Below are 64,830 nucleotides of genomic sequence, written 5' to 3' on the forward strand. Positions count from 1 at the left end.
TCTCCCGTCGTTGAGCCCCCGCTTGCGGCCGCGGTCACCCCATCCACGGCTGCGCTCCGTCCGTGCCCCGCACACCCTGGCCTCCTCCCCGCATGGCCCGACGATGCTCGCCGCCGCCCGCGACTGCGCCCGCTTCCACCAGCAGCCACTCCGTGCTCGCGCGCGACGCCGCTGGGCGCTGGAGCTCGTCCCACGCGCGTGCTCCACCGCGCTGCCCGCCTAGCCTCGCCGCGCCGCTGCTTTGGCCACGGCCACAGCCGCCGTGCGCCCAATCGGGCCACGCCCGTAACCGCCACCCTGCACCCGCTTTGGCCCAGTGCCAATGACACATGGGGCCCAGCCCCTGGAACGTTTAATAAAAAAGAATTTTAAAAATAAATAAATAAATAAGTAAATAAAAATGTTAACTAATTAAGTAATCAATTAACTAAATTAATTAATCTTGTTTAACTAAACTAAAAACATTAGTTACCTAATTAACTAATTAAACTGATTAATAGGTTAATTAGATTATTGTACCTATGATATGCGGGACCCACACGTCAGCGACCCAGTCAACACCTCTGTTGACTGCTGACGTCGTGCTGATGTCATGATGACGTCAGCATGCACTATTCTGCATAATGTTGATTTAAAATAATTAAGTAAATTCTAAAAATGATTAAATCTTTTAAAATTAATATAAGATAAACCGTAGCTCGGATGGAAAAACTTTGTACATGAAAGTTGCTCAGAACGACGAGGCGAATCCGATTACACAGCTCGTTCGTCCGCCACACACCCCTAGCATATTGAACACGCAACTTTCCCCCTCCGTTTCATCTGTCCGAAAACGCGAGACACTGGGGATACTTTCCCGGATGTTTCCCCCCTTCGCCGGTATCACCTATCCCCGCGTTAGATTACCCCTGGCACCGCGTATTGCCTTGTTATATTTTGTGTGATGCTTTGTTTGCTCCGTATTTACTGTTTCTTCCCCCTCTTCTTCTCCGGTAGACCCTGAGACCGACGCCGCTGCTACCCAGTACGACTACGGTGTTGACGACCCGGCCTACTTGCCAGAACAACTAGGCAAGCCCCCCCTTGATCACCAGATATCGCCTATTCTTCTCTCTACTACTTGCATTAGATTAGTGTAGCATGTTACTGCTATCGGTTAATCCTATTCTGCTGCATAGCATGTCATTGTTGCTACAGTTGTTACCCTTACCTGCAATCCTAAATGCTTAGTATAGGATGCTAGTGTTCCATCAGTGGCCCTACACTCTTGTCCGTCTGCCATGCTATACTACTGGGCCGTGATCACTCGGGAGGTGATCACGGGCATATGCTATATACTTTATACTATTACATTACTTATGATACTGTTCGAAGATGGGGGCTGAAGGGGCAGGTGGCTCCATCCCGGTAGAGGTGGGCCTGGGTTCCCGACGGCCCCCGACTGTTACTTTGAGGCGGAGCGACAGGGCAGGTTGAGACCACCTAGGAGAGAGGTGGGCCTGGCCCTGGTCGGCGTCCGCGGTTACTTCAAAATAACACCTTAACGAGTTCTTGGTATTTGATCTGAGTCTGGCCATTTGGTCTATACGCACTAACCAACTACGCGGGAACAGTTATGGGCACTCGACGTCGTGGTATCAGCCGAAGCCTTCGTGATGTCAGCGACTGAGCGGCGCGCGCCGGATTGGACTTGAACGCCTGCTAGGTTAGGTCTGCTTCCGGCCGCCCACGCAACATGCAGGTGTGCAATGGGCGATGGGCCCAGACCCCTGCGCCATAGGATTTAGACCGGGGTGCTGACCTCTCTATTGTGCCTAGGTGGGGCTGCGACGTGTTGATCTTCCGAGGCCGGGCACAACCCAGGAAAGTGTGCCCGGCCGAATGGGATCGAGCGTGTTGGGTTATGTGGTGCACCCCTGAAGGGAAGTTTATCTATTCGAATAGCCGTGTCCCTCGGTAAAAGGACGACCCGGAGTTGTACCTTGACCTTATGACAACTAGAACCGGATACTTAATAAAACACACCCTTCCAAGTGCCAGATATAACCCGGTGATTGCTCTCTAACAGGGTGACAAGGAGGGGATCGCCGGGTAGGATTATGCTATGCGATGCTACTTGGTGAACTTACCATCTACTCTCTTCTACATGCTGCAAGATGGAGGTGGCCAGAAGTGTAGTCTTCGACAGGATTAGCTATCCCCCTCTTATTCTGGCATTCTGCAGTTCAGTCCACCGATATGGCCCTTTACACATATACCCATGCATATGTAGTGTAGCTCCTTGCTTGCGAGTACTTTGGATGAGTACTCACGGTTGCTTCTCTCCCTCTTTTCCCCCTTTCCATTCTACCTGGTTGTTGCAACCAGATGCTGGAGCCCAGGAGCCAGACGGTACCATCGACGACGACTCCTACTACACCGGAGGTGCCTACTACTATGTGGAGGCCGCTGACGACGACCAGGAGTAGTTTACGAGGATCCCAGGCAAGAGGCCTGCGCCTCTTTCGATCTGTATCCAGTTTGTGCTAGCCTTCTTAAGGCAAACTTGTTTAACGTATGTCTGTACTCAGATATTGTTGCTTCCGCTGACTCATCTATGATCGAGCAATTGTATTCGAGCCCTCGAGGCCCCTGGCTTGTATTATGATGCTTGTATGACTTATTTATGTTTTTAGAGTTGTGTTGTGATATCTTCCCGTGAGTCCCTAATCTTGATCGTACACGTTTGCGTGCATGTTTAGTGTACGATTGAATCGGGGGCGTCACAAGTTGGTATCAGAGCCGACTGCCTGTAGGAATCCCCCTTCCACACTCCTTGGCCGAAGTCGAGTCTAGACATTGCAAAACTTTTACTAACATTGCTGTGTGGCTTACGGGCCCATGTCGCCATTGGGTGGTATTAGGATCTTTTACTCCTCGATCTATACTCTGGGACTCTGATCTCTCTTCTATTCGGGTTAAATGATTTTGCTAACTCTAACTCTAGGTTCTCGTAATTACTTCTTTCCGGAGAGCCCCTCACTCTAGATGATTGCCGGCTACACTAGAAGATTCTGAAGTTACCCTCCCATGTTTCCTCGATACTTTGTGCCATCGCTTTTGCAATTCCATTCCATCGATAAACCCCAATGGATAACCAAGTACACTTGCCATTCTTAGAATCATTCCCCATTGATCTTGTTATTATAAGATAACCCGAAATTCTCTCTAATGTTCTGAGAATACTTGGTGCCTACTGCCTTGTTGTTCTTTGCCACATGAATACCCCTACGGATAATTTCTCGCACTTACCGAGTATCTACTCATCCCTAGTTGATTCATGTATGTCACCAATCTTCGAAATACCATTCGAACTTCCAAAAATCCTCAGTAGCCTATTGCTCTTGAAATTCTTGTTTGCTTACATTATGGTTAATCCCATAAGTCTAGTAATCTTATTAGCATCCTTTGTCACTATCATCTTGAGTCCGTCGATTCAATATGCTGCGGATGCTTGCAATCCTCAGGATTTATCCTTTCGGCTCAGACATCGTTTTAAACATGAGCTGGTTCTCGACCAATCGGATTGCCATCGATTGTACCCCTAAGTCTACGCAACTTATCCACCCCTAATCAGAGCGTTTGCTTCTGATCCCTTGATCGGAAATCATAATTCTTTTGCATTTGAGCTTTGAATTAGTTAGTTGTTTCTATAGTCTGATATCCTTGCATTGTTTTTTTCTCTGGTTGAGTACCGATGTTTACATCAGATCCCTTGAGGACCATCAGATCCTTTGGTGGATTATTATCCGACTGTTCTTGCATATTCTCATAACATGGAGTTCCTTCCCTTATACATAATGCTATTGGTAAATCCTATTCTTTGATTTTGTCCAACCATGCTCTACTTCCGAGCTGGTAATATTTATTATTGAAGCTTGTGGCATATGTTCCTAAGATGCCCCGATGTGTTGAACCAATGCCTTCACTATTCTGTGTGAACCCGAAAGATTTCACGGGTCATACTTATCTGGTATTGCACCAGGTAAAACTTTCAACAACTAATGTCATTTTCAAAAAAAAGAGGTGAATGGAAGGTTATACATTGAAGAAGTGGGAGTCGACCTTGAACTTTGTGTTCATGCCCATGGACACGATGTAGATCTTGTCATGGAAGCTTCTCGTAACAATAATTATCCCCTTGATATAATTTCATCTTATATCTGGGATTTGGTCTTTTGCAATCGTGGTTTTCGACCATAGTGTTCTTCTTTGATCCCATTTCTCGGACAAGTTTAAGCACTTGTCTTCTACAAAGCAATACCCTATTCCAACCTCTACTTTGATCTGTCGTCGAGTATTGCCCCCTGGTATCTCGAGATTATCATGGAACTGCATAACTTCTTATGATTTCTTCATCAAGTACTACATTCTCACTAATTCCAATTTTTCACGGGCTCTGAGTTATTAAACTCCCAAAGACACTGATAACTGAACCGAGTCCGCACTACGGTTCAACAACTTTTAGTAATCTTCTTTACCTACGAGTTTGTACTCGATCACATCATTCCTAGCCTGTTCGGCTACATCATTACCGTGATAATTTTAATTGTGCTACTTGGTCCTTCTTCCCGGAGCACAAATTTTGACGGTGAGCTAATCTTACGTCAATCTCCCTTGTCATATCTTTTCTCCTTGAATAGCTAACTTGATTTCGAGTTTGTGTCGTACCAATGGTTCCAGTAACCTTTTGCTTCACCATTCCCTTGGTGTGATGTCGTCGCCGATCGATTACATCTTCTTGAAACCTCTAGATAAATGTGTCGTGATCATCGTCAACATTTTAACTTCTTCTGAGATGTACCTTGAGTTCCTTGCTATCCAGCATTTGTTCTTCTTTACCTTGGAGTATTACCATCTTTTATGTCAAGAATGTCGTGAGAATTTCACCACCTCTTAAGAATTCTTGATATAGGTGATCCTTCTTGCCACATCCGTTCATTCCTTGGTCCCCGTGTTGTTTCTAACCTAACCGAAAATTGAACTATGCTGTGCGACTTCAAAACTTCTAGCAACCCTATTGCTTTGAAGTTAATGGTTGATATTTCATTCTTAGACCATTGGTTATCGAATCACCATTCTAACATTGATCATGCTACCTAAGCCCATATTTTGTGTGCACCTTTCAACCAATGTTTAATTGCGTATGTTTTCCTCGAGCATACCTCATTATACCATTTGATCTGACAAATATTATCTCCTTGTTCACATAATTGTGGAAATCCATCTTGTTGGAATTCCCGATAAATTGTCACTGAGTCCATCATCCACATCCTCGTCTTCTCCTTGGTCTCTTAATTCGGAACTTTCTTCCATAGTTCATTTCCCGAGAATCTTGCAATACCATCTCATCAAATTAAGTTGCGCCTTTTTCTTCTCAGGCATCCTAAGTCTGAGGTATCCTGACGCCAATCGAATCTGAACCTCGGTCAGATATGATGGTTGGAACACATTTCCAGGAGTTATAACATCTTTACGTGACCGGGTAAGGTGATGTCATGCCTAGCACACCTGGCCGGAGCACCTAGTGTTATAGTTTCCTTTTTAACAAGGTTAACCATTCTTCCATGAGGAAATTGTAAGACTTATTCTATAAGTTGTTCCTGATGGATCCTTTGTGTATCCAAGGTCTGACCTTTGCTTGAAGACCCTGTCAATGCTATCTCGAAGCATGTCTGTGGTACTCCGATCTTCAATAAGAACATTTGAAGCAATGCTATCTTTTCTAGGCGAGTAGACGCGGCGGCGAGCAGTCGCATAGGAGACGCTCCCCAAAAACTTTTTTGGCAAATTTCTCTCAGACTCCCTGTCTAGTATTCAGCAGCTAGATGACCCTTAAGCGTGTGACCCTATAGGTTCGGTGAAGCATAGACATGACCGGAACACTTTCCGATCAATGATCAACATCGGAGCCGTGGACACCCATATTGACCCCTATACCCACACGAATGAATATTCAAGTGAACCTCCAGTTGCCGTGTGCTATTCCGGTTGCTTCGCGATATGTTACAAAGACCCGAGGTAAGATTTACTTGCATCCCCGTGGATCAACAACTTGTCCACTATGCTAGTTACCTCGTTACTGGTTTTGTTCTCTTTTCTCGTTTCCGTGTTCCGGCATCTCTGTGATCAAATCACACTGTGTCTGGCCAGACGATGATGGATACCGTAACACCGAGAGGGCCCGAGAATATCTCTCCCTAGTCGGAGGAGCAAATCCCAATCTTGAGCTATCAAGTTACTTGACATACTTTTCCATGAACCCGTAAGCCGCCGTAATAGCCACCCATTTACGGATGACGTTTAACAAACCCCAAAGTTCATGAAGCAAGCATGAAGAAACTCGATACTCTCATGGTCTAAGGAATCATGCAAACGTTAACCATCTCTGTGTTATGTACCATTAACTTGTGACGAATGAATCTCATAGCATAACAATAATCCGGGTCGATTCAACACAAATGTTCTCTTAACATTGTGCCCTCAAAGTTGCTGGCATAGACATGCCCATGATCAGGAAAACAGAACCATCATGCAACACTTGAGCTAGTCTTAGAGGCCAGACTAGGAATACTTCTTACCGTTTATTATTCCACACGTGCATATGAGTCTTCCTCCGAGCATCGTGGATATTGCAGACTCGAGAATCATTGCAGTTATAGCATGGAACATAAACATAATTGTGAACTCGGAGATTAATAATATCATTTATTATTGCCTCTAGGGCATATCTCCTACAGACTCCCACTTGCACTAGAGTCAATAATCTAGTTAATGCTAATGCACTTTACACCTATGGCATACTGGTGTAAAAAATGCTTCGCATGTGGTATAGCCTGATGTCCATCGGATCTGATAACTTCAGCTCCGTGTGTATCTCTGCATATCCTCGCATTTTCACGCTTTGACAAAATTCATATTTTGTGTGGACTTGGCTTTGTATATATGTGAATCATTGGTCGAAACCTGATTCCGCAGACTGAGTTATGGAGCAACTATCTGCAATAGTGTCCCATTGACCAAAGCCTTCTTGGAACCATACTAAGTTCATGAATGAACTATATGATTCAACATCTTTGTCTTTGTTGCTTCTAAAGCGGCAACATACTTCGCCTCTGTTATAGAATTCGCCACAGTAACTTGTTTGGAACAATTTCCAACTAACTGCACCACCATATTGTGTGTTACACAAAAACCTCAATTTAACTCGAAAATCGCATGGAGAAATGATGAAGATGTATTGATGTAACCTTTTACAACGAACTCTTCATGATCTCCACTTGCGAGAAAACATGTCATCAGTGCTACTTTAGTACTCAATGATCCTTTTTCACTTTTGTCCCATGATCAGTACTTTTGATCACTTTGGTATCTATACTCGCAACAACTTGGGAGTATTGGACATATCTGGTTGTTTTACATACCATGGAATACATGATTAATCCAAACACATGAGTGTGTGGAATCTCCATCATGTATTTTGCTCATCAGTGTTTTGGGACACTGATTCTTGCAAAAACTCTTTCCATGTGACTTCGGCAAGAATCACTCCTTGTCGTTCTTAGTGCTAAACAGTTTAGCATCTTGTCAGTATGTATTTTTGCTCAGCCCTATTAGGTAAATCTATCTACATAGATCATTATGCCTAATATCAAGGCTATTTAGCCCAAGAGCTTCATCGGAAAACTATTTTCAAATGAAGTCCTAATTCGTGTCAAGAAATTTATTTCCAATTAACAATGTGTCAAGCACACAAGGTTTTCAGAAATATTATTATGCTCCCACTTACTTTCTTGAATCCACAAGCATCTTTGTTATCCATTGATGAAGTAAAACCCCTTTGACCATTCATCAAAACCGAAGATTCCAACTCCATTTTGCTCTCTTCTGTCCATTGCTGGAACTCTGAAGTTTGCATACTTACTAGCATCCTCTGGACCGACAAAATACTTTGGATTGTATCTCATACAAGTCCTAGGTTGTATTTCCATTTCATGGAAATTCTTTTGTCATCCATGTTTCATATCTCACGTTTTGAAATAAACCGACTTTAAGCATTGCTATGGTGAGACAATCTCATTGTAGTCAACTCCTTGAACTTGTTATTGCAACAAGTCGAGCTTAATGGATAAAACATTTTATCCATATCAGTTTATAGTCCCATTACAATCCGTTAGACTCCAAGTCTTTCGGAGGGTTTATCAAGATTTAAATCTTGAATCATTTATGGAAACTATCTCGGATTATATTGGCATTTAGCCAATTCCGGAGTCAGGGCCCATCAACGCTTCCTTGTGTATCATAGGTATACTGTTGTCTAACAACAATATCTCGTTTGCACACCTGAGAGGTTTGCACGAGCTTTGCCTATGTTGTTCAGCTGCAAGTTCGACCGAAGTCCATACATCTAATGTAGAGGCTTCCGTATCAGTCGCAGTAGGAAACTCTGGAATCACTTCCAAGGTTCCTTTTCTTTGACCTAATGACGAAGATACTTGTTATCTCGTCGAGTTGCACTGTCCTCCCACTTACCCTTTTGCAAGAACTATTCTCTTTAAAAGCATACCATTTTGTGGCAAAAATCCTTTGCCTCGGTATAGTGGTGGGGGAATACCCAATGACTTGGCATAACTTACAAAGTAGCACCTGTCTGATTTGGAATAGGTTTGTAACCTTTTACACAAGCCCCATATTCCAAATGTTAAGAAAAGATATAACATGGTTGGGCGTACCATACCATGCGTCATTTCAACAGACCTGATGGAGCTCTTTTCAGTGTAAAAGCCGCAGTCTCTAAAGCATTACTCTTTAAAAGTGATAATGGCAAATTTATTTATGTCATCTTTGATCTTACCATGTCATAAATAGTTTGATTACATCTTCACAGACATTCCACTCATAGTGGTGTTCCGGGAGGTGTAAGTTATGAAACTCTTTTCACAACTCATCAGGCATTCGCTAAACTTGTAACTCATATATTCCTTTCTGCAATCAAATTGTAGAAACATAATTTCCTTGTTACAATAACTTCTACTTCATTTTTGAAAACCTTTCGAATGATTTCAAAAGATCCAGACTTATGTCTCATCAAGCAAATATCCATATATCTACTTGAGTCATTTCTGAAGATATATAAATCCACTACTTGAAACAACATTTATTGAACTACATACATCAAAATGTATGATCACCAATAAGTTTGTCGCTCGTTCCTTATGGCCTGTGAACGGTATTTCAGTCACTTCACTTTTCGGAGGAAAGTTGCAAGTGTCAGATGATTCAAAATCAAACGACTTCAAAATCCATCATAATGGAATTTTTCCATGCGGGTTTCTCCAATGTGACCAAACGCAGTGCCACACATGTGTGGTATTCTCATAGTCTTGCAACATTTAGCGTCAGTGTTATGGATGTATCATTTTACCATCAATATTCATAACATACATCCCATCTTGGATGGAAGCATGGCCCTTCATGTTATTCATAATACTGAACAACAATTGTTCTTTTATGAACAACCCTTTTGCAATAAACATTGTGCAATGGGGTAGAGTGTAAGAAACTCTAAAATGAATTATGAAAGTAAACACAGAGGTAATATATCAATATCCTTATTCATAACATACATCTCATTCATAATGAAAGTATGGCCCTTAATGTTTATTCATAATACTGAACATCAAAAGTTCTCTTATGAACAACCTTCTTGCAAGATACCTTATGCAAAGGGCTAGAGAGTGCGAAACTCTAAAATGAATTATGAAAGAAAATACATAGGTAATACACCGATGGAAGGTATAGTAACTTTTACTATGTTCCCAGCACGTATTAAAACCTCATTCCTGGCTAGTCTTTTTAGGCCATAGTAGCTCTTACATTGATTCGCAACAGAATGCAATCGAGCGGGTATCTTTGTGATTAACTCACAATACCCAAGAATTAGTTATTAACATGTTTAACCATAATTCCCAAGAACTATTTCTTTGACCAGCCTTCTATACATCAAAAACTTGTATGACATTCATACATGAGCTGGATATTCCAGTCATCTTTCTTTCTGCCTTTATACTTCTAACAGTTTAATTTTTAGTATTTCTCCTACTCGCAAAAGAAGCACCCAACTTAAGAGTGGTGTTAGCCCCGGACTTCCTAGGCGTGTAAGTCATACTAACACCCTTTGGACACTTCCTTTCTCTTTAAGTTGTTGTTTTATTCATCTTTCATCATATGACATGCGTTCTTTTGGATCCCTCTCTTATCAGTCAAATGCCCAGTAACACTTTACTAATCCTTTGCAAACAAACATTGCTTTGTTTGTATCTGAAAAAAAAAATCAGTTCCATGAATATCACATAACTATCCCAAACTTTTGAAGTTCGAGTTTCATGGAAGCAAACATATTGCACTTGACCGCAACGGAATTCTAGCTTTTGGACGAAGGACGAGAGTCTCATCATCCATTGCATTTAGCGGGAGTATACGGAAAGCATGCGATAGGACAAAGTCCTTCTCGGCACTTTTGAGGACAATCCTCACATTACGTTACCAACCGTAAAGTTTTAACCAGATATTTAACAGCTATTCAATTTTATCAGGGAAGGTGGAAACGCGAGCCATTGTTCTACAACTATTTTGCAAGAAACACTTAGACAGTGTTCATAATTAATTGCACTGAGAATTAAACATGTTAATTCAACAGTGCGCTCCCACTCAAATCTATATCTCTCATAATTAATTTTGAGTGATACAAGATCCAGACTTCAATTCATCGCCATAGAATCATCATCTCATAACGGGAATTTTAATCGGTAGGCCAACTTGCCGATCACATCTCTATGTGACTCTTGCTCATCTTTCGATGCGTGTGTCCCGAGCTCAGGATGATCCTGCCATGAACGTCAAGACAACCAAGTGATCTTGCTGCGAGGTCTGACCTCACCCGCCTCACACTTCTCTAAAATGTTCGTACCCATGCATCCATGACGCACCCCGAAAAGATAGGTGCCATGACGGTGCTACACTTGGGAGAACACTAACTACTTGATATTTTAGTGAAGGATCACCCTAAAAAAAGCGACTACCGCGCAATCAAAAAGGGTGCATCAAAGGGATAAACATCTCAGGCAATTCGTAATAGCATGATATGGTATAGCCCTTTATGACGGAGAAGTCTTTCATTCCTTCGTCTTCGGCATTCGCGTCAGTGTTCACCTTCACGAAGATTGCCACCACCTTGTCGATGCACCAGATAATATCTCTATCTGCATAGCTGATAAAATAAATGCATTACTTAAGGTTGACACGCAGGTCATTAAAGTGCAATCATATGGCTCCAGCCATCATGCCGAATCATGACAGGCAGGTCATGTTAATTACATCATATAGTCATCTCATACATAATCAAATTGAATATGAGCATTGCTATACCACATCACATGCACATGCAAAACCAAGTTAGACGTTTCTAATCGGTTCATGCAAAAACTTGTTTTTCGTGGCTTCTAAGGTTTCGACTTAAACCGCAGCTACCAACGTTTTATCATCAAGTATGATTATTCAAGTTCCTAGATTAACATCTCGGGGTGTATGAAACACGAGATAATTAAATCTCGAGCCCCATACTAAACTCCGTCATACGCATGACCCCCGTGCAGATCATATCTGCAATGCCCTTTTATCTGCGAATTTCATCTTTCTTCTGACTACGGCAGAACCCAAAGAACTGATAGCACTTCCATGATCAATCAGGATCATGGATTGCCAGAACTTTGTCAAATTCCACCATGCTGTCTCGAGATTGAGCAAACGCAAATTCTAGGGAAGCAACAGGAACATCGGGTAACATATTTCATCTGTCACCCGCATAAATAATTTTCAGCAATAGATCTCATCTACTCCAAAATTATATTATGCAATACCCATACATCTCCATGTAGTCTAGATCGTAACCTGCATCTACGCATAACACGGCTCTTGATGCCACTGTAGGGTAACGCAGCAGAAAACAAAAAATTTCCGACCTACGCACCAGCCCAAGACCACTATGGAGACTACATACATGGTTTGATCTTTTTCGTTACCGACTCGTAGCGCAGCAGAAGTAGAGTCGATGACAAACGGCGGTGCAGATCCCCGCAGCTAGGATTTATAACCTCCCAACCGCGAGGATGTATACCCTCATCCGCCCCACGGACAGCCCTCCGGGAGGCGGTCGGACAGTCCCTCGGACTGTGTCGCGGACAACCCTTCAGGAGGACCCTCAAAACTCGGACGGTCACTCGGACAACCCTTCGGGAAGACTCACAGAACTCGGACCGTCACTTGGACAGCCCTTCGGGAGGCACTCTCAAAACAGCCCCTCGGGCAAAAGGATCGAAACTACGACCTCTCTACGGGGTTGCACACATACGGTGTCATCTATCCGGCACAGCTTCACCGTCCAGAACTAGTTCCCACCGGAACCCAGACAGCCTTTCGGCTCTACGAAACTATTTCGCTAGGAGGGAGAGAGAAGCCAGATCATGCATGGCACTTGTATGTGAGGAAGAGTGTGTCTTTAGGCAGCCCCCTCCACCCCTATTTATAGGCCAAGCCCAAGGGTGGCTTCTCCAAGAAGCCAAGGGGATAATACCAAAAGGCCCTCAAGGTGGCTTCTCCAAGAAGCCAAGCAAAAAGCACTTTCACTATTCACGACGACATTTTTCAGCGTCCGTTCGAACTGAAAATATTTATGTGGGCTTAGAACATTTCCAGTACCCACTAAAATAATTTTCAACGCGTTCCGAAACAATTTCGGTTTAGTGATTTTCATCTGCGAAAAGCAAACGAGAATGCGTTTTCACTATTCATGAAGACAATTTTTCGCGTCCATTAAATCCGGAAATATTTCTGTGGGTCTTAGAATAATTCCTATACCCACTAAAATGATTTTGGATTCGTTCTGAAACAATTTCAGATTAGTGAATTTCATCTGCAAAAAACAACCAAAGCGGTACCGACAGCTCCGAAACATTTTCGGTTTTTATCCCCAAAAATTCCTAGAAGTTTCCAGAATAATTCTGGCACCCTCCAAGAATTATCAGGCGTGTCCCGAAACCAATTTGACTTAATGGTATATCCCGAAACAACTTTTCGGTGTTACGAAACTATTTCGGTATTCTCTCTCCGAAACTCTTCCATTGTCTCTGAAACTTTTTCGGCAAATTTCTCTCAGACTCCCTGTCTAGTATTCAGCAGATAGATGACCCTTAAGCGTGTGACCCTATAGGTTCGGTGAAGCATAGACATGACCGGAACACTTTCCGATCAATGATCAACATCGGAGCCGTGGACACCCATATTGACCCCTATACCCACACGAATGAATATTCGAGTGAACCTCCAGTTGCCGTGTGCTATTCCGGTTGCTTCGCGATATGTTACAAAGACCCGAGGTAAGATTTACTTGCATCCCCGTGGATCAACAACTTGTCCACTATGCTAGTTACCTCATTACTGGTTTTGTTCTCTTTTCTCGTTTCCATGTTCCGGCATCCCTGTGACCAAATCACACTGTGTCTGGCCACACGATGATGGATACCGTAACACCGAGAGGGCCCGAGAATATCTCTCCATAGTCGGAGGAGCAAATCCCAATCTTGAGCTATCAAGTTACTTGACATACTTTTCCATGAACCCGTAAGCCACCGTAATAGCCACCCATTTACGGATGACGTTTAACAAACCCCAAAGTTCATGAAGCAAGCATGAAGAAACTCGATACTCTCATGGTCTAAGGAATCATGCAAACGTTAACCATCTCTGTGTTATGTACCATTAACTTGTGACGAATGAATCTCATAGCATAACATCAATCCGGGTCGATTCAACACAAATGTTCTCTTAACATTGTGCCCTCAAAGTTGCTGGCATAAACATGCCCATGATCAGGAAAACAGAACCACCATGCAACACTTGAGCTAGTCTTAGAGGCCAGACTAGGAATACTTCTTACCGTTTATTATTCCACACGTGCATATGAGTCTTCCTCCGAGCCTCGTGGATATTGCAGACTCGAGAATCATTGCAGTTATAGCATGGAACATAAACATAATTGTGAACTCGGAGATAAATAATATCATTTATTATTGCCTCTAGGGCATATCTCCTACACCAGCTAGCCTCCAGGCTACAAACTTGTTCCATCAACTGAGTACATTTAAGAAATGGAGATATTAGGAATCTACACTCGGTCTCACTTGTGCTCCTCAGCCACCCGAATGTGATATTTCTGATATTGCTTGAACTGAGCTATGTTCTTTGGGGCACATTACTAGTTGGTGGAGTGTGGAAAGAAGTGATCGAAGAAGAGTTGTTGTCCACAAATTCAAGCATGAAAGAAACCTAGAGGTGGCAATGAGCTTTGCTCACAATGCGCCTCCGAGGGATGTAGGAGGAAGAAGACTTCCACACCCCCAAAATTTGGGTTAATTTTTAATTTTTGTAAGGGTTTATACTACTTAATATCTGGCTTTTGGCCTTTAAAAACATTATTCTCTAACCGAGCAAGTGGTAATTTTTTTCCTTGTTTAGATTGATTCTAGTATTTCCATTTTAGGGCTCTTATAGAGTTTTGTTTGTACAAATATATTGTTCTTATTATTTTCTTCATATTTATAGGTGGCTCATGTGCATGCCTGCCTGAGTCATCAACAATGATAAACTTGTGCTCCCTACTATTTTGGATTGTCGCAAGCATAAAAGAGTTAGAGGATTTCAGCCGTATTGGACTTTTCCATAAGATAGGATTAATCTCTTCAGATAGGAGTGCGGTCCCTCGTTTCTATCTTGCAAAACATCTATGAAAGTTCTTGGATTTCTCCATTACATGTGAAAGATGCATTGCAGACGCAACACTAGTGCTAATTGAGATGTTCGACAATAATAACATGAATAAGAAAATAAAGAAGCTTCGCCTATTGTACTGCGAAGGTCACCCAAAGATTGTACCCTCCTTCAATACAAAATCATGTCCAGTGGACAAGAATCAGTTGAAAGCGCAACATATAAGCTGAAAGCATTCAAGTTGTAGTTGAGCAAACCAGATAATGCGACTAGTTGAAAATGGCACAGGGGGAACGTTCAACACAAACATGCCAGAGAAATGTAATAGGTAGTCTATAGCGAAGTCCTGGACCCCCTGCCCGCTAGAATGATACCTTGTTCATATAGTTCAACTGTTGTTCTTCCCATCCTTGATGTCATTGAAGATGAACTGAAGTATAACACAATAGAATAAGGAAATTTTGAGCCTAACAAGATAAAAAAATTGACCGTTATTCTCACCCCGAGAAGCACTTGGATGATGAAGGCACTCTATAACTATCAAGATCGCCACCTGAACATGAGATTTATGATATGCCAGAACTGATCACTGGTCTCAAGGGTACATTACTTACTGCTTTTTTTAGGGGAACGTCGCTGCCAATTTATTAACCAAGTGGCCTGAGCCACAACAATGTTATGAATACAAGGAGGAGGAATCGAAAACCAGGTCTTGCACAATTTATTAAGGCAGCCATCCCTAGCTAGATTATGTGCCGCGCGATTCGCGGAACGCCTAGCCCAACACGCACGAAATTCATCCCGAGAGTCAAGAAGCTTCTTGACATTACTTACTGGTTGGTTGAGTGTGGGAAAAGGTGGCCGAAGAAGAGTTGTTCTCCATGAAGTCAATCATGCGATTTTAATATTATTGGTTAGTTATTCTCCCCTCAGTAGTAAAATGATTTTCTTCTGTAATCGATCAAATGGTAGGTTTTACTCGGGCATGACTTACAAAGCCCTCTTTAATCAGTTTTGCCCAGTTTGCTCATTTTTTACGGGGAAGTTTCATCACAGTTTTGGACAATACAGACCCAATAGAGATTGCTATTTTAAGTACTGGGCACCACAAACACCGCAACAGTAGAGACTGACGAAGAAAGAACAAAAGGTGCTATAGACGTTTAACTTTTCTCGGCGGAGCACACACTAGCCCACAGCACGAGGAGCTGAGTGGCTAGCACGTCTTATATGCGTCACATAGGCTGAAACTGATGGTCCTAGACACAAAGAAGGTCGATGTTCTCCTGGAGAAGACTGTGTTAGATGCTTCACCTATTACCTGTATCCGCCGTGCTTTTTAACTGCTGTTCGTGGAGTGTAGACATGGAATTTTTTTACTCACGACATACTAGTAACGAATAAAATCTCTATTATCCCAAATAATGAAGAAACTGAGCAAAACTGATTAGAGGGTTTTGTCATGCCCAGTAAAAAGCTAACATTTGATCGTTCACAGAAGAAAAATATTTTACTAATGAGGGGAGAATAACTAGCGAATATTACAACAAAATTTTCATGCTTGACTTTATGGAGAGCAACTCTTCTTCGGTCACCTTTTTCCACACGCCACCAACTAGTAATGTACCCCTGAGACCAGAGGTCAGTTCTGGCATATCAGAAATCCCATGTTCAGGTGGCGATCTTGGCATTTCTAGGATACCTTCACCATCCAAATGCTGTTCGGGGTGAGCATAACAGTCAAAAATTTCGATCTCACCATCAGGTTCAAAATCTCCATGTTCTGCTGTATCATGCTTCAGTTCATCATCAATGACATCAAGGACAGGAAGAACAGCAGTTGAACTATATGAACAAGGTATCATTCCTAGCGGACAGGGGGTCCAGGACTTCGCTATAGACCACCCATTACGTTTCTCTGGCATGCTTGTGTTGAGCGTCCCCTGAGTTCCATTTTCAGCTAAATTCACATTATCTGGTTTTCTCAACTGCAACTTGAACGCTTCCAGCTTCTGCGTTGCACTTTCAACCGATTCTTGTCCATTGGACAAGATTCTGGATTCAAGGAGGGTACAATCTTTGGGTGACCTTCGCAGGGACAACAAAGTAAGCTTCCTCAGTTTCTCCTTCACGCTATTATTGCCGGCCATCTCAATCAGCAATAGTGCTGCATCTGCAATGCATCTTTCACCTATAACGGGCAAACTCAAGAACTTCTGCAGAAGTTTTGCAAGACAGAAACGAGGGACCGCGTTCTTGTCCGAAGAGAGTACTCCTATCTCGTGGACAAGTCCAATATGGCCGGAATCCCTTAACTCTTTTATGCTTGTGACAATCCATAGAACCAGGGAGCACAAGTTTTTCATTGTTGACGACTCAGCTGGCAGGCATGCATATGATCCACCTATACATATAACGAAACTAATAAGACCAGTATATCTGTACAAACAAAAGTCTACAGGAGCCCTGAAATGGAAATACTAGCATCAAGTTTGAACAATGAAATAAAACATAGCAAGCCATCAAGTCCAGGATTGTGATGTGAAGCAAATCATAAGGTTGCAGAGATGGTAGAAACGCGAAATTAGGACACCCAACTATCAGGTAGTACCTTTGTGTTCAAGGTCGTTCCTGGCCTCAATCATTTCAATTACTGACTTTAGTAAGCCAAGAAGCACTCTTGGTTCTTTTTCTGATAGTTTTGTTATGATGGTTTTCATATCACCATTTGATATTTGATTCTGAATTTGAACATCAGATGAGTGATTTGCATCCAAACTACCAGCTTGATGTACATCGCTGTTTTCAGAGATTTCTGGGGCATCGAGCTGAAAAAACTCCAAAAGAACAGAGACAGCCTCAGAGGGACATGTATAGTAAAGTCGACGTACATATCTTATGGCATTCAAAATATGTTTTTGGGAACCTGCAATTTAGGAAAAAAACTCAATTAATACTGGGCTATCCTGATCATGAGATACATTGTGCTGACAGACAGTTATAACTATAAATAATTCTGCCATAGCTTGAAGCACTACCCACAGTTTTGTCATAAATATTACAAATAGTTGATATTCATGTAACTATCAGGTGGTGGAAAAGAAATGAACTCGAGTATATTCACAAAGCAGATCAATAGATGGCAGCAAACAGATGACGACAAGAACAGTTATTCCAGCATTAATATATGTAATACTTCTTGGCAGTTCAGATTAATGGAAGATATCAGTAACTCAATGCAGATTTAGTAATCAAGAAAGCATTAGGGGGTGTTTGGTTGGACTTTCTCTCTCTCTCTCTCTCTCTCTCTCTCTCTTAGTCTCTTACTGAACACCGAAAAATCTGACGGCAAACCAGAGTAGAGAAAACCTATCTCTGACAACCAATATCCCTGAGAAACAGAACATGCCCGAGTGCCAATCTTAATCAGAGTTCATGCTACAGGATGACGATACTCACGTTTCCTTTTGGAACCTGATTTTGCATTTTCAGAATCTTTTCCCTTCAGGAATTGAGCGGTGTCATGCAATACTGAGCTTAGTTCTAGTCGAACATCAGGAATTGCACTAGTCTGGGAATCCCAGTAGTTACACTTCAACCAATCAAATGCCTGAAAGTAAATCTCAATTTGTTAAAGATGCAGAATCGCTGACAAAACATACCAGCAACTATTAAAATTATATTATTTGATTTAATACCAAAGCCAACATCCAGAGAGAACTAAAATAATTAGCTAGATGTCCTAGAAATGCTTAGCAATCAACTCAGTGTACCTTAATGGCTGCCAAATGTAGCAGTCGCAGAGAGGGGATGCCGCGATGTGAACTCTCTGCATGCATGTGATACATATCTTCATTAGGACTGAAAATTACAATAGTGCAAACTAATCTAGTTGCAATAGACAAAATTTATTAACCATGACGAATGTCAACGAGAATTCGTGGTACTCCAACAGTCTCAGCTAAATCAGATATTGAACGACCAGTTTCCTTGTGCGGACTCTCCATAAAACCATTTACAAGCCTGGGAATAAGATTAAAGAGAAGTAGAAAATAAGTGTTAAGCATATTGCATAAAACTTTTAAACTTAAGCAGCAACAATAGACAATACACTAGGAGCCTATGATAGGTACATCCTAAAAAAACAAGCCTTGTACATAGTCATCGCTGTTGAACTCTTTCCCTGACCAGGCACATTCAGTTCTTAATCTTATTAGAGCTCTACAGTACAGAAGAAAAAATTAATGAAAGCAAGAATTCTCAGTAATGTTGGTATGTGCATCTAGATTGCAGTGTTAGTAACTAATTGTTGGCAACTTGGTCCTAAGTTGGGCACTCTTTCCTCTGAGACATGAGGCTGGTACTGACCATAGCAATGCATAATGCATAACTAACACGAAGACTCCGTTTGACATTGTTTTGGATTATGAATTTATGATAATATTATCTTGCTGAGACGCTTCTAGATACTTGTGTATTTGGATAGCTGTGTACAATCAAGTTGCAAACAGATGGCTCCAAACATATGTGAGGAAAGTGAAACTGCCGGCTTACAAAATTTATCTAACTTGTATGATATGCTAAAGCAACATATTTTTCACAACTTCTCTTTCACAGCAGCTTAATGGGTAAGTGAAGTTCAGGCAGCATCCGCAAACTGAGCCGAAGAATACGATGGAAGTTAACAACATATGATAGTTTTAAAATCAAATAGAAAACTAAAACTTTGGTTGCCACCATGATGGTTGGGTAGATTTTGTGTCGTTTTGGGGTTCATCTAATACAAAAGATCGGTGTTTTGAAGCATGTTCCAGGGAAAAACAAGCAGAGAAACTAGAAAAAGGGACAACAACATATTGACACCAAAGTATGTTCTAGACTTCTAGCAGCCTCTAGTTCAATTGCATCAGCACGACTGTGATTAAGCTCCTAATGATCTGCAGAAATAAACTATGTCCTTCCATCAAAATCTCATATTCAAGAAGAATCACTGGATAACACGAAAATATGAAAACAGCTTTAAGAACATCGACTCACAACTACTAATTTCCCCCCCTAAACTACTTGCACAGCCCACCTCTTTGCACAACAAGATGTGTCAAGCATTCGAACCCACCTGATAAAAGGCGGTGCTTTGCCCTTGGCACTGCGATAACACCGCTGGCCCATTTTCCCTCAAGTAAATCAATAGTACTATTCAATTTCCACACATAAGGCGAAAATAGCACCAGGAATTTCCTCACCTGATGATTGCCATACTGTACAGCAAGGCGAGCATCTCGTCCGACTCCAGCTTATCATCCGAAGGCACTCCATTCCTAGAGGAAAATTTTCTATCACATATATAACTTCGTCCCAAATCCATCCACACGCAAGAGAAAAAGGTTGGAACTATGCATCAAAACAGCATACCGGAAGAAGGGATCCCGCAGCCTTATCTCGAAGAGGGCCGCAGTGACCTCCACGGGGATCGGGAGGCAGCCCCTGCTCCGCCACGCCGCGATCTGCACCAACGAAACAGTCAGAGATTGCTCACCACTCACCTGATAATTTTTGGGGGCCTCGAGGAAGAGGATACCTACCCTGCGAAGAGCGGCGCCAGGGTCGGGGTATGGGGAGAATATGGCGTCGCGGACGAAGCGCCACTCCTCCCAGCTCGACCACGGCACCAGCTTCCGGGCGGTGGAGCGGCCGCCGCCGGCGTCGCCTGCATCTTCCGCCGCCTCCATGGGAGCCGAGCCGAGGCGAGCGGCGAGTCCAAACCCTACTAAACCCACCGGTGGGGTCGCGCCGTTTCGCTCGGGGGAAAAGACGACGACTCGCTGCCAAGGTGGGCCAAGGGTGTGTGTATGGTTCAATGGTTGCGAGCGCCGAGCAGGGTGTTTTCGGCAATTTTCCACGACAGTTGTTGAGGTCTGTCCCCACCCCGCCGCCCACCGTGCGGACGCGGCCGTGGCCAACCTCCGTCCGGTACATGGCCTCGCCGGCGCCCCTCGTCGGAGGAGAGGCCTAAAGGCAACCGCAGCCAGGACGCCCGCGCCGTCGCTCTCTCATCCTGCCGCCGCTCACATTGTCCGCTCCAACCTGCACGACACCAACATGTGAGTACCCTGGCCTAACCCCCATTGCGTGCCAACCAAAATTGCAGTTTCAATTCGTGCGCATGCTGTCAAATCGACATTAAGAATGCTAGATTGCACAACTGGAGAGAAATGGTCACAAAGAGGATTAATTTTAACCAAATTGTTGCTGTAATTTTGGGATAAATTCTTCTTTTTAGGGGCAATTGGGGGATAAATTCTGGTAGCGTGGTCTGGAAACCTTCTACTATAGTGTATCGCGCATGGGCCTCACATGCAACCTCAATTGACCCAAGCAATGATCCAAGCTGATAAACACATATTACACATATTACAGATCTGTAAACAAGATATCTACGACTTCATAACACTACTTCTTTTCATGGTTTGCACTTTCTAGTACACTATTACACCCATGGCCATTAATCACTTTCTAGTAGTTATATAAACTCGAACTGCTTGCTCATGAAAAAATCATCGTCACATCAGTTTAGATATTTAATCACAGTTGCAGCTTGCAACAGAAATTTAACTCTTTATTGAGACTAATATTGGAAATATATATATATGATTGCAGTATCAATGTCATTATGAGAAAATGTGTCACCTTCTATATCTGCTCAAGCACAATAACATCCCCATCAATCTCGATGTCTCTGATGTGAGCTATCTTGACTCGGTCCTGCCCACCTTCTTGGCATCGTTGCTTAATTTTTGGGCATTGATTGATGTAAAGCTCCTTGAGCCCCCTTGGCAGACCTTCTTCTGGCAAGCTTTCAAGCTCACGACAGTTGGAGATATGTAGTGTTTCAAGTGAGGAGACTTCATGCAGACCAGGAGGCAAACACTGGAGGTCATCACAGCGTGATATGTCTAAGAACTGAAGTGTGTGAGGTAAAAGCTCCAGTGGAAAGTTACTGATGTCAGGGTAGTCAGCAATTTGGTAGTCAGAAATTTGAAAATGCTTGAGAAGAGGACAGTATTGTAGGCCATCTAGAAGTACATGTGCTAACAGAGAGCAAGATACTAGACGGATTTCCTCAACTGAAGCGGGAAGCAAGCCTCGCTCCAGGGCTGTCCAAGGTACCAGGCAAGGGCACTCGTAGATGTGCAGGAACTGAAGTGATGTAAGTGGACGGAAACACTCTTCTGGTAGCGAAACAAGCTCTTCACAGTGGGCTACTGTTAGACTCTTGAGGGCTGTCAGATTATGTGAAAGCAAGCCTACACGCAGAGATGTTAGATTCGGGCAACCATTGATGTATAGAAATGTTAGAGAAGACGGACAAGCTTCTTTTTGAAGATCTGGAAGTGACTCAAGTCCAGCTTCATCTATCCTCAGTGTTGTAAGTGTTGGTGGAACAGGGGGTAACTTCTTCAGCTTGGGGCAACTGATGAGACCAAGTTCAGTTAATTGAGGGAACAACTGATCAGCATCATCAAAAATCCACTCTCCCAGCTTCGGCATATCTTCCAACAGAAGCTCTTCTAAAGCTGGAAAACATTTTATTTGCCCAAGTCCTGTGAACTCGTGTCCAATTTGTGTCACCTCAGTTGCTCCTGCTATATTGAGATTTTTAAGGAAAGGAAGTTGGCCTAATGGCGGGAGAACTGTGCATCTGCAGTTGCATATATGGGTGGTTTGCAGATTAGGAAGAAATGAAGAAGCGAGCCAGCTCGGGAACCTCACCCCTGGAAAACCTTTAATCATCAATTCCTTGAGATCGATATGTGGTTGAAGGCCTTCCAGAACTTCGTCTTGCTGATCTGAAGGAGTAAGTTTGCAGTCCTCATCCCATATAAAGTGTAGAGCTCGAAGATGTTCTTTGGTTTTCAACTTCGCACAAATTGCATCTTGTTCATCAGCCACATTGTTGAGGCCACGAATGGTAAGTTTTCCTTGCAGCTGATCCATGTTTCTTAACTCTGTGATGTTGTGTCTGGGGCGTTTCAAGACAACAAATTCTTCTAATTCCTGTAGGCAGATCAAATTTCCAATTCCTGGTATCCTTAACAGTAGCCTTGTGCTTCCCTCTAAGTGGCGCAGATTAGTGAGCTTAGTGATGCCATGTGGCACTTCCCTTAGTGAGCTGCAGTTGTTCAGCTTCAGTATTTGCAAGTTATAGAGCTTGACAATAGATGCTGGTAATGTTTTTATTTCAGTGCTGCTGAGATCTAGGAAGCGAAGTTGTTTCAGATTCCCTATAGACTCTGGTAATTCCTTAAGACCTCTTCCATGCATATCAAGAACTCTAAGGAATTGAAGTTTCATAAAGACACCATCAGGAAACCGAGACATTTTAGAATTGTATCCATGCATGAGAATTAGTGTTCTTAACTTCCTAAACCCATACAGTGGATCAAAATGCTTGGTCCCGGCACCGGTGCATGGAAATGAAAGATGACGGGTCTTTATGGCATTGTCGTATCTTGTCCCATCCTCAAATCGTTCACAGTGTTCCATGGAAACTGATATAGCAAGGTCATGCATTGCATCATGCATCACATAGTTCTCCTTGTAGGGCTGGAAAAAAGACCTGCTTACTAGCTCATTAAAATATGCATTACCAGAATCCTCCAGTATCTTCTTTCTAGATTGCCTGATGAAACCAAGTGCTAGCCAAATCTTAACCAGCTTCTCTTTACTGAATATATAATCTTTTGGATACACGGAACAGAATGCAAAGCACTGCTTCAGATGTGGTGGTAAATGGTTATAGCTTAGCCGCAGAGCTGGCAATATGTTATTTTTGTCTGCTGGTAGCTCCCATATATCACTTCTTAGTATCCCCTTCCACTCCCCTTCATCTGCTTTGCAGAAGAGGAGGCTCCCTAATGCTTTCGATGCGAGAGGCAATCCCTTCAGCTTCTTCACAATTTGCCTTCCTATCACCTCCAGCTGCGGGTATGTGCTGCAGTCACCATCCCTGAATGCATGGCTCTTGAATACAGACCAGCTGTCGTCATCCGATAGTTGCTGTAACTTGTAGGGCTCTAGCCCTCCCATGATTCTGCCAACATTCTCATTGCGCGTTGTAACCACTATCTTGCTTCCAAGCCCTCCTGAAATTAGGGCTGCTCTGTAGCTGAGCCATTTATCATAGTCTTCATTCCAGACATCGTCCAAGACAAGCAAGTACCTCTTGCCCCGCAACACTCTAGAGAGTGTTTCCTGCAGCATGTTCATGTTGGTGCTAGGAAAGGATTGGTCATAGGCAGCAGCCTCGAGAGTTTCTTGTGTCAGTTTTCTCCCGTCAAAGCATTCAGACACATAGATCCAGATCCTCAATTCAAAGTGTTCTTTCACCCTTTCATCATTGTACACCATCTGCATGAGAGTTGTCTTACCAAGCCCCCCCATGCCAACAACTGGAATAACACAAACATTGCAGGAACTGTGCCTATTATCAGATAGCATGAGCCTCACCATTTCCTCTCTGTCTCCCTCCCTGCCAAACAGAGCTGAACTATCCACAAGAGAGCTCGACTGTGGCCTCTCCGGCGTCTCACGCCTGCTCATTTCACCCAACATCTGGAGCCCAATCGTGTCGCGTTCTCTTGCAATTTTATCCAACCTCTCCAATATCCCGCTAATCTTACGCTTTATCCTGTACTGGTACAGATTCCTACGCAGGAAGGAAGAAGGGGAACCGACACTTGCCTTGGTGGAGAGTTTCACCTTCCTCTTCTTCAGATACATAATCTTGGCTGTATACCTGTCGAGCAGATCATCTAGGTCGTATGCGACGTCCTTGAGCTTCGCTAGCCAGCCCCGCACGGACGCGTCTGCCAGCTGCTTCGCCTCGGCGTCGTCGAGGAAGGCCTGTAGCTGAGAGAGAATCTGGGAGAGGCTCTCCAGCTTGCCATGGATGCCCCTGCAAGACTTGAAGTGGTCGAGAAGTGCTTCAGACAATTTCTGGAACAGGGTTTGCATGAAGGCTCCTAAGATTGCCTCTGCTGCCATGGGAGCTTTGTTTCCTTGTTTTTCAGTTGTTTGACTGTGTGAGAAGGCAGAAGGGGAAGAAAGGCTGAAAGGAGTAGACACTGGTGAGGACTGAGGACCATGTGCTTTTGGGGACGTGTTGACTTGGATGGTGCTTGGCCATTTCCATGCATTTTCCTTATCCTGGGCATCAGTAGCAACTAGCAAGTGGTGAATTCTCTTCCATGTGAAACCAAGCCAGAAAGGTCTTCTGAAAATTTCAGTTTGAACTTTGCAAGCGTGTGTCTCTGGTTAACTATGCCTAGTCATGTTAGGTGAAGGTTCTGCTTATGGTCGTGCAGTACAGTTCATGAGACTCATCTTCAACACAAACGATTATTTAAGCAGGAGAAGAACCATCCCCTGGCTTGGAGATATTTAACTGCTCCTTTGGACAGAGAGCCTTTCGTGGTGGATGGTGGATGGTATACGGTGTACCTAACTTCTGGTTTTCACACCTCACTATCGCTGAGTGACAGGACCTAATCATTGTGGTTCCTTTCGAAGTGACACTGAACAAAAATGAAAAATAAGTGGGCAGTTCTATAATTCTAAGGGCCTCTTTTGGTTTGCGAGATTTCAAAAATGCAACACAAGAATAGAAAATACAGAAATTTGGTGTCATGGCATGTTAAATAAATCCTATATGAACTGAAAACACGGGAATATGTAATAAAAATTATTTGGCTGTGCCATAGGAAACGCATGATCTTTTCTAAATGATTAGGTGCGTGCCACATTTCTCAATTTATGCAAATATAAAACATATATAGCCTTCTTTATGCCTTGTGCAAAAATGTGTTCCTTCAATATCTTAGTTGCAGATGCGATTTGTTTAATGGAATGACTGCCATGGATATACATAAAACTTTTCATGGGGATGCTGCTGTTGTTTTACTTTTGGCACTTTCTGCGAAAAATTAAACATTCTGCTGATCAATATTTCTCTCTCTCTCTCTCTCTCTGTTGAGGGAAATCAATGTTTCCTCTAGGCTTCAGGATATGATGCCAGGAGGTGTTAGGGTGTGTTTGGTTCAAGCCCAAGTTTACGTCACCAAAACTTGGCTTGCCCAAGATATGATTCATTATACCAGAACTTTGCTGTTTGATTCAGCTGAAACTTGGCTTAAATAATTTTCATTCATAATTATATCAGAGTTGAAGACTATTTGGTATTTCCAAGATATCATCACTATATTAGTAACTTTCTTGTTTGATTCAGGTGAATTTCTGCCTTTATTTGAACTCTGAAGATAGTCGTAACCACCTTTGGTTCTCCAGTCTGAAGAATGTGATGCCTGTGAAGCTACCAACGAAGGGGAGATTGCTGGAGTGTATGCAAAACACACTCCATGAGCTGAGCTGACAAAGAAAGACCTCTTACAGTTATTTGATGAAGTGATGACTGGCTTCTGCTTGGCCTATGGTAGGGATCGATCAAGTGTGCTTTGGGATGGGACCACTCCTGACTTGGCAACATCAGGGATGATCATTGGCATGTTTGGAATCTTTTTGACAGACGGTTCTGCAAATGCCAAGAAGAGCTGCTATTGCGGCGTTTTTTGAGGTTACGCCAAGGTATGGTGCTACTACCAGAAGAAGGATCTTGTCTGGCACCTTTCCGGATCAAGGCGGCCGCGTCGAGGCGACTGAGAAAGTTCTTCAACGGGTGTAGCAGGTTCAGTGTCCGCGTCTCCAGGCATTTTGCTGCCCCCTTGTTGGCTTCATGCTGCTGATTGACTGATTTTATGAGATATGCAGAAGCGCCATGATCCATCTTACTTGCTGGCCTGTATATGATTTTGCTGGTTTAGCTGGCCTTGCAGCACGCAGCATCTCCTGTGCTGCATGTGTCCTGTCTGCCCACTAGCCACCCGATGGATACTCCCTGATAAACATTATTTTCAGAAGTGAACTTGGTCTAAAGCACATGCAGGACTTTGTTCTAGCATGTGGAGAATCAATCCACAGAATCCTCGACTCTCTTACGGCACACCGTGAAAATGACCCTGATGAATCTGCCATTGGTGCCTGGCCTCTGCAAGTCAACAGCCCGTGGGGTGGAGGAGATTATCCGGATAGATCGGGGCGCACCAACCAATCCGGAGCTTTTCTGTTGGACAGATACTCTGCTAACAGAGAGAGAAGCCGTGAAACAAACCAACAAACTAGTACCACTACTACTCTGCTGCGATTTGCGACGAGCGAATCGCGGCTAGCAGGAGTTGGAAAGTGGCGGCCCAAGCCATGGCGACGCCCTGCCGCCTCCGCCTCCTGCTCGTCCTGCTCGCCGCCGTCGCCGTCGCGGCGTCTCACCCGGCACACGAGGTGGGCGCCCCGCTTCTTCTCACGTTTCTTGTTTGATTACGCTGGTTGGTTTTCTTCTTACGCGGTTGGATTTTGGTTGTGCGCGCGTGAAGTTCTGCGCGGCCGCGGGAGGAGGAGGAGGAGGCGCCGGCGGCTGCGGAGGAGGAGGGGACGGCACGAGGATCCTGATCAAGGGCGGGACGGTGGTGAACGCGCACCGGGCGGAGGAGGCAGACGTCTACATCGAGGACGGCGTCGTCGTCGCCGTCCGGCCGAACATCCCGGTGAGTTCTCGCTCTGCGTTTGGGAGATTCGTTCTTTCAGAATCTTGGGATCGGGGAGGCAGAGGTTTGACCTCTGAGACCAAGGAGCCACTCTGCTGCGCACACCTGTACGAGCTACGAGTACGATACCAGTTTGGGTGCTTTGGGATTGCTGCCGCTGCTTATTTTAAGGCGAACTGACACTGCTAGCTCGCCACAAAATCTCACGGTAAACTTGAAAAGTACCGATGGGAATCTGCGGGGACAGTAAACGGTAGATTTAGACTGTTCACCTTATTTTTCTTTCTTTTTTGCTATATTTCCTTTGGCATGAAGTGAAATGCTCTGATGAAATCATGTCCTTCCTTGCTGTCCAACCTAGCCAATTAATTATCTTCTGTTTTCATGTTACATTTAGGTTGGTGACGATAATGTCAGAGTGATTGATGCAACTGGAAAATATGTCATGCCAGGTGATTTCTTGCAATAGTTCTGAATACTACTGATAATTCAGTCGGTACTAGTCTATCATCAGTTCATCAGGCTTCTGCGAAATATCACAGGTGGAATTGACCCGCACACCCACCTGGAGATGGAGTTCATGGGAACTGTAACCATAGATGACTTCTATAGTGGTCATGCCGCAGCACTGGCTGGTGGGACGACAATGCACATCGACTTTGTCATTCCAGTGAACGGGAACTTGACTGCGGGCTTGGAATCCTACAAACACAAAGCAGAAAAGGCTGCTATGGACTATGGATTTCACATGGCCATTACCAAGTGGAATGATGAGGTTTCGAGGGAAATGGAAGTGATGGTCAAGGAACATGGTGGGTGCATACTCTCTTCTGCATTCTTGGACTATTCGGTTCATGACGAAGATCCTCTGTGCCAAATTTTCAGGGATCAATTCTTTCAAGTTCTTCATGGCATATAAAGGTTCCTTGATGGTGACGGACGACCTCCTCCTTCAAGGCTTACAGAAATGCAAGTCTCTTGGTGCACTGGCTATGGTTCATGCAGAGAACGGGGATGCTGTTGCTGAGGGACAGCAGCGGATGATTGACCTTGGGATAACTGGTCCAGAAGGGCATGCTCTCTCAAGACCTCCAGTTGTAATTCCTTTGTCTTGACGGGTTCATGTTTTTTTTGTTGACAAAATTCAAGTCCTTGATGAGATAGCTTTAACATGAAATTTGTGCTTTCCTCTCACAGGAAGGTAGTGATGAGTCAATTAAGTTTCTCTTCTTTTCTGCAGTTGGAAGGCGAGGCAACTTCACGGGCAATTCGATTAGCAAAATTCGTCAATACACCGTTGTATGTTGTTCATGTGATGAGTACTGATGCAATGGAAGAGATTGCCAAGGCTAAAAGAGAAGGTATGGTGCCTGGCCATTTGGTTCAAACAAGTTCCTCATCAATGCAAATTAAGACAGAGTTATTTTATGAACATTTACTTTCAGAACATTGGCTAGTTTCGGCTTTGTACAAAAAAAATCAGGACTGGGTCGGTCCCAGAATAACTTGTTGGGGCTTCAGAACTAAGTGGTCCCACGGGATTGATAATACCCCAAATCTAAGTACTAAGTTGATTTAAATTTTCAACGCGTGTCAAATTGTGAAACAAACTGTAAGTTGATGTCAGCTCAAACTTTGCAGGTCAGAGAGTCATCGGGGAACCTGTGGTATCTGGGCTAGTCCTTGATGATTCTTGGCTTTGGGATCCTGACTTTGCAACTGCTTCAAAGTAAATAGAACACACACAATCAGTATATGTTTATGTAGCTGTGGTTCCTCTTATTTCATATCTTGCTTCTAGGTATGTGATGAGTCCTCCAATCCGGGAAGCAGGGCATAATAAAGCACTTCAAGCTGCTCTTTCATCAGGAATATTACAGGTGACACGCTTGAATCCAGAATCCCACCTTAATTTCCTGAAGTGTGAAGTTGTGGAGTCCTTAAAATAAAGCGCTTCAAGCTGGTGTTTAGCCTCTGCTTGAAGATTGTTCGAGGCGGTAAATTATAAAAGGAATATTATTTTCTGAAAATATTGTTTGTACATTGTCTACTATGGAGACGGAAACATCCCTTGAATAAGCACCAAACTGTTCTTTGTTCCTATGCAGCTTGTGGGAACTGATCATTGCACCTTCAATTCCACTCAGAAAGCTTTCGGTTCTGATGATTTCAGGAAGATTCCCAATGGCGTAAATGGTAAGCCATAGGGCTTGAACAAAGGAAACTGTGTTGTGTCATTGCAAATGGAAGCTGGCTAAGGCATCTCTCTTTTCATTACTTGATCCCAGGTATTGAAGAAAGGATGCATATAATTTGGGATAGCATGGTGGTAAGTTTTGATTTCAAATGTTGTTTTTCGTGATGGGTACTAAGTTGGTTCCATTGCCGGTATTTCTGTTTTCTGACTTCATTCAATATATGTACAGGAGACCGGCAAGATCACAGTCACCGATTATGTGAGAGTGACAAGCACAGAATGGTAGTGCAGAAATTCTATAGCTACATCAAAACAAAATCAGAAAAACAAAACAAGAAGCAAACAGTTTTAAAGTATAATGATGCATACTACTCTCTAATCTTCTCAGTGCCAAGATCTTCAACATATACCCTCGCAAAGGAGCAATCCTCAAGGGATCTGATGCAGACATCATCATCCTGAACCCCAAGAGGAGCTTCGCGATGGGCACGCGCACACACCATTCGAGGTCCGACACGAACGTGTACGAGGGCAGAAAAGGAAAGGTTGGCTCCCCACAACTCACAACTGTTAATCCGACATAATACTCGATATCCAACCTGTGGATGTTTCTGTCTGATTGGTGTAGGGAATGGTAGAGGTGACCATCTCAAGAGGGCGAGTGGTGTGGGAGGATGGCAATCTGAACGCCGTGCCCGGTGCAGGAAGATACGTCAGGACACCGCCTTTCGGCTACTTCTTCGACGGCCTTGACAAGTCGGATGCCGTCTACAGGGCTTCCCTCCGAGCACCTGTACGGCGTGGTGAGGCTGCTGCTGCTTAACTGTGTTCCACGGCTGGTCTCATGGCATCCATGACTGTACCACTATCCTATCTGGTTCAAGAACAAATTGCACCTAAAGGTGAACGCCGTCTGCTCCATGTGTAGCTTCCTTGTACATACAATCTGCCTCGTTTATATCCAAATTCGAATATAGGTGAAACTGTAAAGTTAATTATGCATACAAGGCACTTCATTTTATTTTCTTGCGAACATACAAATCACATTTCTGATTGGGGAAATTGCAAATTCGCTCGAGTTTCGCTGTGTCCTGATGTCAAATAAGTTTGGGAGTCTGGCACAACTTCCAGGATCATAGTTATACCAGAAGCACACGTTATAACAGGCACAGTTATAATTCGGATGATGCATGCCCGCTAAAAAGGGAATGAGGATGATCACACTTCTTTTTGTGAAACAGTTTATCACATACAGTATTAGTGTATGAAGCGTGATCCATGAACTTGGCTTTTCTTCAAAAGAACAGAACTGGTGTAGAGATGTTTATGAATCTGAAAACATGTCACCTCGTCAGGCGGTATGATTTATTTAGGCGATTATACACCACAAGAACATCACATCATAGGATCTCAAATTATTCTGCAAGTATTTACATCCCCATGTTTTCAAAAATGCTACGAACTTGTTCAATAGTTGGTAATTTGATGTCATCTACAGGCAGCAATATCCACTGAACATTCACCGTAAATGTTCCTGACATGATTCTGATCCAAACTGCTCGCCGATACAAGAACATTATGAAGAATCTAGGGAGTAGGGAATACCTGAATTCCTATGGGGCTGGCTAGTACAACACTCAAGATACAGCACCTAATATTATTAATTATCCTATTTATGAATGGATTCAATTTATTCCCGTGGACGGGCCAGCCAAAGTGAACTCAAAGCGCGTAGCCGAGAGAAGTAGTCGCTTATTGCAAGCAGAGCTCGTGCAGATTGGCGAGTGGTTAATATGCGTTGCATCTGCTGAAGGGTTTGCAGACGAAGATTATCAGCCTGCAGATAAGACATTGTAGAACAGTTCATCACCAGTTGAATACAAATTAAATATACATTTTCTATGTTTTCTTCCTATTCCCCCTTATTTGATGATGCATCAGTTCAGGTGAAAAATGTGCAGCTGAAAGCCCGATATATTTACTTTCTTTTGGGACTTCTATTATCTGTCGGTAACATTGGGAAGCTCCTAAATTCATTCTCCAAGATGAAAAAAAAAAGATGCAACAGAAATGGAACGCGCGGTGAAGGAAGTCATTTAGTAATGAAGTAGAAAAGGGGCAATTCGAGCTGGACTTGATCTGAGTGGTGAGAACACGCACCCCCCACACCCTAGGCTCAGATTATATTCTCCAAAACAAGGATCAGAGCATATTACTGTACAATATTACAATATCCAAATAGTCTGCCCAAAACACCTCATGCAATATGGCAACTAATTAAGCAGAGGAAATAGCAACTGCATGGTTTGCGTAAGTTACCTGTCGGAGGAAGTTTTCTAGGGTGCCAAGTTTTCCCATGGCCATTGCCATCTGCCCCATGTAGCTTGCAACATTACCGGAAGATCCTGCAGGGCCCAGGGATCCAGATGCCAGGGTTTCTGCAAGCGACTGTTGTAGTGCTTCCATCCCTTGAGAAAGAGCATCTTCAGCTTGTTGAGAAGACTGTTGCAGGTTGCATATGCCAGTAAGTTGCTGCTCAGTAAGAGGTTCTAGTTGACCTGCCAGTAACTGCAACAGAAATGTCGGTATTATAGAACTACAGGGAAATATGGTAACTATATATTGACCACTAGTTAGTCATCTTGACATTAAGGGCTGTGGAAAAAAAACACTCACTAAGTTGGGCCCCAGTTAAGGAATTTAATTGTCTGTAACATAAATCATATCAAATTGGTACCTTAAGGAGCTCGGATGATCTGAAGCCACCTAACCACATGAAGCACCTCTCAGCAGGGGTCTTCCACATTCCCGACAGCACATGGAAAACATCTGCTTTGGCTGCTACACCCTTGAGCCTGAAAAATTCATCATACTGCGACATGATGCTATCAACAATTTTCCGAAGATCATCATCACCAGCATGTGCATTGGCTGCAGCCCTCAACTCATTTATATGCTTGTTATGTTCCTCCAACCATCGTGCATACTCCATGTCAAATGCCACAGCTCCTACAAAATCAGAACATTAACATAAAAGGCACTGACAAAATTATGGCACAAAAATCAGGCTTCAACAAAGGCCAAGGATAATGTAAGTAATCTTTACAAGATACAATACTTGTTACTGTCATTGTGTAAGATGATCTGAAGCCACCTAAACTAGAAATCTTTACTCACCAAAGGCCAACAAATCAGTTGATAATTGCATCTTGTGGTTGTATCTAGCTTATTTTATCTACCACATTCTAAGGAGCACCCAAGCAAAGGACAAACAAAAGCCCCATAAAAAATACAGTACACAGTTTAATACTGCTGATACCAATCTACTCCCTCCGTTCGGAATTACTCGTCCAAGAAATGAATGTATCTAGATGTATTTTAGTTGTAGATACATCCATTTTTATCTATTTTTGTGACAAGTAATTCCGAACGGAGGGAGTAATACTTAGAGTATTACCATTTCCACCCGCTGACTGAGACTGATCCCCTGAAGATGAAATGAAGATGCCCTGGAGAAGTATACATTGGTCAAACAAAAGGGATGGATGTTTAACCCAAGAAACTTCCGATGAATCCTGTATGGAACTGTAGAGCATATACCTGTTGACGAGCACGCTGAAGCTCTTGCTCTAGTTGAGTAAGTTTCAATCTGCTACTCTCCAGGTTTTGGATATATGCCTGACAAAGCCAAATGGTGAAATAATGCAAATAGTTCTCCCAAGTGGCTCAGTGGAACATACATAGAAGAAAACGGGGAAATAGGTAGGGTTAAGATGATAACAATAAAGTTTGCCAACCAAATCTACCACTGAAGCAAAATCATGTGTTAGGCCCACAAAGATTGCCTAGCACAAATCCATGCTACAGTAGTTCTAAAGCTTTAGGGTGAAATGATACAGCATACACTGTTTAAACAAACTACCATGCTACCACAGAGTGCGAGCACATCACAAATGGAATCTAGTATGAGTGCACATTTCAAGAATATACAAGCTCACCTTCTTTCTTAAACGGCTTTTCCTAGCAGCTTCACGGTTTTGGGCGAGACGGCGAAGTGACTGTTGGTAACGAAACTTGTCTTTAAACAGTGGATCATCATTTGACCAAAGCATCAGATATGTAGTGTTAACTGTACCTTATGATCCAATTTGTCCCTTGATTTGTCACTAGAATCAGAAGCAGTGGGGGCAGCAAGCTGTCCTTGTTCAAACTGTTAAGCAGATAATCATTAAACCAATATGCTTTGGTATAAGATGATCGCTCATACTAAAACTATAAACATAAATAGAATTAGGAAAAACCCGCTAAAGTATTTGTCAGCAACTGTGTCAATGAGAATTAAATTCAATTAGTTATAGGCAACTAGACTGTCATGTGTGAAGATAATGGTGCTACTACTTGAAATGGCATTAAGATATGATACCATCCTGGATACACATAGGACCTTTTTCCTCTCTCTGACACATATTATTAAGAAGTATGTGGAAATAACACAAATGTCCAAACAGACTCAAACAAAAGGATAGGAAACCAAAAACAGGAACAAGGTATCTAACTAACGCCACCAAAGGACCTTAACACTAACAAATCATTCAAGATCTTAAACCATGTGTACACGTACATAATACTGAAATTTGAAAGACTTTTAGGAAATTCATACGGCTCTTTAATTGCAAGGAAACAAACATTTTGGAAACAAAATTTTGATCTCCAAAACCTGAGAGTATGAAAAGTTCAATATCGAGTGTGCAATCACAATGAGACGGTCTGACAAAAAATTGAGCTGAGAATAGTAGGTACCATTTGGTTCCGCTCATCAATGTCTATATCCAGATCCGTTGATGTATCAGTCCTAGGACTTGTATCAGCCATACTTGACTCTCCCCAGTTATCATTGTTATGAGTTCTTAAAGCTACTAGATTTGGTTGCACTCCCTTTTGCTGTAGTAGTGCCTGAGGATCAACTGCTGTTACTGCTGCTGCTGCCGCCGCTGTAGTAGCTAGATCAGTCGGAGAAATGGACTGCAATTTGGGGTGCAAAAACTGCATCAATTCCTAATGTAGATGGAATAACACTTAATAATTGGGGCTCTGACTTGTCACTGGTACCTTTCCGTAATTTCCAAACTGAAGGGGTTCACTGGTATATGCATGTGTATTTGGCTTCAGATTGAACAAATTATCTGAACATCAGCAAACAAAGGAGAAACCAGTAAGCTTTAGTAATCATGAATATCGATGTGCTACTCACTGAAATCTACATGAATTTGTAAAATCTTCAGAAGCAGAAAAGCACGCAGGGATCCATGATTGAAATGAGTGGAGGAGGGTAAGTTTCTAGGACGACTGACTGAGAAAAGGGCGACATACTTGTGCTGAAATTAGCAAGATCTTCTATTCTGAATCCCGCAGAGTGCGCGAGCGCCCCGAAATCAGCGACTCGGGAAGGCTGCATGATGTTCACATCCGTTGGGCTGCAAGAAATTTTCACCACAGTTAAACAAAGCTCATTTCTTATTCTTGTCTTCCATATCACATACTACATCCTATGCCCATCCCATACTGTCCATTCAGTAATTGCCATGATGCATTCTATATGTTTATTTTATTTTTTCCTTTGGAAGAATCACCCTGCAATTCAATTGCATCGGTCGCAGACTTATGTATCTGCACCAACCATCAAGAGGGACCGCTGGAACGTGTGATAAATATATTTGGTTCTGGTCCACAAACGCGTAGCATAGTTTCTTCAAAAAAAAATCTGAAGATCATGACAGACCCCCACCCCACCCCACCCCGCCCCCTACACACACAATGTATTACACTCCTAACACGTAGTACTACTTTGTTCAAATTATTACCCCATGGGTTTAACCCCAAACGTGCATGCCCAACCAGCATGTGTTCTGCCTTTTTCTGAAGATCTGGACCTACCAGAGCACCACTGATTCCCAGAGATCAGTGATGAGCCCCCTGGAGAGTTAATGATGCACGCCCAAACGAATCAATGATACCTCCCCAGGCAGCAGCAGCAGCAGCGAGAGAGAGCGAGGCCTCGCGGCAATCATTGCTCCTTCTTCTCCCTCCCGAGACACACGAGCAGCAGCAACCAAATCCCTGTTACTACTACTACTAGTGCTAGCAAAGCTGCTCCGCCCCTCTAATCATCACGGCACTCGAGCTAAAGGTCGCCACACTTGACACTCCACATCGACAAGAGCTAATCAGAGGGGAAAAGCGGCCCGCTTTTCCTTCCCGTCCTGGAAAGGAGGAGCAATCAGCGGCGCCCCGGCGCCATGATCAATTAAGTAGTCGGCAATCAGGGCTCGTAATCGCAGTGGAGCGCAGGAAAGCGAGTGAGACAACACGGAGACGGAGCATGCAGAAATGAGCGAGCAAGCAAATGGGACAAGGAAGAACTGGAGATGGGGTTGGTCGCGGGTGGCGGCGCGGGGACTTACATGGTGTGCTGAGGAGCCCCGAAGCCCGGCATCGGCCCGCGCGGGTCTCCCGCTGGTGCCGCCGCCGCCGGTCCTCCTCCTCCTCCTCGCCTACTCTCCATCCGCCACCATCAACCGCCGTGCACCCCCGGTGCTGCTTCCTGGCGCATCACCCCGCCTCACCAACCTGCGGAAGAGGAAGAAGCAAGGGATTCTTTCTCCGAAGCCGCCGCTGTCACCAACAGAAGCGAATCAAGAACGGGCAGAGGAAGAAGAACAAGCTTGCTAGGATCTCTGAATGTCCTGACACTCTGATCAGTTGAGCAAGTAGCAGCAGTAACCTGACGGGACGGGGCTGCGAGGTGGTGGTAGTGGCCTCGTGTGGGTGAAGCCGTGAAGGGGGAGGAGGAAATGAGAGGAGGGACGGTGGAAGCTGGGAGAGTCCTCCACCGGCGACAGTGGCACAAGGGAGGGAGGGAGGGGGGAGAGCTTAGCTTAGCGATGCAGCGCCTCGAATTCCGGCCAATATTTTTATGATGGCTTCTTGGTTTTGCGAGTCCCGCTAGAGGAGGAGTGACGTTTGGACCATAGCAATCTCTAGGCGGGAGTCATCCTCTGCCTCTGCACCACAGTGGGCTACTGTGAGGCAGTCAAGCCTCATCACTCACTATGCCTGCCTGCCTGCTTAAGAATTTCCAAATGTATGTAAAATTTGCATGGTCGCTTCAGGGCAACTATTTGAGATACTGTTGAATCATTTGAGGATGATGAGAGGTAAAAAGAAGATGGTTTTACCCCGCAAAAAAGGTGTTTTTTACCTTTTTTTTAAATACTCCCTCTGTTTTATGTGCAAGTCGTCAGGGCTGACATACTATTGAAGAATATATGAAGATAATGATAGGTAAAAAGAAGGCAGGTTTAACCAAAAGTTTGAAATGCTCCTTCTACTTCAAAATACCAAGTGTATTTACGATAAGTTGTTGATACAAAAGCATAACCGTAAACAAGTACCTTAAATATGAAACTGATAACATCAATTTTATGCCTCATGTTACTAGAGTAACTTTTGGTCAAACGTGTGTCCTAATGGAACCGAATAACTAAGTATTTTGAAACGGATGGAGTATGTATACACCGCAAAGGCATGAACCATCACCAACTTGGCATCATAATATGGGTGAGTGGTCAAATTGTAACTTCATTAACGTATCTACGGTGATCACTTCTAGATTGATTAATTTCGAATGGTAGAAATGCAAACTTTTAGCTCACCAGTCCAACTTCTAATTCAGATAAAATCACCAAAAAAAATATCACGGATACGCAAGTTGTGTATCATTCCATTGATAGATAGAAGGTGAAAAGGTTTACAAGGCAAGTTTGTAAAATCACCAATTTAACTCAAATGTATTGCACTCCCTCTGTCCCAACTAATATGGGATAGAGGGAGCACTTGGTGAAACTGGTGGTAGCATGGTTATTCCTTCCACATCTAAAACATTTAGAAGAACAATTCTTCAAGACAAGATAAAACACTAAGTGCAACATGAGTTATGTTTGCTTCTCACATTAGGTTCCGACAAAATGCAACCATGAGCGGGATGAAGCGGTGTAGGTCTAGCATGATGATGAAAAGTACTATGGACTAAGACGATGCTTAGGCCGACTCTAACCGGCTGACGCAAACGGACGCGGATTTGATCCGTTTTTGTCCGTTTGTGTCGGCTTGAGGTGCGGCACCCGGCCTCGTCCGCCCAAATCAGGCAGGTGCGCAATATCACACGCATTACAGATTATGACCCTGGCGCTTTGAAGTTGCGTCTATTTCCTTTCTCTCTGAGAGAAAAAGCAAAAGAATGGGTTCTAGCTTTACCTAGAGGCAGTATAACTTTTTGGGATGATTGCTGCAGCAAATTTTTATCTAAGTTTTGTCCACCTACAAAAATTATGCAACTTTGTTCTCAGATTACAGGTTTCAAGCAGGAAGAACGTGAGCCACTAGCACTTGTGTGGGATCGAATGAAAGAAGCCATAAGGAATTGTCCTAATCATGGAATGGAGGAATGGTTACTCCTTCATATGTTTTATAATGGTTTAAATCCTATGTCAAAAACTATGCTAGATACAGCTGCAGGAGGCAATCATGGAAAGCCCATAGATGATGTCAAGAAGCTACTTGATGACATGCAAGAGAGCCATACCCAATGGCATGTTGAAAGAAGTACCACCAAAAGGGTGAATGCCACTGAGGAAAACAATGCGGATTTGAAGTCAAACTTGATGAACTCATCTCTGTCATGAAAGGTAAAGAGGAGGTAAACGTGAATGCAATCGCTAACGAAGAAGTTAATGATGTGAATTTCGTTGCTCGCAATAACTACAATCCCAACTGGAAAAATAATGGGTATGCTCCTAGACTTTCTTATCGTAATAATAGTGGAGCATCAAACGATTTTAATGGAGCTACCAATAGCAATAGAAATACTCTTGAAGATACTCTGAAATTTTTTATTGCCAGTCAAACTGAGCAGAATGAAAACTTCAAAAATATTTTGAAGAACCATGATAACTTGCTTGGTCAGTTGATAGGTAAGATTGTTGGACTAACAAATGATGTGCATATGCTAGATGGAAGTCCAAGAATATGGAAGCACAAGTGGCTAAATTTGCAGAGAGCCAAACATTGATCCTAGCTAAGTTTGCAGGTAAACCGGCCTCAGCCTCGCCGAGTTCCTTCGAGACACATCTGTCTACATGAATACCAGCTTCTCCAACTGGAGCCAAGGATGAGCTCCTGCCAACCGCCACAATGATCCCGCCGGTTTGGGCTTGCAAAAGCTTAAACTTGCGGGAGGTCACTACCACGTATACATCAAGATGTGGCGGTATTATTTGAATAAATTGTAATGAGGTTGTACTTCAGCTCATTGAGCTTCAAAATACCCGTGTTGGTCTATTCCAACACTTTGCTTTTTATTTGCTTTCATTTTTCTTTTTGCCGTTGTGATTTTTCGTTTGCAAGTTAGTTTTCAAAAACCCAAAAAATCAAAAGTAGAATAAGCTTTTGCTTCGTTCTTTTCTTTTCGCCCCTTGGAGTTCGTTTGCAGTGATATTTTTACACTCCTTTATTGGAAATATGCCCTAGAGAGAATAATAAAGTTGTTGTTATCATATTTCCTTATTCTTGATAAATGTTTATTCTCCATGCTATAATTGTATTGACCGAAAACTCAAATACATGTGTGGATACATAAAAAGACTCCATGTCCCTAGTGATCCTCTACTAGACTAGCTCGTTGATTAAAGATGTACAAGGTTTCCTAATCATGGACATGAGTTTTTATGTAATACCAAGATCACATCATTAGGAGAATGATGTGTTGGACAGACCTAATCATAAGCTTAGCATCTGATTGTATCACTAAGTTTAACTACTACAACTTTCTTCATGTCAAGTATTTGTTCCTTAGACCATGAGATCGTGCCACTCCCTAATACTGTAAGAATACTTTGTGGGTATCAAACGTCACATCATAACTAGGTGATCATAAAGGTGCTCTATAGATATCTCAGAAAGTATTTTTTGGGTTGCATGGATCGAGACTGAGATTTGTCACTCCGTGTGACGGACAGATATCTCTAGGCCCTCTCGGTAATACGACATCCTAAGTAGCTTGCAAGCATGTGAATAATGTGTTCATCCACGGGGATTTTGTATTATGGAACGAGTAAAGAGACTTGCTGGTAACGAGATTGAACTAGGTATGGCGATACCAACGATTGAATCTCGGGCAAGTAACATATCGCCAGACAAAGGGAATTGTATACGAGATTTTTTGAATCCTCGACATCGTGGTTCAAACTGATAAATATGTTGATTGAATATGTGGGGGTCAGCATGGGCATCTAGGTCCCGCTGCTGATTATTTATCGGAGAGGTGTCTCGGTCAGGACTGCATGTTCTTGAACCCGTAGTGTCACACACTTAACGTTCGGTAACACTAGGGCAGTATTGTGATATTCATAATGATGAGCCCGAAGGTAGTTCGGAGTCCCGGATGGGATCGGGACATCATGAGGAGCTTCGGAATAGTCCGGAGATAAATATTTATATATGGGAAGTGTTTTTCGGGATTTCGAAAAAGTTCAAGAATTTACCGGCATTGTACGGGGGGTTCCGGAAGGGTTCCAGGGGTCCACCAGTGGGCACACCTGCCTTGGAGGGGCCACGTGGACCCTAGGGGGAGCACCAGCCCCAGGTGGGCCAGGCTCCACTCCCCCTAAGGCCCATGCGGCTAGGGGGAACCCCAAGGGAGTGGGGGCTCCACTTGCCTTGGTGGGGGGCAAGATCCCCCCCTTGGTCGTCGTCCCCTAGCCTTGGAGGGGGGGTCTAGGGCTGTCGTAACCCCCCAACCCTATATAAAGAGGGGAGGTGTGGGGGGCAACCCATCCCTTTGCTGGCCGCCGCCCCCTCTCTCCCTCTCCCATCTCCTCCTCTAGTTGCGCTTGGCGAAGCCCTGCCGGAGTTCCACTGCCACACCACCACCACGCCGTCATACTGGCCTAGATCCCATCTACCTCTCCACCCTAGCTTGCTGGATCAAGGAGGAGGAGACTTCATCAAGCCGTAGGTGTGCACATCTCGGAAGTGTCGTTCGTGCGGCGCTGGATCGGTTTGGATCGTGAAGAGAGTATGACTACGTCAACCACTTTCATTAGAGTGTTAACGGTTTTGGTCTACAAGGGTATGTAGCCTCTCCCTCTCATGGCTTATATCTCCTAGATTAGATCTTGGGTGAAACTGTAGGAGTTTGTTTTGTTTTCCACGCAACGTTCCCCACCAATGGCATCATGAGCTAGGTCTCTGCGTAGATGTTATGCACGAGTAGAACACAAAATTGATTGTGGGCGTTGATGTTCAGATTGCTTACCTCATTTGTTATTTTTGATTTGGCGGTACTATGGGATGACGTGGTCTGGACCAACTTTACTTGTCCACGCATAAGAGACCAGTTCCGCGACTGACATGCAACTTCTATTGCATAAAGTGACGGGTGGGTGTCTGTCTCTCCCACTTTAGTTGAATCTGATTTGACAACGACGGTCCTTGTAGAAGGTTCGAAGGCAAATTGTATATCATTGTTGTGGCTTTGCGTAGATAAGAATGGTGTTGGGAAACGTAGCATGCAATTTCAAAAAAAAAATCCTACGCTCGCGCATGATCTATCTAGGAGATGCATAGAAATGAGAGGGGGAGAGTGTGTCCACGTACCCTCGTAGACCGAAAGCGGAAGCATTTGACAATGCGGTTGATGTAGTCGAACTTCTTCTCGTTCCGACCGATCAAGCACCGAACGTACGACACCTCCGAGTTCTGCACACGTTCAGCTCGATGACGTCCCTCGAACTCTTGATCCGGCAAAGTGTCGAGGGAGAGTTCCGTCAGCACGACGGCGTGGTGACGGTGATGGTGAAGTGATCCGCGCTGGGCTTCGCCTAAGCACTACGTGAATATGACCGCAGGCGTAAACTGTGGAGGGGGGACACCGCACATGGCTAGGAATCAAGAGGGCGCCCAAGTAGGAGGAATCCTACTTGGGGCCCTAATCCTATTCGGCTCCCCCCTTACCATAACTTCCGGAGTGGGAAGGAAGGAGGAGGGGGGAGAGAAGGAAGGGGGAGGCCGAATCCCTCCCCTTCCATTCTTTCTTCTCCTCTTTCCTTCCCCTCCTATTTCGTCCTACATGGGGCGCACCAGCCCCTTAGGGGTTGGTCTGTCCCCTTCTTGGCCCATTAGGCCCATGTAGTTGCTGGGGGGATGCCCGGAACCCCTTCCGGTGACCCGATATGTATCCGGTACCCCTGGAAAACTTCCGATGTCCGAATATCATCGTCCTATATATGAATCTTTACCTCTCGACCATTTCAAGATTCCTCGTTATGTCCGTGATCTCATCCGGGACTCCAAACAACATTTGGTCACCAAATCACATAACTCATATAATACAAAATCGTCATCGAACGTTAAACGTGCGGACCCTACGGGTTCGAGAAGTATGTAGACATGACCGAGACACCTCTCCGGTCAATAACCAACAGCGGAACCTGGATGCTCATATTGGCTCCCACATATTCTACGAAGATCTTTATCGGTCGTACCGTAATGACAACATATGTTATTCCCTTTGTCATCGGTATGTTACTTGCCCGAGATTCGATCGTCGGTATCTTCATACCTAGTTCAATCTCGTGACCGGAAAGTCTCTTTACTCGTTCCATAATACATCATCCCGCAACTAACTCATTAGTCACATTGCTTGCAAGGCTTATTATGATGTGCATTACCGAGAGGGCCTAGAGATACCTCTCCGATACTCGGAGTGAGAAATCCTAATCTCGATCTATGCCAACCCAACAAACACCTACGGAGATACCTGTAGAGCATCTTTATAATCGCCCAGTTACGTTGTGACGTTTGATAGCACACAAGATATTCCTCCGGTATCCGGGAGTTGCATAATCTCATAGTCAAAGGAATATGTATATGACATGAAGAAAGCAATAGCAATAAAACTTAACGATCATTATGCTAAGCTAACGGATGGGTCTTTTCCATCACATCATTACCCTAATGATGTGATCTTGTGCATCAAATGACAACACATGTCCATGGTTAGGAAACTTAACCATCTTTGATTAATGAGCTAGTCTAGTAGAGGCTTACTAGGGACAGGGTGGTTTGTCTATGTATCCACACATGTATCAAGTTTCCGGTTAATACAATTCTAGCATGAATAATAAACATTTATCATGATATAAGGAAATATAAAATAACCACTTTATTATTGCCTCTAGGGCATATTTCCTTCAGTCTCCCACTTGCACTAGAGTCAATAATCTAGTTCACATCGCCATGTGATTTAACACCAATAGTTCACATCGTCATGTGATTAACACCCATAGTTCACATCGCCATGTGACCAACACCAAAAGGGTTTACTAGATTCAATAATCTAGTTCACGTCGCCATGTGATTAACACCCAAAGAGTTCTAAGGTGCGATCTTGTTTTGCTTGTGAGAGAAGTTTAGTCAATGGGTCTGTCACATTCAGATCCGTATGTATTTTGCAAATTTCTATGTCCACAATCTTCTGCATGGAGCTACTCTAGCTAATTGCTCCCACTTTCAATATGTATCCAGACTGAGACTTAGAGTCATCAGGATTGGTGTAAAAGCTTGCATCGACGTAATTCTTTACGACGAACTCTTTATCACCTCCATAACTGAGAAATATTTCCTAGTCCTCTAAGGATAATTTTGACCGCTGTCTAGTGATCTACTCCTAGATCACTATTGTACCTCCTTGCCAAACTTGTGTCAAGGTATACAATAGGTCTGGCACACAGCATGGCATACTTTATAGAACCTATGGCTGAGGCATAGGGAATGACTTTCATTCTCTCTCTGTCTTCTGCCTTGGTCGGGTTTTGGGTCTTACTCAACTTCATACCTTACACTCAGGCAAGAACTCCTTCTTTGACTGATCCATTTTGAACTCCTTCAAAATCTTATCAAGGTATGTACTCATTGAAAGTTTTATCAAGCGTGTTGATCTATCTCTATAGATCTTGATGCCCAATATGTAAGCAGCTTTACCGAGGTCTTTCTTTGAAAAACTCCTTTCAAACACTCCTTTATGCTTTCCAGAAAATTCTACATCATTTCCGATCAATAATATGTCATTCACATATACTTATCAGAAAGGCTGTAGTGCTCCCACTCACTTTCTTGTAAATACAGGCTTCATCGCAAGTCTGTATAAAACTATATGCTTTGATCAACTCATCAAAGTGTATATTCCAACTCCGAGATGTTTGCACCAGTCCATAGATGGATTGCTGGAGCTTTCACACTTTGTTAGCACCTTTAGGATTGACAAAACCTTCTGGTTGCATCATATACAACTCTTCTTTAAGAAATCCATTAAGGAATGCAGTTTTGACGTCCATTTGCCAGATTTCGTAATCATAAAATGCGGCAATTCCTAACATGATTTGGACAGACTTAAGCATCGCTGTGGGTGAGAAAGTCTCATCGTAGTCAACTCCTTGAACTTGTCAAAAACCTTTTGCGACAAGTCGAGCTTTGTAGACAGTAACATTACCATCAGCGTCAGTCTTATTCTTGAAGATCCATTTTTGGCTTGCCGATCATCGGGCAAGTCAACCAAAGTCCATACTTTGTTCTCATACATGGATCCTATCTCAAATTTCATGGCCTCAAGCCATTTTGTGGAATCTGGGCTCATCATCGCTTCCTCATAGTTCGTAGGTTCGTAATGGTCTAGTAACATGACTTCCAGAACAGGATTTCCATACCACTCTAGTGCGGAATGTGCTCTGGTTGACCTACGAGGTTCGGTAGTAACTTGATCTGAAGTTTCATGATCATTATCATTAGCTTCCTCTCTAGGTTGTGTAGGCATCACGGGAATGGTTTCTGTGATGAGCTACTTTCCAATTCAAGAGAAGGTACAATTACCTCATCAAGTTCTACTTTCCTCCCACTCACTTCTTTTGAGAGAAATTCTTTCTCTAGAAAGGATCCATTCTTAGTAACAAAGATCTTTCCTTCAGATTTGTGATAGAAGGTGTACCAACAATTTCTTTTGGGTATCCTATGAAGACGCACTTCTCCGATTTGGGTTCAAGCTTATCAGGCTGAAGTTTTTCACATAAGCATCGCAAACCCAAACTTTAAGAAACGACAGCTTAGGTTTCTTGCCAAACCACAGTTCATACGGTGTCGTCTCAACGGATTTAGATGGTGCCCTATTTAACGTGAATGCGGTTGTCTCTAATGCATAACCCCAAAATGATAGCGGTATATCGGTAAGAGATATCATAGATCGCACCACATCAAAAAAAGTACAGTTACGACGTTCGGACACACCATTACGCTGTGGTGTTCCAGGTGGCCTGAGTTGCGAAACTATTCCACATTGTTTCAAATGAAGGCCAAACTCGTAACTCAAATATTTGCCTCCACGATCAGATCGTAGAAACTTTATTTTCTTGTTACGATGATTCTCCACTTCACTCTGAAATTCTTTGAATTTTTCAAATGTTTTAGACTTGTGTTTCATTAAGTAGATATACCCATATCTGCTCAAATTATCTGTGAAGGTCAAAAAATAACGATACCCGCCGCGAGCCTCAGCACTCATCGAACCGCATACATTGGTATGTATTATTTCCAAAAGTCATTAGTTCGCTCCATTGTTCCGGAGAACGGAGTTTTAGTCATCTTGCCCATGAGGCATGGTTCGCAAGTATCAAATGATTCATAATCAAGTGATTCCAAAAGCCCATTTGTTGTAGGATGGAACCCTAGATGGAGATCTTTCACGAATTGGAGGGGAAATCCCCAAGAACACGAAGAACACGAAGAACACAAGAGAGGGAAAACACTCAAATTGGCTAGATCCAATCACACATATGCTAGATCCAATCACACAAAGAGAGATACAATGATTCAAAGAAAACAAAGGAAAGATACAAGGTACTAGTTCATCCCAACTATGAGGAATGAGGTCTTGAAGGGGGCCACCCATGAGGGGGTCTTGAGGTTGGTCACTCCAAGAGGAGGTCTTGATCACCTAGTGGAGTGGATCCATGGAGCGAAGCTCACATATGTCTATCATATACTTTGCTATCCCCTCTAATGAGCTAGGTGGGGGGTACTTATAGTCTAGGGACGAATTGTGAGGGAGAGGGGGATACAAGGGTCAAAACCCAAAAAGTACACGCAGGCACGCGGAGGGGTCCGGGCACCCGGGGTAAAGTGGCCCAGGCACCCGGACTAGTCAGAGGCGCGCGCCCAGGCGGGGCCGGGCACCCGGGCTAGGCCGAGGCCGGCTGGAGCTGGGCCGGGCACCCGGGGTTGGTGGCCCGGGCACCCGGGCGGGGTTGGGGCGGTTGGGCCGGGCACCCGGGGCCATTTGGCCGGGCACCCGGGCGGCCACAGCCAGCGCCAGGAGGGTCCGGGCACCCGGGATGCTCAGGGGTGGCTCCCAGCTGGCCGGCCGGGCACCCGGGGCAAGGGGAGGCCGGGCACCCGAGGGTTCCTCTTGTTCGTTTCCTTGTCCTTCCTTCTTCTCTTTAGGTGCTAGTGCCTCCATCCTTGCTTCCTCATGTGCTTCTTCTCGGTACCTAAGGATGCACAACATTCCCGCTTGAGGTAGGACACTATTCATGGGTGATTTCGAATGAAACTCGAAGAGGAAAGAGTTCGCCTCGGTTTCGATGGTGCGTGCGCAATCTCTCATCGTAGGTCCTCTCCGTGCTTGCGGTGGCGGTGTGACGTCCATGGGGATGGTCGAGGGATGCTCCGCATCATCTCCCCCCTTGGGAGAGATCCGTCCACGGATCGTGATCTTCATCACCATGGGAAAGAGAAGGCGTTGCCGTGTAGAAGTGGACAACCACCAAGTACTCATCATCGTCAAGCTTGAAATGGGCACTCTCCAATGTCGCACCGTATAGTGATTCCTTCAAAAGGAACAAGTAGAACAAACACTTGGGAAAACAAATGCGGTTAGCGTTAGAGCAAAACCAATCATTCAAGAGGTGATTCACCAAACAAGTGCCGTCATCAAGCATAGCGTATGGTGTGACAAGGGAGTGTGGCATGGCATGTAAGCACATAAATGGAGCAAAATCAAGGACATCATGGAAACAAGCATGTAAATGTGAGGTAGAGATGCAAATATGTGTGACAAGAGAATAAGCATGTACCTCAAGTTCATAGCAAGCATGCATAAGACTCTCAATGAACGGTTTATGGTAGGCATAAGAGTCATTCACAACACCAAATGAAATGAAATGTCTAAACACATGGGGCAAGTGCAAGACAATCCAAGCATAATGTGCATATGGTGTGGTGAAGAAAGTGTGGCACTCAACACAATGGAAAGAGCAATTGTTCATCATGTGTGAGGCAATCAAGTCATGTGAGCAAATAATAGGCATAGGCAATGCACATGGCATATCACAAGCACGATTATAAAGCAAGATATCATCATAGGAATGGATCGCAAAGGAAACATGGCATGAAAAAGAACTATCTCCACCAAGTTTGCAAATACACATACAAGTAGTAGAATCAATCATCATGTGTAATGCAAAGCATGGGTCACAAATGCATGGCAAAGGCATAGGTATGAGCATATCATGCAAAGTGAACATGGCAAGATGGGCATATAATATGTAATGGACGATAACCCATAGCCAAGTGAATGCCATGTAGAAGAAATGCGCGAAGTCTTTGCGCGAAGAGAGCGTTGTGAAAGGCAATCCATGGGATCCCAAGTCATCATTGCTCTCTAGAGCTCGTTTTGTCAACTCATGGGATTGCGAGGTTGACAAGTATTCATGTGTACTGAGGGAGTCCTGGATTAGGGGGTCCTCGGACAGCCGGACTATATCCTTTGGCCGGACTGTTGGACTATGAAGATACAAGATTGAAGACTCCATCCCGTGTCCGGATGGGACTCTTCTTGGCATGGAAGGCAAGCTTGGCAATACGGATATGTAGATCTCCTCCTTTGTAACCGACTCTGTGTAACCCTAGCCCCCTCCGTTGTCTATATAAATCGGAGGGTTTTAGTCTGTAGGACAACAACAATCATACCATAGGCTAGCTTCTAGGGTTTAGCCTCTACGATCTCGTGGTAGATCAACTCTTGTAATACTCATATCATCAAGATCAATCAAGCAGGAAGTAGGGTATTACCTCCATCGAGAGGGCCCGGACCTGGGTAAACATCGTGTCCCCCGCTTCCTGTTACCATCCACCTTAGACGCACAGTTCGGGACCCCCTACCCGAGATCCGTCGGTTTTGACACCGACATTGGTGCTTTCATTGAGAGTTCCACTGTGCCGTCATCATAAGGTTGGATGGCTCGTCTCGTTGTCAAGGACAACATCACCTCTGGGGGAGCCCTGGCTGTAGGCCAAACTCTCCGACTAGGCGGTTTCGTCATGACCGCCCGTTCGGCCGTTGCACCGACGATGACTTCTCGAGTCATCGAAAATAGCCTCCACGTCGGCTCAGAATTCACCGAGCAACTAGATCCAATGGAGCTCTCTTCCTTGAACGAGCTCTTGGATTGCATTGCTGCCTTGGGAGTCGCTACGGACTATAATCAGATCGGGCTTAAACCCAACCAAAGGGAGATTAACTCTCCGCTGGTCACCCATCAGATAGCGGTGGTGGAGGAGCAAAGCAGCGATTCTTCCTCTATCTTGAGGACAAACTATGTCCAGATTCCCGAGCTCTCCGAGCCGGATACCCGTCTACGGGAGGACATGGCCCAAGCCTTGAACCTAGAATCAGGCAGCGGGCCAAACCTATTGGGCAACATCCCGGAGCCCGAACTGCCAAGCTCGGAAACTCCTCCGCCCCTGGGTCTCAGATCGGGTCAGGGTTCGGACCTAAATCTACCCACCCACCCAGATATAAGTGATCTTTCCCACATTAGACAAGAACCCCAAGAGACAGTACACCAATATTGGGCCAGATTCCTCCTTGTAATGAGCAAGGTTAAGGACTGTCGCGAGGAAGACGCAATTTCATTCTTTTGCAAAAATTACACGGACAGGGGAATCCTCAACGCCATAAGTCGCTGTGACATAGCACACTTCGCTGACTTGGCGGCCATAGTACGGAAGTACTGTGCGATGGAAAGCGCCTGGAAAACCCAAACAAAATTTTGGGATCCTCCGGCTCTCACTAAACCCCCCGTCCGAACTAAAAGGGTGTACTCTCGTAAGTCACCCGATCCAATTACAAAGAAACAAAAGCCCACTACAGGGCATGGAACCGTATTGGAGGGATGGCTTAATGGGCCATGCAAAATTCATAGCACAGCGGATACCATGCCAACACACAGCCTTAGAGCATGTTGGGTACTCCGGTAGGTGGCCAAGAGCGGTGAGGATCTCCTCATCAACAATACCGCAGAGCACCATCCCGTGGAAAACAAAAATACAGTATTGACAGACTTCGAGACCTTCACCTCAAATAATAGGCGTAAGCGAGCACTCCGCAGCCTTGCCGAAGTCTGCCACATGGCAGCAATAAATCCATGGAGCGATACGGCAATCACCTTCAACGCCAGTGATGAACCTAAATTCCGAACAGCCCGAGCACCAGCCGCCTTGGTCCTTAGTCCAATTGTGGACAGCTTCCGGCTTACTAAAGTGCTCATGGACGGCGGCAGCGGATTAAACCTCATCTATGAGGAGACTCTTCGAAAAATGGAAATAGACAAAAGCTGCATTGAGCAAAGCAGCACGACCTTCAGAGGAATCATCCCTAGTCGGGAGGCACGATGTGCTGGGAAAATCACACTAGATGTGGTATTCGGCACGCCGGAGAATTATAGGTCCGAAGAAATCACATTCCAAGTGGCCCCGTTCAGTAGCGGATACCACACCCTTTTAGGGCGGGAGGCATTCACGATCTTCCAAGCTATACCCCATTACGGGTACATGAAGCTCAAAATGCCTGGGCCCAATGGAATCATCACTCTAGCTAGTGATCCGAACATAGCACTCCATGCCGAAAATAAAACCGCCGCACTAGCCCTCGAGGCGTTATCAGAAGCCCTCGCGGCCGAAGAACTGACGGCGCTGCGCTCCACAGTGGACAGGGACGACGTGATACTTGACAAAAGATCCAAATCCACCTTTTTTAAACCAGCGGATGAAATAGTCAAATTCCAAGTCCACCCAACAGACCCTACAAAAACAACATCCATCGGGGCACAATTAAACCCCACAGTAGACGCTGCACTACGGGAGTTCTTGCGCAAGAATTGGGACATCTTCGCCTGGCATCCTTCAGACATGCCAGGAATCCCACGCAGGCTGGCCGAGCATAGCCTTAACATTCTAAAGGGATTCAAGCCGGTCAAGCAAACTCTTCGGCGCTTCTCTGAGCCTAAGCGACAAGCCATGGGAGAGGAGCTAGCCAAGTTACTGGAGGCCGGATTCATTCAAGAAATAAAACATCCGGACTGTCTAGCAAACCTGGTGATGGTACCAAAGAAGGACAAATCCTAGCGCCTATGTGTCAACTTCAAGGACCTTAACAAGGCTTGCCCCAAGGATCCCTTCCCCCTCCCTCGCATCGATCAAATTATCGACGCTACTGCAGGACACGACTCATTGTGTTTCCTCGATGCATACTCCGGATACCATCAAATTAAGATTGCGGAGTCCATCAAGCCGCAACGGCATTTATCACTCCATACGGCCCCTTCTGTTTTAACACCATGCCTTTCGGGCTCAAAAACGCCAGTGCAACCTATCAACGCATGATTCATACATGCTTGGAGACACAGATCGGCAAAACAGTGGAGGCATACGTAGACGATGTGGTCATTAAAACCAGACACGTCGAATCCTTAATAGACGACTTGAGGCTCACGTTCAACAATCTTCGAACATACGGCATTAAGCTCAATCCGGAAAAATGCGTCTTCGGCGTGCCCGCCGGAAAGCTCTTAGGCTTCATCGTATCCAACAGAGGAATCGAAGTGAATCCGGCTAAAATCCGAGCTCTGTCACAGTTGGCCATCCCAACAGACCTCAAGCAGATCCAGAAATTAACTGGATGCGTGGCTGCTTTAAGCCGCTTTATCTCCTGATTAGGACAAAAGGCACTGCCTCTTTATCGCCTTCTTCGACGCACCGAACACTTCGAGTGGACGGATGCAGCCATGACCGGATTAGAAGAAATAAAAGCCGTTTTGGCCACAAACCCAATCTTGGCCGCGCCAAATGTCGGCGAACCAATGCTGTTATAAATAGCGGCAACACACCAAGTTGTAAGCGCAGTGCTCGTCGTCGAACGAGAGGCGGACAGACATAAGTTCCCGCTTCAAAAGCCGGTATACTATGTATCCACTATCCTCACTCCATGCAAATCACGGTATCCACATTATCAAAAGATAGCATACGCGGTCTTCATGGAATCCCAGAAACTACGACACTACTTTCAAGAGTGTTCAATTATGGTGGCCTCTGAAGTACCACTCAACGACATAATAAACAACCGAGAGGCCACGGGCCAGATTGCTAAATGAGCTATTGAGCTCCTCCCGTTCGACATAATATACAAACCACGGCGAGCCATTAAGTCACAAGTACTGGCTAATTTTGTCGCCGAATGGACAGAAGCCAAACTCCCTAAAGAGTACGGCGCGTACTCCAATTGGATCATGCACATTGACGGCTCTAAAATGCTGGCTGGTCTGGGGGCTGGCGTTGTCCTGACATCCCCCACCGGAGTTACAGTCCAATACGTACTCCAAATATTATACACAGACTCCAACAACACAGCAGAATATGAGGCCCTGTTACATGGTCTCCGGATGGCAGTCTCCATGGGCATTCAACGCCTGGAGGTGCGTGGGGACTCAAACCTCGCAATATCTCAAATAAATGGAGACTTCGATGCCAAGGATCCAAAAATGGCGGCTTATCGCAACGCCGTCCTCAAAATGTCAGCTCGGTTCAAGGGGCTTGAATTCCACCATGTGGTCCGGGAAACCAATTAGGCAGCGGATATCCTCGCCCGCATCGGCGCTAAGTGCGACCCTGTCCCACCTAATATCTTCTTGGAAAGGCTGTTTAAGCCATACGTGGGGAAGGAGAGACTGGTAACAATAGTCCGGACCCGGCCACAACGCTAAACACCGAACACTCTGACGTGATCGGAGGCTCTGCCACCGAAATAACACCTTCGGCCCACGTGATTATGGCCGTCATCGGCCCGTGGACAGAACCCTTCTTGGCTTACCTAACTAGGCAGGAACTACCTGAGGACCCAAACGAGGCACGTTGCATTGTGCGACGGTCTAAAGCCTACAAGGTCCACGAGGGCGAGCTTTATAAGAAAAGCGCTACCGGAGTCCTTCAAAGGTGCATCTCCGAAGAGGAAGGACGACAACTTTTGGAAGAAATTCATGCTGGACTTGGCGGCCACCACGCTGCAGCTCGGGCCCTTGTAAGCAAGGCCTTCCGTACAGGTTTTTATTGGCCGACAACCCGGGCAGACGCACAGGACCTCGTTCAACGTTGCGTCGGTTGCCAGCTTTTCACAAACCAAAGCCATATGCCACCTACCACTCTCCAAACAATCACCATCACTTGGCCCTTTGCGGTCTGGGGGCTTGATATGGTCGGACCCCTTAAAGGGGGAAGCCATAAGAAAAAATACCTATTGGTCATGGTGGACAAATTCACCAAATGGATAGAAGCTAAACCAGTTAAAACGGCCGAATCCGGACCAGTGATAGACTTCATATCCGAGGTTGTACACCGTTATGGCATTCCCCACAGCATCATCACCGATAATGGCTCGAACTTTACAGCCGATGAGGTAAAACTTTGGTGCAGCAAAATGGGCATCAAGCTCGATTACGCTTCTGTCTATCACCCGCAAACTAACGGTCAAGTCGAGCGAGCAAATGGTCTTATCATGAGCGGCATTAAACCCAGATTAGTGCGATCCTTGAAGGAATCCGATACGCACTGGGTAGAGGAGCTCGACTCCGTACTATGGGGGCTGCGGACCACGCCGAATCGCACTACCGGATACACACCATTTTTTATGGTGTACGGCGCAGAGGCGGTGCTGCCCTGCGACATAATTCATGACTCACCTAGAATGCGCATGTATGAAGAGAAAGAAGTCGAGCTTGATCGGCAGGACAGTTTGGACGCCCTGGAGGAGGAGCGTGACGTGGCAAAAGCCTGTTCCGCATTTTATCAGCAACAGGCTCGAAGGTATCAAAGCAGAGAAGTACGGGCCAAAACTTATAACGTTGGCGAACTCGTTCTACGCCTATCGGAGAAGAAAAAGAACAAGCTCAAGCCCAAATGGGAAGGTCCCTTCGTTATTGACCAAGTTCTGACCGGTGGAGCGTACCGTCTGCGGGATGCATCGGACAATCGACTCGAGCCAAATCCATGGAACGCAGCCAGACTCCGAAGGTTCTACGCCTAGTGCCGGACTCTATGTTCGTCTCCTTACCTCTATCAATTTTTTATATATTCATTATTTGTCTTTTCTTTCTTTCTTCCCTTTTTTCTTCAAGGCCTTAAAAGGCTAAAATGTGTCTTGGCTACACAATCTTGACGCGCTAGCGACGCTCATGATACCTGGGGGCTTCTTACACAGAAGCTTAATATAGCTACGTTCCGGGCTCTAGGTCCCACACATGTGTTACTTTGCACATGTACCTTTTTCGCCATTATATGCATCGATATGACTTAAGTTTTGGCCAAGATGGGTTGCCTGGCTCTTGTGTTTATGCCCTACGCTCCCGTTAATTTGGCTAGGGCATAAGGGGAGCACCTCTGCGATTGTTACTGCCGTGTCAGCCGGATGTGTACCTCAGACTGGGTGAATCCGAAAGCTAGCGTTCTTAAGGGAATATTCGGTCGGTGAACAAAAGACGATTTTTATCTATTGTACCACATGCCCCCAAATGTTTATATCCCGCGTCTCTTTTCGCAGTTCAGACATGCACATTAATGCATGCGTACCCAGGGAAAGGAACCCTTAACGGAACTATTCTCCCTGGAAGATGTTTCTTACTATCCATGTAATATAACATAGCTAGTTGGGTACTTGTCTGTTCAATCACTTATGACCCCTACACCTGGTTTCTACGCGTACCCCGGTTTTTACATAATTGAGCAGGTATTCGGATACACTCCGGACTGTCGGGTCCAGAGGTCGAAGCGAAAAGGTCCGCCATGAAAAATGATTTACAATCCGGCTAGGGACAATACATGTCACTTGAAGTACACAGTCACTTAGACTGACTAAATTCTTCTTCTATACCATCCAACAGGCTGTCTAGCCTACAATCCTGTTGGGAATACTTTGCAGCTAATTCTACTTGGTCATACACCAAACTGATGGGGATCGCTTTCCCATCGGACCCCACAGGTCCGACCTCGGCCATGTGGTTCGGGTCAGCCTCGGTATATCGCGTCTTCACCATGGCCCAGGCTTCCCTTGCACCTTGTCAGCAGGCTGATATCTTCCATAATCGGAAGCGCCATCGCGCTCCCTTGAGCTTCTCTACAAGCTCCCCCATGCCTCCTGGCAGGGAGGTGGATGGCCACAAGGCTTGGGCAATGCCCTGCATCACCTGCCGAACTTGTTCGTGCAGTTGTGAGAGCTCTGGCAGAAGATCACCCGCAGACCCGGGCATCTCCTCCGTGGGACGACCCGTCGGCATACCTGCAGACATAACTCTGTTAGCCGGTTTCTTCGCCGAACTCTTTAAAAGTTCGTTCAAGCACTTACTGAAAATGCCGCGTTGAAGCCTCTTATTATCCTTTATGGAGTCAGCAAGCTCGGCTCGAACATCTTTCAGTTCAACGCCCAGCCGGGTATTGGCGTCTTGGAGATCATTTTTCTCCCGCCTAACCCGTGTAAGCACGCGCTCGCCAGCCTTTAGCTGTCGTTGAGCATGTTGCTCATCCCCTTGCACGACCTCCGGATTCACTCCGGAGTCATCTGCAGAATCTATTGTTAGATTTGCATGCATGCCGCATACTACCTGGTACATGTCATTCTTTGCAATAGAAATAAGTGTTACCAGATGGGGCCTTCTCGGACTCCTTCACCGCGGAAACTGCGGCCTGAAGCTGGGCTTTGCACTCCTCTAGCTCTTGAGACAACCGGGTATTCTTCTCCGTAAGAACCTATGCAAACAATGATCCTTAAATCAGTTGTGCCAACTGTTTCAAGTCTCAGGGGCTACTGATATACATAATTATTATATTTTCTTACCCGTATATCCTTTACATACCGGTCTGTGGCTCTGGCAAGACCATTTTGAGCAGCTCGGATGTACGCGTCTCCTGAGTTAAAGGCATCGAATGCCTCTTGGGAGAAACAAGCATCGCGGAGTATGGCCCGGCGACGCCTGTGATTCATGGCACTCTCCACTTCGGAATTCGTAGCGGACAGCCTATCCGCATCCTCTGTAGGAGGAACATCCGACGTTGGCCCCATGTTAGCATCCGCCTCTAAGTCCGGCTCTGGAGCCCGGCTGGTGGAGGCGTGGCCGGCAACCTCTCCGGATATAGTCCGGCGAGTTCCTACTAGGAAACATGGACGTTATTATATTTTAAAAGACGACAACCACGGAGCGGGGTTATTTTTCATACCTCTGTGACGGCGTCTCAGTCCTGACCGCCTTCCTTTTAAGCCTACCCGGCTTCGGTGCCCCTTGTTGGTGAGTCACTGCGGGTTCGGCATGGCGTCCTGACGGCCTTCCTTGTAAGACACCATATGTGTGCGGTAGGTGAAGTGCAGAAAAAGGGATCCTTCTCGGAAGTTGGGACTACGGTTTTACTTACATGCGATGCAGGGAGCAGTCCAGGATAATCGGCTATGATGGCCACCATGGCATCGTCGCAGCTCAATTGATAGAACGTCCTGTCAATAAGCTCCAGAAATGTGTCTGGATCTTCTTCGAGTCCGGGGTCGAGGGCCCGGTCAGGGCCCTCTGGTTGTGGAGGTGGGCTGTGGACCTCCCTCACAGCTTTTCGCAGTTCCTGCTATGAAATAGCAAGGTAAATATTTATGACAAAGAATGCGGGAAGGTCTGAAGTAAAAAGTAGCATCTCACCCAGTTTGGGGGGTTGTACATGGAGAATCCATCCCGTGGCTTGATACGGAGGAACTCCTCTTCCTCTCCTTTATATAAATCAGACAGTATTTTCGCTAGAGCAGTGACGGAGTCTGGACCTTTACGACCGCAGCGGGTGGCATCGTCTTCTCCATTGAAGTGCCACATGGGTTGTCCCCGATATTGAAGTGGCTGCACCCCCCCACATTATACATATTGACATAACCTCGATTATTGTCAATCCCGATTTGGCCAGCGTTTGTATCTGGCCCATCAGGTAAAGGACCTCTCTGTTATCTTCCTCCTGGGGGCTCCGAGGGTGCCAGCTGCGGCGTTTCTTCAAAGGGGCGTTATTGAACTCAGGAAGGCCTGTCGGATGTGGGGTTTCGACAAACCCTTAAGGTTCGAACACTGGGGTGCGCGTGAAGTCTTTCCCTCCTACCGATCTACGCCCTAACTCGCTAAGATCTCGCAGACGAACTCGACGAACTCGCAACATAGAAAGACACGAGGTTTATACTGGTTCAGGCCACCGTTGTGGTGTAATACCCTACTCTAGTGTGGTGGTGGTGGATTGCCTCTAGGGCTGATGATGAACAGTACAAGGGAAGAACAGCCTCCTGAGGTTGAGGTGTTCTTGTGGCTAGGGTAGGCTCTCGATCGGGTTGGATCAAGCTAAGATGAGATGCCTCTACTTTGGTGGCTAGCTCTACTCATATAGGCCCTGGTCCTCTTCCCAAATATCGATCGGGAAGGGAGCCAACAACGGCGAGCAAATTTGAAGGGGGACAGCTAGTACAAGCTATCCTGACAAAAGTAGTCTTCGCCTACGAAAAGCTCTGGTGGTGACGCCGTCTTGGGCTCCACGATGACCTCCGTCTCGCCATCCTCCTGGTCTTGGTCTCGTTGCACCAATATAGCAACCTTTGCCTGATGCCTCGGTACTCTTCGCCGGTGCTGGCCTCCTTAGCACCAAAGAGGAAATAAGGACGCTGTGCGCGCTGGCGCCCGCCTGGTGTCGTTCGTCACGGCTCACGTCACGAGGGCCTCGTGAGGTTTTGCCCTGCCTTGATATCTCTGCTCCTTGTGAGCCTGCCTGGCTAGGCTACTCCAGAGGAGGTCTTGCGTCGTCCGCCTCGCGAGGCTTGGACCCTCGCGAGGGTCTTGGATGCCTTGTTGATGAAGATGGGTCGTACGACCTGCTTGCTTAGCCACGCCGTGGGCTGCAGGCAGGCAAGTCTGGGGACCCCCGTTCCCAGAACGCCGACAAGGCCCATCCGAACAGGGTCCAGAAGGGGGACGTCCTCCATATAAAACCACTCCGAAGGCCAGTCTTCGGATGTCTTCTTCGGAGTACCGGAAGCTCTTGAGCCCCCGCCTTGCCCTCTTCTGGGCCAGGCTGAGGCTGCTGAAGGACCGCGGGGTGACCGCGCCGATGGTGCTGAAGGAGTTCGTCAAACACCGGGTTGCTCCGCTTCAGCGCCACTCTCGCCCAATGTGGACCTTGCTCAACAGTCAGGATCACATGAGGTTCCAGGAGTCTGGGCTCCCTCTTGGGACGCGGCAAACAGTGCTCAAGGTCTTGATGGGTGTCCCTTTGCCGGCCGAAATGCCTGGGAAGAATTGCCTGCTGTATCGCTGCAAGAACAAGGACGAGTTTGCAGCGAGCATGCCTTCCTTCGACGAATGGGGGCTGCAGCCGATCAGACTGGTGGGGCCCCGCGGGAACCCCGTCGTCATGGTTCCCTTCTTCGCCGCCAGTGCCGAGCTCGCCCCAGGTGAAGGTGCGGGAGAGCGAGCTCCGATGGGGGCCGGTGGCTCGAGTCCTGAGGAACACACGCCGAATGGTGATCCTGGGGCGTCGTCTTCGGGGGCCTGGGACCCCCCTCCTGAGGCGCCGGTTATTGAGGAGGTGCAGCATGCGGCTCCCGAGGCCAAGGCTCCAGGAGCCTCGGGAGGTTGTGGTGAAACGGTGCCCGGCTGTTTGCTGCAACCGGGCACCCCTGAAGATATCCTTCCGGGCTCTTCTTCGGCCCCGCAGCGCACCGGCCGTCACGTCCAGTGTTTCGGTCGTCTTTGTGTGGACTTCGAGGAGCTCCGCAAGAGGATAGGATCCCCTAGCGGCAGCAACATCTTCGGGCCGTTGAAGGGGCGAAAGTACATCGCCATTGACGCGTAAGTACCTTGTTGTCACGGCTTTCTGCGTGTTGCCTCCTTATCCTGACGTCAGCTCTCCAGGGCTCCTTCCGTTGAAGCTGTTGCGTCTCCCGAGAAGCGGCCTCCTCCTTCATCAACTCCCCCATCCGCCTTGAGCGTTCTTGGTCTTCCTACCGCCCTTGGAGCTGGGTCGGTCGGGGAGCATCTCTGCCTTCACGGCACGCTGAGCCCGCAGCTTGGCCATCCCTCTCCCACGGTCTGGCGTGGAGCTTGGCGGGCGTACCCAAGGCTCGTCCTTCGCTCATGGGCAGCGGCTGGCTGGCTTCGATCTTTGGTTCCTCTTCAAGCAGCGAGCCTTAGCCGGCTTGGGCTTCTCGCGAGGACGAGCTGGCGTCAGGTGCGGCGTCAGCCCCCAGCCCCCTGCCGGGGGTGGCGCGCCTGGCGCCCCGCCCGCAGCCCCCGAGGCGGAGGACAAGGAGGGTCTAGCGTTCGAGCTCGAGCGCGGGCAGAGCGTGGTTCGTCACGAGCTCTTCCAGGAGGCGATGGGCGCGATGAGCCGACTTGGTGAAGAGCTCGCGGGTGTTGACTCGCGCCTTGAGGCCGAAGGTCTCCGGCTGGTGGAGGAGCGGCGCAAGCTGAGGGTGGCCATCAACCTCGGTCGCTATCAGCGTGACCTTGAGAACACGAAGGCCGAGGCGTCCCTCAAGATCGCACATGAAGCCCGCTTGCGAGCCTTGGAAGATGCTCGCGAGGCTGCGGAGGAACGCGCGTGGGAGCTCCAGGCCTGGAACGCATCCCTTGAGCAGAAGGTGTTGGCGCGCAGGGCCGCTCTTGCATCGCTGAGGGGGACACCCGCGGAGGATGAGGAGGTCCGGAAGCACGGTGAGAGGCTAGCCCTGGAAGCCGTGGAGCGCAGCCTCGAGCTCGAGCGACTGGAGACGAGGGAACGTCAAGTTGCTCAAGCGAAAGATGCCGTCAGGGCTCGCGAGGCCGGAGTTGAGGAGGAGGTGAATCGCCGGGTGGCCGCGGTTCGGGCGGACCTGGAGGGTAGGTACGACCTGAAGCTGAAGCTCGCGGGTACGGAGGATGCGGGCAGGGCTGCTGCCCTCAGGCCCAGGTTGGATGAGGCTGAGAGACACGCGGAGGCCACGGCCGCTGCCCTGGTCACGGCGCAGGCGGACTTGGCCTCCGCCCGCGCCGAGCTGCGTTCCCTTCGTAGGCGGGTTGATGACGCTGAGGCCGTTGCACGGCAGAACACGGAGGAAGTGCTCCAACGACGAACACTGGAGCGCGAGCATGCTCCTATGCTTCAGGATCTTTGGAACAGGGCCAACACCGCCCTGGGCCATATTTGCGACGTGGAGGTGCCGGCCCCTCACTCGAATGACTATGCCAGCCATCTGATCTTCTTCACTGAGGTTGTGACGCGCTTGGAGGCTCGATCTGCCAGAGCTCGCCAGCTTGTGGAGGAAAGGGGGTGTGGCCTGCTTGAGCGCGCTTTCTCCCGTGTCTTCAGCCACCTTCTGAATGCCGACCCCAACTTTGATTTCGACGCCGCCATCGCCCCCGTCCCAACGGTCGTCCGGGATGACCTGGCGCGTTGGGTTGAAGACAACGTGGACGCGTGGGTCAGGGCCTTCACTTCGGAAGATGACAGGGTGGTGGTCGCCGCAGACGAAGGCGATGTGGTGGACGACGGTGTCGGGGGCGTCGCCGATGGTGGCGACGTTGCTGATGAAGACGATGATGGCGCGAGTGACGCCTCCGCGGGTGATGTAGCGAGCGACATTTCTGGCTGATCCCATGTTCTCCTGTCGTTTCGTCCTGCACACGAAGCTTGGGCATGGCCCTTGGAAAACTTGTAAGAGCATTTTGGGAGGGGGAGCCCCTCATGTAAGCAAACTGCAGTTTTTACTGTTCTACGCGATGCGAGTTTGTGTCCTCGTGAGCTCGTGAATCCGGGTGCGAGTTCTCTGTCGTGGTTTACCTTAGTCAGTGCCAGCTTTGAGCTGGGTCGCGACGCGTCGAGTTTTTGAGAACCCCGCGGAGCTCGTCGCCCTGTCATAAGGGGCCCCACTAGAGGTGAGTACCAGTTGTAGTGCTAGCGCGCACTTGGCGTGCGCGCTTCGCGCTGTCCCGCTCGCGAGGAGCTCGTGAGGGGAAAGCGACGGACATGAGTCCCAGACAAAACGAGGTTCAGAAGGCAAGAAATTGCTCAAACAAGAAAAGGCTCCCCCCGCGCGCATCAATAAAAACTCAACTTCAACTCAAATCCAGATCCAGAAAGCAAAGCTACAGAGAAAGAGATCCAAAGCAAAAGGCCGCGTCCGGCACCTAGTCTAGTCTTCTGGTCTTTAAGTCTTCTCACCAGCGATGAGCTAAGTGCTGCCACTAGGCGTGGGAGGGAGCCCCAGGGCCTGAGGCTGGCACCCCTGACACTCCGGGGCGTGTACAACCCCAACTCATTATTACGTGAGAGTGTCACGGGCGGTGAGCTTCACAGGCACTGGGCCTTCTTCACAGGTACTGGCCTTGCTTCATATCGCCAGACGAGGGCCCCGCCTTGCGCCACCCTTGACCTCCTTTGAGCCGACCGGTCACCGGGACGACACGAAGGAGGGAAAGAGGACGCCAGCGGTGCCCCCGGCGACTACAGGTCCTCTGCTAGGGGAAGGGTTGTCGAGGCCTCCCCGGCAGAGGGCCTACCTCCGGGTGTCGCCAGGCGTCACGCGCCGCGGGGAGGGGCCTTTCTCCTGGCTCCCTCCCGGTGGCCCCCAGCATGTCTCCCTTGTTGGAACGGGTGCTGCCGTGCCTGGGTCGTCGATCGACGCTGCAACCTGATTCATCTGCAGCCCATGGTTAGCATAAGCCTGTTCCTGAAAGATTAGCGGTACCCTGTAGTTGCCATTGCCGGCGCGATCGTTGTGGTTCTCCATTGGTTCTTGGAAGGCTTCGGCTCCTAGCGCCCCCCTCTCCCCAATCTTCTCCAATGAATGAGCCGGGGTCGTCCTCTGGTGTGTACTCTTGGTCCATCATGCGGGGCATGTAGGCTTCCGGGGCCGTCACCCCGAACACCTCGCCGTGGTGCCCCACGCTCCATGTTGCTCGGCCCAGAGTGGCGTCCTGAGGATGGTAGCATGGCATCCGACTGGGACCATGGAGGGCGACGCTTGCGCTCGTGCTTGTCGCGGGCGACATGGGGGAGTCGGAGCCACCTACGCCGCTGGCCGTGCTGATGTTGATGAAGCCCCCGGGCGTAGTTGATGGTGCGCGGACGTGGTGAGGTTCACCGCGCGGCCCTGCAGTGGCCTGAGGAGGAAGTCGATAGCATAAGGGTGGTGCTCCCGACGCCGCTGCATCGAGCAGCTCGGCAACACGCTCCAGCAGCGTATCCCGGCCGCTCTCCATCTGAAGGAAATATGCCCTAGAGGCAATAATAAAGTTATTATTTATTTCCTTATATCATGATAAATGTTTATTATTCATGCTAGAATTGTATTAACCGGAAACATAATACATGTGTGAATACATAGACAAACAGAGTGTCACTAGTATGCCTCTACTTGACTAGCTCGTTGATCAAAGATGGTTATGTTTCCTGGCCATAGACATGAGTTGTCATTTGATTAACGGGATCACATCATTAGGAGAATGATGTGATTGACTTGACCCATTCCGTTAGCTTAGCACTCGATCGTTTAGTATGTTGCTATTGCTTTCTTCATGACTTATACATGTTCCTATGACTATGAGATTATGCAACTCCCGTTTACCGGAGGAACACTTTGTGTGCTACCAAACGTCACAACGTAACTGGGTGATTATAAAGGTGCTCTACAGGTGCTTCCAAAGGTACTTGTTGGGTTGGCGTATTTCGAGATTAGGATTTGTCACTTCGATTGTCGGAGAGGTATCTCTGGGCCCACTCAGTAATACACATCACTATAAGCCTTGCAAGCATTGTAACTAATGAGTTAGTTGCGGGATGATGTATTACGGAACGAGTAAAGCGACTTGCCGGTAACGAGATTGAACTAGGTATCGAGATACCGACGATCGAATCTCGGGCAAGTAACATACCGATGACAAAGGGAACAACGTATGTTGTTATGCGGTCTGACCGATAAAGATCTTCGTAGAATATGTGGGAGCCAATATGAGCATCCAGGTTCCGCTATTGGTTATTGACCGGAGCGGTGTCTCGGTCATGTCTACATAGTTCTCGAACCCGTAGGGTCCGCACGCTTAACGTTACGATGACGGTTATATTATGAGTTTATGTGTTTTGATGTACCCAAGGAGTTCGGAGTCCCGGATGAGATCGGGGACATGACGAGGAGTCTCGAAATGGCCGAGACGTAAAGATCGATATATTGGACGACTATATTCGGACTTCGGAAAGGTTCCGAGTGATTCAGGTATTTTTCAGAGTACCGGAGAGTTACGGGAATTCGTATTGGGCCTTAATGGGCCATACGGGAAAGGAGAGAAAGGCCCCAAAGGGTGGCCGCACCCCTCCCCATGGACTAGTCCTAATTGGACTAGGGAGGGGGGGGGGCGCCCCCTTCCTTCTTTCTCCTTCTCCCTTCCCTTCTCCTATTCCAACAAGGAAAGGAGGAGTCCTACTCCTGGTGGGAGTAGGACTCCCCCCTTGGCGCGCCCTCCTCCTTGGCCGGCGGCCTCCCCCTTGCTCCTTTATATACGGGGGCAGGGGGGCACCCCATAGACACAACAATTGATCTATTGATCTCTTAGCCGTGTGAGGTGCCCCCCTCCACCATATTATACCTCGATAATATCGTAGCGGTGCTTAGGCGAAACCCTGTGTCGGTAGAACATCATCATCGTCACCACGCCGTCGTGCTGACGAAACTCTCCCTCAACACTCGGCTGGATCGGAGTTCGAGGGACGTCATCGAGCTGAACGTGTGCTGAACTCGGAGGTGCCGTGCGTTCGGTACTTGATCGGTCGGATCGTTAAGACGTACGACTACATCAACCGCGTTATGTTAACGCTTCCGCTTTCGGTCTACGAGGGTACATGGACAACACTCTCCCCTCTCGTTGCTATGCATCACCATGATCTTGCGTGTGCGTAGGAATTTTTTTGAAATTACTACGTTCCCCATCAGTGGCATCAGAGCCTGGTTTTATGCGTTGATGTTATATGCACGAGTAGAACACAAGTGAGTTGTGAGCGATATAAGTCATACTGCTTACCAGCATGTCATATTTTGGTTCGGCGGTATTGTGAGATGAAGCGGCCCGGACCGACATTACGCGTACGCTTACGCGAGACTGGTTTCACCGTTGCGAGCACTCGATGCTTAAAGGTGACTGGCGGGTGTCTGTCTCTCTCACTTTAGTTGAACCGAGTGTGGCTACGCCCGGTCCTTGCGAAGGTTAAAACAACACCAACTTGACAAACTATCGTTGTGGTTTTGATACGTAGGTAAGAACGGTTCTTGCTAAGCCCGTAGCAGCCACGTAAAACTTGCAACAACAAAGTAGAGGACGTCTAACTTGTTTTTGCAGGGCATGTTGTGATGTGATATGGTCAAGACATGATGCTATATTTTATTGTATGAGATGATCATGTTTTGTAACCGAGTTATCGGCAACTGGCAGGAGCCATATGGTTGTCGCTTTATTGTATGAAATGCAATCGCCATGTAATAGTTTTACTTTATCACTAAGCGGTAGCGATAGTCGTAAAAGCAATAGTTGGCGAGACGACAATGATGCTACGATGGAGATCAAGGTGTCGCGCCGGTGACGATGGTGATCATGACGGTGCTTCGGAGATGGAGATCACAAGCACAAGATGATGATGGCCATATCATATCACTTATATTGATTGCATGTGATGTTTATATTTTATGCATCTTATCTTGCTTTGATTGATGGTAGCATTATAAGATGATCTCTCACTAAAATTTCAAGATAAAAGTGTTCTCCCTGAGTATGCACCGTTGCGAAAGTTCTTCGTGCTGAGACACCACGTGATGATCGGGTGTGATAGGCTCTACGTTCAAATACAACGGGTGCAAAACAGTTGCACACGCGGAATACTCAGGTTAAACTTGACGAGCCTAGCATATGCAGATATGGCCTCGGAACACTGAGACCGAAAGGTCGAGCGTGAATCATATAGTAGATATGATCAACATAGTGATGTTCACCATTGAAAACTACTCCATTTTACGTGATGATCGGTTATGGTTTAGTTGATTTGGATCACGTAATCACTTAGATGATTAGAGAGATGTCTATCTAAGTGGGAGTTCTTAAGTAATATGATTAATTGAACTTAAATTTATCATGAACTTAAATTTGCCGAGTGGCCTTGGTATAGCACCGACAGACCGCCCGTCAAATTCCGTTCCATTTGGAGGTCGTTTGATGCCCCAACAGTTAACCGGGTAACCGTAAAAGCCCCCTTCTCTTTGCAGCCCATCACCTCTTCTCACAGCCCACCTAGCCCATGTAACTCCCCTCCATGCTCTCCGCTGTTCGATCACGATCGTGTGGGCGAAAACCGCACCTCATTTGGACTCTCGTAGCTCCCTCTACCTATATAAACACACCCTCCCTCGAAATTCGCGGATGAACCCTAGCCCTCTCCCTCCTCGCGCCGCCGGACATGTCCGCGCCGTCGCCGGACACGTCCACCCCCGCCAGCCACGTCGCCCGGCCAATCCCGGGGCGACACGTCATCGCCGCCGTCACCCGCAGCCAACCGGCGCCCTCCACGTCGCCCCCTCTCTTTCCTCCGCCGCCAGGGCCCGCGGGGCCC

The 64,830-nt window shown here is 46.3% G+C and overlaps 4 protein-coding genes across 4 annotated transcripts; 1 reads left to right on the plus strand and 3 right to left on the minus strand.

Annotated features, from left to right (window-relative positions):
• Nucleotides 1-16,256: 16,256 nt before the first annotated feature.
• On the minus strand, nt 16,257-20,720 carry LOC123079487 (uncharacterized). The gene is made up of 8 exons (XM_044502263.1): nt 20,445-20,720; nt 20,275-20,366; nt 20,106-20,180; nt 18,779-18,885; nt 18,636-18,691; nt 18,322-18,472; nt 17,474-17,788; nt 16,257-17,266 (listed from the first exon to the last, which is right to left on the minus strand). Exons 1-8 carry the CDS (start codon nt 20,589-20,591, stop codon nt 16,404-16,406), a joined length of 1,806 nt encoding a protein of 601 aa, XP_044358198.1. The 5' UTR covers nt 20,592-20,720; the 3' UTR covers nt 16,257-16,403.
• On the minus strand, nt 20,659-25,327 carry LOC123079486 (disease resistance protein RGA2). The gene is made up of 2 exons (XM_044502262.1): nt 21,550-25,327; nt 20,659-20,946 (listed from the first exon to the last, which is right to left on the minus strand). Exon 1 carries the CDS (start codon nt 24,904-24,906, stop codon nt 21,553-21,555), a length of 3,354 nt encoding a protein of 1,117 aa, XP_044358197.1. The 5' UTR covers nt 24,907-25,327; the 3' UTR covers nt 20,659-20,946; nt 21,550-21,552.
• Nucleotides 22,619-30,799, plus strand: LOC123079488 (dihydropyrimidinase). Its single transcript, XM_044502264.1, has 14 exons — nt 22,619-22,831; nt 26,147-27,252; nt 27,345-27,515; nt 27,913-27,967; nt 28,058-28,327; nt 28,401-28,612; nt 28,756-28,876; nt 29,157-29,244; nt 29,317-29,395; nt 29,624-29,711; nt 29,804-29,844; nt 29,942-29,994; nt 30,101-30,257; nt 30,341-30,799. The coding sequence occupies exons 2-14, from the start codon at nt 27,172-27,174 to the stop codon at nt 30,533-30,535; spliced, it is 1,611 nt and encodes a 536-aa protein (XP_044358199.1). The 5' UTR covers nt 22,619-22,831; nt 26,147-27,171; the 3' UTR covers nt 30,536-30,799.
• A 240-nt stretch (nt 30,800-31,039) lies between these two features.
• Nucleotides 31,040-36,741, minus strand: LOC123079489 (transcription factor HBP-1b(c1)-like). Its single transcript, XM_044502265.1, has 12 exons — nt 36,494-36,741; nt 36,174-36,384; nt 35,083-35,186; nt 34,822-34,895; nt 34,513-34,734; nt 33,848-33,922; nt 33,711-33,770; nt 33,313-33,390; nt 33,170-33,221; nt 32,450-32,721; nt 32,032-32,280; nt 31,040-31,549 (listed from the first exon to the last, which is right to left on the minus strand). Exons 2-12 carry the CDS (start codon nt 36,272-36,274, stop codon nt 31,403-31,405), a joined length of 1,434 nt encoding a protein of 477 aa, XP_044358200.1. The 5' UTR covers nt 36,275-36,384; nt 36,494-36,741; the 3' UTR covers nt 31,040-31,402.
• Nucleotides 36,742-64,830: the final 28,089 nt, after the last annotated feature.

The sequence above is a fragment of the Triticum aestivum genome, chromosome 3D, assembly GCF_018294505.1.
Source record: "Triticum aestivum cultivar Chinese Spring chromosome 3D, IWGSC CS RefSeq v2.1, whole genome shotgun sequence".
NCBI lineage: Eukaryota > Viridiplantae > Streptophyta > Magnoliopsida > Poales > Poaceae > Triticum > Triticum aestivum.

Excerpts from the sequence above, each read along its gene's own strand:
- LOC123079487 (XM_044502263.1), bottom strand. The coding sequence starts at position 20,591 with ATGGAGGCGGCGGAAGATGCAGGCGACGCCGGCGGCGGCCGCTCCACC. Across the intron at positions 20,367-20,444 it reads CTGGCGCCGCTCTTCGCAGG|ATCGCGGCGTGGCGGAGCAG; the intron begins GTAGGTATCCTC and ends TCGTTGGTGCAG. Across the intron at positions 17,789-18,321 it reads ATCAGGTTCCAAAAGGAAAC|GTTCCCAAAAACATATTTTG; the intron begins GTGAGTATCGTC and ends CCTAAATTGCAG.
- LOC123079486 (XM_044502262.1), bottom strand. The coding sequence starts at position 24,906 with ATGGCAGCAGAGGCAATCTTAGGAGCCTTCATGCAAACCCTGTTCCAG.
- LOC123079488 (XM_044502264.1), top strand. The coding sequence starts at position 27,172 with ATGGCGACGCCCTGCCGCCTCCGCCTCCTGCTCGTCCTGCTCGCCGCC. Across the intron at positions 28,877-29,156 it reads TGCCAAGGCTAAAAGAGAAG|GTCAGAGAGTCATCGGGGAA; the intron begins GTATGGTGCCTG and ends CAAACTTTGCAG. Across the intron at positions 29,995-30,100 it reads AGAGTGACAAGCACAGAATG|TGCCAAGATCTTCAACATAT; the intron begins GTAGTGCAGAAA and ends TAATCTTCTCAG.
- LOC123079489 (XM_044502265.1), bottom strand. The coding sequence starts at position 36,274 with ATGGAGAGTAGGCGAGGAGGAGGAGGAGGACCGGCGGCGGCGGCACCA. Across the intron at positions 34,896-35,082 it reads TCTTGCTAATTTCAGCACAA|ATAATTTGTTCAATCTGAAG; the intron begins GTATGTCGCCCT and ends GCTGATGTTCAG. Across the intron at positions 33,222-33,312 it reads TTCAGCGTGCTCGTCAACAG|GGCATCTTCATTTCATCTTC; the intron begins GTATATGCTCTA and ends ATACTTCTCCAG.